This window comes from Globicephala melas, chromosome 14 (genome assembly GCF_963455315.2).
Source record: "Globicephala melas chromosome 14, mGloMel1.2, whole genome shotgun sequence".
In the NCBI taxonomy this organism is placed as follows: domain Eukaryota; kingdom Metazoa; phylum Chordata; class Mammalia; order Artiodactyla; family Delphinidae; genus Globicephala; species Globicephala melas.
The window spans coordinates 13,658,053-13,726,302 of NC_083327.1; the positions used below are offsets into that span (position 1 = coordinate 13,658,053).

The 68,250-nt window shown below is 37.0% G+C and overlaps 1 protein-coding gene across 1 annotated transcript; it reads left to right on the forward strand.

The window, feature by feature from the left end:
• The first annotated feature begins 19,152 nt into the window (after window positions 1-19,152).
• IRAK1BP1 (interleukin 1 receptor associated kinase 1 binding protein 1) lies at window positions 19,153-59,445 on the forward strand. The gene is made up of 4 exons (XM_030859342.2): window positions 19,153-19,531; window positions 38,366-38,431; window positions 54,321-54,451; window positions 54,559-59,445. The coding sequence occupies exons 1-4, from the start codon at window positions 19,217-19,219 to the stop codon at window positions 54,827-54,829; spliced, it is 783 nt and encodes a 260-aa protein (XP_030715202.1). The 5' UTR covers window positions 19,153-19,216; the 3' UTR covers window positions 54,830-59,445.
• Window positions 59,446-68,250: the final 8,805 nt, after the last annotated feature.

Consider the following 68,250-nt stretch of genomic DNA (forward strand, 5'->3'; position numbering starts at 1 on the left):
GTTGTTTACAAGAATGAAGGTTTATCTCTGGCCCACATCACATCATAAACTGACTGCAGATTGGCTGTGATTCTGTCCCACACATCTTTCCAGGATCCAAGCTGAAGGAACAACCCCTATCCATGATGCACACTTCTTGTGACAGAGGGAAAAGAACAGTGGAATGATTGATGGCAAGTAATGTTTCTGCTTAGCCAATATGTATCTATCATTCATGCTCACGAAGAAAAGCACATTGCCAAGCCTGGGGCTGGGAAGTACAATTCTCCTGCAGGAAAGGCCGTGAATAGCTGGGAAAAATAATACAACCGAGGACAGGGAATAAGGGGGAGCAAGTCTTTTAAAACATACCTATTAAAATCATGTGAAAAACAGTAATATTTAAGTACAAAACTTACTAAGTAATGTACATTTTTGGGAGCTACTGCTTAAAATGTTACTTCAAGTTCTCTCAAGCCACTGGACAATCTGAAGAAGTTTCTAGTCAGCATGATGGCATAGAAACTCATGTTTTTCATACACGAACCAGTCAATACCAAAGTGTTTTGGAGACAACAAAACTTAAACATATGCATTATCCTAAATTTTAATATAGTGTCTATGCCTTTCCATACTCAGTACAGAAATGGCTCCTTAAAAGAGCCATTTTTAATTTTTTAGTAAACGGAAGAATTTAGTAAACAACATTTCCTGCAGCATGAACTTTATGCACTTGAACCTAATCAGTTTTCTTTTTTTTTGCTTCATTAAAATGTGAATTTAGGGGATTATTATTAGCTTTAAATAGCATGGGGAGCATCCATACTTAAATGTCATAGAAATTTAGCATTCATGTCATATAATTCTAGAACAGTCCAAGGAGTCTGTAGATGATACTATATAATGAAACTATTATTTTCCAGATTAGCCATAATAGGCCAAAAATGCATAATTTAGGTATCCACAATTAGAAGTAAAAAGCATGACTGTATATTTCATGCTTTATGAATAAATGTTCTTACTGTAAACTTTTGAAGAGTTGTGGCAAACAACCACGGAAGTCAAGGAACAGTTCCATTGCTGTCTTCTCTCTAGAAATCAAAGTTTTTCACTGCTCTCCCTACTTTGTCTGTCAGGAGACTTGTACAGTCTGCTGCTCCTTGTGTCAAGGGGCCATTATAGCTCAAACTTCCAAGAGACCCACAGCAAATCCAGGGTACTAGTCACCCAAAGTAGGGATTGAAGTTTTACAGAGGTGAATCAGTATTTTCATCCTACTTAAGAAAAGTACTTATTTTGATAATGAAAGTAAAAGAAACTATCAATATCTTTCTAAGAAATCATATTGCTTCATTTTCTACATATCTTTATTCTTCTTAAGTTAAAGCCAGTGAAGATACAAAAAGATGAATTAAAGAACTGAATTTTTCATTGGTTCAAACAATTTATGCTGAAATTTTCTTATAAGGGTTAATTTTTTTTTAACTATTATGAATCTTCCTTAAAGGCAAGGCAATTTTACCCATCAGGCACTATAACTACAGTGCTTAAGGCCTAAGTTCACGTAACAAAAAACTTGTTTAAAATTTTCTTACCCAAAACTTTCTTTTCCTGGCCCCTTCAAAAGTAGAGAGAAAGAAAGAGAGAGAGAGAGAGAGAATCAATTTTGAAAGTAAACAATCCAATGATATAAAGCAAGGCTGTAATAATTGTAATCAGCAGTTTTTTTTAAGGTCAGAATCATCTGACCTTAAAAAATTAATAAATGTAACTTCTTGATAAATTTTCCAAGAATAAAACATTGCAAAATGTATTCTAAGTCACCTAATGAGCCAACTACTAAATTGATAGCTACATGCAAGTTGAAGGCCAGAGAACATCTCCCCAAACCTATGGCTTTGCTTTTGGAGAGTTCATCTAAAGCCCCTCTGTCTCCTACCGGAAGTAAAACAGCTGAGCTAGTCCTCTATTCCTAGTTTATGACTGTGAAGCCATGCCTTTAGCATTAAGAGCAAGCCTAGTCTTCAGTTCTCTGTAGTGTGGTGGGTAAGGAGTAGCTGGAAATGACAGTGGAGAAGTATGATTGCTGTATCAAATGGTAGTTCTATTTTTAATTTTTTGAGAAACTTGCATAATGGCTGTACCAATTTACATTGCCACCGACAGTGCACTCTAATTTTAATATACAGTGTGTTTATAAGATAAACAAGTACTGGGGATATATTATACAACATAATGACTATAGTTTTAAATATATATAGTTATGTTAAACATGACCTCTGGGACTTCCCTGGTGGTCCAGTGGTAAAGAATCTGCCTTACAATGCAAGGGATGCGGGGTTTGATCCGTGGTCAGGGAACTAATATCCCACATGCCATGGGGCAGCTAAGCCCGTGCACCACAACTACAGAGCGCATGCACCCTGGAGTCTACATGCCACAACTAGAGAGAAAACCTGCATGCCACAACAAGAAAGAAGCCCGTGCACCACAATGAAAGATCCCACGTGCCATGACTAAGAGTTAACACAGACAAAAATAAATTAATTAAATAAATAAAGAATAAAATAAATCTTTTTAAAAAAATGACCTCTTTCCATTACCATTTAACAATCTGCATTTAGCTTTATTAATTTTTCCTTATACCATCTGATTTGTATATGTTACTTTCCCCCTAACTCCCCCATATATCTAATATCTAACTCCTCATATACTTAATCTCCCTTCTGTGATGGAAGAGGAAAACGAGGTAACATTTTTTTCTTAAAACCCTATCTTTTCTAACCATCAAATGTTATCTCTGGTTTCTCTAGCACAGTGTGTTAAATTCTTTTTTGGTGATTTGAATATCAAAGACATTATTTCCTTTTCATGAAATGACATCTTATGTAAACCATTTTCTTTCAAACTTGCAACATATTATTTCCTTCCTAGGAGGGACTGCCTGACATCTTTAAAGTAACTATTCTATTCAAATACTGTTTACTTTGGTAAATCCAATGTCTTTGAACTAAACTCTTTTTTTATACACTGGAAAGTGACTAATTCCTATGCTTTCATTAAACAAGGATAGACGTGCATTTCAATATACAGTAATGGATTTCTGAAGTCTATGCTTTATACAAAAATGTTAAATTTCCTTTGAAAACTGAGGCCAGGAGTAATTAGTTTTTCCTTAAGAAAAATAAACATTTTATTGCTAACTTAGACATTGGGGGTTACCATATACCAGGATCTTGCATGGCTTCCCTTAGCACACAAGCTCAAAATGTTAGTTTTCCTGTAAAAGTTATAAATATTTTTATTATAAATTTATGAATGTTGAATACATAATTGTATGAACATTGATCATCCCATTGAAGACTCTCAGTAAGAGCCTTCTATGTACAAAGTACCACAGAAGATAGAGCTACAAAGAAGGTTCCTGACTTGTATCTCCAGATAAATGACACCTATAAGTAAAATGTCCATCTCCTGAACCTGATGATCTGAATGTTTGCCCTCCTACGTCTAGTCTCCCAGAACAATAAGAATAATGCTATCCTCTCTCTACAAAGAAAATGTAGCACATGACTTTGAAGATTTTTTTTCAGAAGTGGTGATAGGTCTTTTCATTTGCCCATTCCTGAGCTGTATAATATGGCAGCCATTATGCAAATGTGGCTATTGAACACTTGGAATCAGCCTAGTCTAAATCAAAACAGGCTGTTGGTGTAAAATACACACTGATGTCAAAGAATCAGCATGAAAAGAAGAATGCAAAGAATCCTGATTACATGTTGAAATTTTAATGTTTTGGATATACTAGGTTAGATAATGAATTATTAAAATTAATTTCACCTGGGTTTTATTAAACTTTTCTAACGTAACTATCAATACTAGAAAATTTTAAATTATATTTGTGGCTTGCATTGCATTTCTACTGAACAGCACTAGTCTAGTCTCTCTCCCCTGGATCCTAAATGGTACACAATCACAGTATGAAACATGTGACTTAAGTTAGGGGTATCACATGGTACAATGACAGAGAATAAAATGAACAGGCCAACAAAAGGATTAAATATGTGATGTCAAAATCTATAACTGGATGTTGATTAGATGTAACGTGGTAATTGTTTCAATAAATGCAAATATCGAATCATTACATTGTATATCTGAAACTAATATAATGTTATATGTCAACTATAACTGAATTTAAAAATCTATAACTAAATGAATTAATCATTTATAATTCCAAGGAATCTGAGAAATACCAATGGGTCTAACTGTAAGAGTAGCAGCAAGAAGTCAGTCCTGCCAACTCAGATCCTGTCGGTCTGATCATTTGGGGGAATCCTGGTACCTGCAATGCCTGAATACTCACATGCTTATACATGTAAAGGATGATGGTGACAATAACTGTCATTTACTGAACGCTTAATTTATGTCAGATACTTTATAAAGATTCCTCGTGTAATCTTTATAATAATCCTAAAGGTGTATTAGTTGGGGTAGGCTAACTGCTGAAACAAACATCCTCCAAGTTTCAGTGACTTACCAAAATAAATGTTATTTCTTGCTTACATCTGATGGGGTGGCAAAGGAGTGGCAGCAGACTCTGTTCAAGGCTTCTTCTGTCTTAAAGTTCTTGTTTCTCATAGGTCTCTGGAGTCCTCCCCAGTAAGCCAGCAGATGGAGAAAAGAAGAGAAGAGCGCACTTGGGGGATTTTTATGAGCCAAGCAGGAAGTGGTGCTTTTTCTTTCCAACCAGCAATCCATTGCCAGAATTCAGGCCTGGACACACCAGTCTGCAAGAGAGGCTGAAAATATTTATTGTGCCCAAGAATAAAAGGGAAACATTAGCAGTCTCTGCAGAAGGCACATTTTACAGATAAGGACACTGAGTCTCTGAAACATTCAAATAAATTCCCTAAGGTCACAGATCTAGAAAACAACATTCAACCACAGGTCTGTAGGACCCAAAAGCCCATGCTCTTTCTAAGTAACACTGCAGAACTCACAGGAACTGTCACCACCTCAGTATACTGACCTCAGTGGGATGATCAAGCAAATGGTAAGGACAGAACATGAAGTGATTAAGATGAAAGCGGAGTATTTTCTTCGTAGGCAGATGCCTAGTGAGCTGGCTATGAAGGGTTGATAAAATTGTTGTCTCCGTATAACAATTTTTATATATTTCCATATATAAAAAGATATATATGGAAATCATTAAGCTAATTTGGCTATAAATGAGATAGAAATCAAGACACATCAAAAGATTAGATAGGCAAAAACTACTAGAACTACAAATAAGAAACATGGAGGTTCAAAGACTTGAAACTTGAATTTGATATGAAAGATCACGTTGGGCTCTAAATTACTGATGCAAGTGAACAAATTTCTTTTAGTGGCCATTGAATTATGCAATTGGTTTGGGTGCGAAAGTCTAGAAGCAAACAGACAGGAAAGTTATCTAAAAGGATGGTAACTATGATAAAGAAAAAGGGAAGAGCCAATGGTGCTAGTCATTTGCTATGTTTTTTTTCTCTGTTTCTGTATTCATTGCATCTTAGGAGCACTTCCATATCATGTTAGTCAGTATTCCTGACTCTACTAAATCTTATGAACACGTTTCTGAGAGAATATAATTTGTTTCCTTTTTCAGTTCTATTGCCATTCTCAGAAGGTTACTTATCTAACCTTAACCCTCCTTGGGACAATCTTTTACTGTTCTCAAAAATATGATACTTTCTAAACTTCATGTGACTCTACCATGTTTCTACAAATCTGGAAAAAAAAAGATTACATATCTTAATTCTATTCTTATGGGGACATGACTTGGGTTAGACCTTTTTCTGAATCTCGGTGAATGGCATTTTCAGATAGGCAGTTTTCTTCCATGCTCTGTTAGGTACTGGATAAGAGTTTTATTCCATCAGAGCTTCCCTACTACCTTACTCAGAGATAATCCTCAAAGCCAAGTCTGTCTCAGCTTGAAAAGTGAGGCAGGACTATAGGAGACCGTTGGAAGTTGTGTGTTTACTTAAATTTTTACTACCATGTGTGCTGCACACCTTCAAATATCCCCATAATCGTCCTGTGAATCCAGTCATCTGATCTGTCAACTGGAACCTCATCCTCTGAGAAAGGCTCCTATGAGAAATTCCAGTGCCCTTAGTCCCATGTACTTGCTTTCTCATGGTCAACCATAGCTCTTACTTCTGCTGAAGTACTGATTACACACACCTCACCTCTTAGAGATGATTGCTTCTCTTTGTTCTATACAGAGCTTCTTTCCTTGATTTCCCCCAAACCACACAGACACTGCAATGCCATGAGTTGTTACATTGCCAAAAGGCCTTTAAAGTTCTCAGCTACTATGCCGCCATAGTGGCATAGGAATTTTTCTATCTTTCTCCACAGATTCAGCCTGCTACCTATGTTTTATGGCCTTTTTTCTAACTCCATCCTCCCTTGTCTTTCTTCCTGGCATTCCTCCTCCACATCTATGTTCACTTCTTTATGCATAACTGTTTAGTTCTCTCTTTGTATTGCAGCCTCCTTCTACACCTCACTGAAAAGGCCTCACCTTCCACAGTCATGGAAGTTTATCAAGGCATTTTCCTAAATGAAGACAGTTCCCTAAGTGGAACTCTAGTACCAGTGGTTATTAATATTTTCTGAAATATATACATATATTTATACATATAATTCATTTAAATATAAAGCAACTAAGCTTCAGAGGACATAAATTTCCAGTTCATATCCTGACAATACATGTCACTTTACCCTAAATACCTTTGCCTTTTAAAATACTGTCAACACAACGCTGTTTTTCATTTTAATTAATAAACTGTATTTCTAGAGCAGTTTGAGGCCCAAAGCAAAATCAAGCAGAACATACAGGGTTCCCATAGAAAGTCTGTCCCCATACACACACACAACCTTCCCATTATCGACGTCCTGCACCACAGTAGTAGATTCATTACAACTGATGAACCTACATTGACACAACACAATCACTCAAGGTTCATAGTTTACATTAGGGTTCACTTTTGGTTTTATACATTCTATGGGTTTTGACACATGAATAATGACATGTATCTACCATTGTCTTATCATATAGGATAGTTTGCCCTAAATATCCTCTGAGCTCTGCCTATTCTTCCCTCCCTCCCTCCTAATCCCCGGCAACCACTGATCTTTTTAGTGTCTCCATAGTTTTGCCTTTTCCAGAATGTCCTATAGTTGAGATCAAACAGTATGTAGCTTTTCAGATTGGTTTATTTCACTTAGTAATATGGTTTCTCTGTATCTTTTCATGGTTTGGTAGCTCATTTCATTTTAGCACTGAATAGTGCTCCATTATCTGGATGTACCACAGTTTATTTTTCCAGTCACGTACTGAAGGACATCTTGCTTGCTTCTAAATTTTGGCAATTATGTATAAAGCTGCTATAAACATCCATGTGCAGGTTTTTGTGTGGACCTAAGTTTTTAACTCCTTTGGGTAAATACCAAGGGGCACAACTGCTGGATCATATGATAAAAAATGTTTAGTTTCAGAAGTAACTGCCCAACTGCCTTCCAAAGTGGCTGTACCATTTTGCATTCCCATCAACAATGAATGAGAGCTCCTGTTGCTTCACATGATCATCAACCCTTGGTGCTGTTATCAGAGTTCTGAATTTTGGCCATTCTAATTGGGAGGTAGTGGTATCTCATTGTTGTTTAATTTGCAACTCCCTAAGGGCATATGATGTTGAACACCTTTTCATATGCCTACTTGCCATCTGTACATCTTCTTTGGTGAAGTGTCTGTTCAGACAATGCTGGCTTTTAAGATAAAAATTTATGACATCCATCATTTTATATTGTCATTGACCCGGCTTTTAAAAGTAAAAAAGAAGCTACTCCGGTTCTCTCATTTTACAAATAAGAAAACTGAGTCAGTAAAAGTGAAAACTGAATACATGAAAATAGTTACAAATTTAGACAGAAGAAGTAGGCTGAGGACTGAGTCAGTCAGAAAAAGAAGTCAGTAAAGTATACAGTATAAAAATGACCAGAGAAGGAAGTAAAACAAGAAGAATAGAGTGTTATAGAAGTCAAGAAAGGTTAGAGATAAAGCAGATTATTTGTTCATTTGCTTTGAAAAAGAGCTTTTACAATAGCAGTAGGCCTCTATGATCGCTGGGCAGCAGCAAGGCACAGTGGAAAGATCATTAGATTGCCTCCACCCCATAATCTGGGGTATGTAAATTTAAACACTTTTTGGTTTGTTCTAGTATGTCCATCTGTCAAATCAGACTATGCTTCTTCTAGCTTCCAAATTCTGTGTTTTCTTTCCCATGGTATTTCTCTCTCTTACTTTAACAAACTTTTTACATCTTTTTTCTTTGATAATTGTGATGACTTTTTAGCATCTACCTCACTGTGCCCTGTTAGATCTCTAATGATTGACCACATCATAATCAAAACTTGTTATTTGTTGTCTTTTGGATAAAAGCCACTCTGACAGGTGTGAGGTACTATCTCATGGTTTTTATTTGCATTTTTATTTGCATTTATTTGCATTTTATTTGCATTTCCCTGATGATTAGTGATGCTGCTCATTTTTTTATGTGTCTGTTCGCCACCTGTATGTCTTATTTGGGAAAATGTTTATTCAGTATTCAGGTCCTCTACCAATTTTTTTATCAAATCGTTTCTTCTTTTGATGTTGAGTTGCATACATTATTTGTATATGTTGGATATTAACTCCTTACCAGATAAATCATTTGCAAATAACTTCTCTCATTCAGTAGGCTGCCTTTATATTTTATTGATGGTTTCCTTTGCTGTGAAAAACTTTTTAGTTTGATGTAGTCCCATTTGTTTATTTTTGCTTTTGTTTCTCTTTCCTGAGGAGACACATCCAAAAAAATATTGCTAAGGCTGATATCAAAGAGGGTGCTGCCTACATTTTCTTCTAGGAGTTTTATGGTTTTAGGTCTCAAATTTAAGTCTTGCTCACTTTGAGTTTATTTTTTTATATGGTGCAAGAAAGTGGTTCAGTTTCATTCTTTTACATGTAGCTGTCCAGTTTTTTCAACATCATTTACTGAAGAGGCTGTCTTCTCCCCACTGTATATTCTTGCCTCCTTTGTTATAGATTAACTGACCATAGACGTGTGGGTTTGCTTCTGGGTTTTCTATTCTGTGCCATTGAGATATGTGTCTGTTTTTGTGCCAGTACCACTGATTATTATAGCTTTGTAGTATAGTTTGAAATAAAGGAGTGTGATACACCCAACTTTGCTCCTTTTTCTCAAGGTTGTTTTGCCTATTGGGGGTCTTTTCTGATTCCATACAATTTTTTAAATTATTTGTTTTAGTTCCATGAAAACTGCCATTGGTATTTACATAGGGATTGTACTGAATCTGTAAATTACCTTGGGTAGTATGGACATTTTAAAAATATTAATTGCTCCAATCCATGAGCACATTGTATCTTTCCATTTGTTTGTGTCATCCTCAAGTTCTTTTATTTACGTCTTACAATTTTCTAAGTACAGGTCTTTCACCTCCTTGGTTAAATTTATTCCTAGGTATTTTATTCTTTTTTGGTGCGATTGTGAGATTGTTTTCTTAATTGCTCTTTCTGATAGTTCATTACTAGTGTATATAAATGCAACAGATTTCTGTATATTGATTTTGTATCCAGCTCTTTTACTTAATTCATTCACTATTCCTAATAGTTTTTTTTGGTATGTACTTACAGTTTTCTACAAATAATATCACTGCAAACAGTGACAGTTTTACTTCTTCCTTTCCAATTTGGATTGGAAGAACTCCTTTGGAGTTCTCCACCTCCTGACCTGCAAAGTTTCTGCTGAAAAATCAACTGGTTTTCTTATGGGTGTTCCCTTATATGTAACTAGTTGCTTTTCCTCTGCTGCTTTTTAGATTCTCTTTTATCTTTAATTTTTGCTGTTTTAATTAGAATGTACTATGGTGTAGCCCTCATTGGGTTCATCTTGCTTGGGACTCTCTGTGCTTCCTGGACATGAATTTGTTTGTTTCCTATATCAAGTTAGGGAAGTTTTCATCTATTTTTTCTTCACATAAGTTCTCTGCCCCTTTCTTTCTCTCATCTCTTTCTTAGACCCCAATAATGCAAATGTTAGTATGCTTCATATTGTCACAAAGGTCTCTTAAAATGTTCTCATTTTTTAGAAACTTTTTTCTCTTCAGCTTGGGTAATTTCCACTACTTTGTCATCCAGTTCTCTGATCCATTCCATTATATCATCTAATCTACTTTTGATTTCTTCCAATGTATTTTTTTTATTTCAGTTATTGTATTCTTCAGCTCTGTTTTCTAACTCTTCATTAAAATTCCCACTATTTTTATCCATTCTTCTCCAAAGTTCGGTGAGCAACTTTATGATCACTACCTTGAACTCTTTATCGGGTAGATTGCTTATTTCCACTTTGTTTAGTTCTTTTTCTGAGGTTTTGTCTTGTTTCTCCATTTGGAACATATTCCAATGTCCCCTCATTTTGCCTAATTCTCAGTGTTTATTTCTATGTATTAGGTGAGTCAGTTACATTCCCTGATCTTGGAGAAGTGGCCTTATATAGGAGATGTCCTGTGGATCCCAGCAGCACACTCTGCTCTGGTCACCAGTGCTACATGCTCTAGGGGTGCCCTTTATGTGGGCTGTGTGGGCCCTTTTATTGTGGCAGGGCCAACTACTACAAATAGGCTGGTAGGTGGCTGTCCCACATTCCAGTTGGCTGCCAGGCCCTGCCTTGTACAGTGGCTGCCGGCCCACTGGTGGGAAGGCTTTGGTCCTGGCACAGCTTGGCTAGGGGCACCTTGGGGCTAGTGCTGGCCTACTGGTGGGTGGGGCTTGGTCCTGGGGTGGCTCTAATTTGTAACTTTCAAGGTGAAAATATAATCATTAGACTTGGGAACTCTGTGTAAGTTGGGCAGGGGAGACAAGTAAATAAATATGACTGGCAGTAATCTCCATGGACACAGCACACACTATGCCCACTATCCTGTTCTACATATATCATTTCAGGTACCAGAAGATAAACATCTGCAACCTCTAATAAAGCAAAAAAAAAACATGGAAATAATGAAAAAAGACAAAAAGGAGAGCTATTTGAAGTGTCTGGGGTATTTGTGAGATAAAATAGGATATTATCTCCCTTCATTTCTGGAAAGCCTGAATACAATTATTTTTTCTTAAAAAAGCAAAACAGAAGGCAGTATTAACTTAAGATAGTATTAACAAATATTTACCTTTTTCTAGTCACTCACTCATCCCTTAACCCTTGTCATTCAGTTCCTAGTGAAACAATCCTTTGAAAGTCACTAATGATCTTCTAAATATTATATTCAATAGACTTATCTCCATTCTCAAATTTTTTCCCATCTGTATCATTTGACATTATTAAGCACCTTTCCCTTTTTGAAAATTTTATATCCTGTGGTTCCACTCACACAGAGATAAGAAATCCTTTTTAATAAGTAATTAATTAAGTTTCTCAACATATGTTATCAATTTCTGTGTTGTTGTTTCTTCTATGCCATGCCTTCCCTTTGGACTTACTAATTTTTTTAATTAATTAATTTATTTATTGGCTGTGTTGGGTCTTTTTTGCTGCATGCAGGCTTTCTCTAGTTGTGGCAGGCAGGGGCTACTCTTTGTTGTGGTGCTCGGGGTTCTCATAATGGTGGCTTCTCTTGTTGCAGAGCACAAGCTCTAGGCACATGGGCTTCAGTAGTTATGGTGCATGGGCTCAGTAGTTGTGGCTTGCGGGCTCTAGAGTGCAGGCTCAGCAGTTGTGGCGCATGGGCTTAGTTGCTCCACAGCATGTGGTATCTTCCCAGACCAGGGCTCACACCCGTGTCCCCTGCATTGGCAGGCAGATTCTTAACCACTGCGCCACCAGGGAAGTCCCTGGAATTACTAATACTACAGAGGCATATTCTATGATAATATTTTAGTGAGAGACTGTAACTGGTAAACTCCCTAAGTTTTTGTATGTCTGAAAAAATCTCTATTTTTCCCTCATTCTTGAGGGACAGTTTAACTAATACACACTTCATGTTCAATTTCATTTTTACCTCTGCATTTAGAATATACTGCTCCATTCTCTTCTAACAGATTTTTTTTGAAGATGTACAGAATTGCCCATTTAAAGATGGGTCCTGTCAGACACTCCAAAACATACAATCAGTCCAGCAGAAATCCATCAAAAGATAAAAATAGTATATCTGGGACACCAAGCATGAGCAGGACAAGAGGCTCTGCCCCTTCATCTCCAGCCCTACCTCCTACCAAGGTGACAGCTTCCAGCAAACCTTGGGGAAAGACTGACTCATGCTCATGTCAGATCCAGCTCTTCCAACAAAGCCACTGGATACATACAGACAGTACAGGTATATTCCCATACAAGGACACTCCTTCAAGACCACAATAGGTTAACTGTTTCAAAAAATTTCACAGAGACAGAGAAAATTAAGCAAAATGAGAAGACAGAGAAATTTTTCAATTGAAAGAACAAGAGCAAACTCCTGAAAAAACAATTAATGAAACAGAAATGAAAAATTTACCATATAAAGAGTTCAAAGCATGAATAATAAGAATGCTAGCTGAATAAGGGAAAATAATAGATGAACACAATGAGAATTTTAACAAGGAACTAGAAAATATAAAAAAGAACCATTCAGAACTGAACACAATAATGGAAATGAAAAACACACGAAAAGGAATTAACAGCAGACTAGGTGATACAGAAGAACTCATAAGTGATCTGGAAGATAGAATAATGGAAATCACCCATAAGAACAGCAAAAAGAAAAACAAATTTTTAAAAATAGTCTAAGGGACCTCTGGGACAACAACACAGTACCAATATTCACATTATAGGGGGTCCCAACAGGAGAAGCGATAAAGGGCCAAAAATGCATTTGATAAAATTATGGCTGAAAACTTCCTGAACCTGAAGAACAGATAGTGAGGTACAGGAAACACAGAGGGTCCCAAACAAGATGAACCCAAACAGACATCATCAAAGACATATCATAATTAAAATGACAAAAGATAAAGAGATAATTTGAAAGGCAGCAAGAGAAAAACAGAGTCATATACAAGGGAAGCCCAATAAGGCTATTTTTCTGCAGAAAATTTGCAGGCCAGAAGAGAGTAGCATGGTATATTTAAAGTGCTAAACAGGGAAAACCTCCAACTTAGGAAAATCTACCCAGCAAGATAATCACTTAGAATTGAAGTAGAGATAAAGAACTTCTCAGACAAGGAAAAACTAAGAGTTCATCAATATTGAACCTACCATAAAAGAAGTGTTAAAGGATCTACTCTAAGTGGAAAAGAAAAGGCTATAACAAGAAATATCTATAGGAAAGGAAAAATCCCACTAGCAAAGGCAAATATATAGTAAAGGCTGAGGATGAATCAGATAAATAAGCTAGTATTAAAAGACAATGTAAAAATCAACTATAACTACAACAAATAATACAGGGATAAACATGAAGGTTAAAATATATCAAGAACAAAAAATGTGAGGGAAGGGAGTAAAAATGGTAGATCTTTCAGAATGTGTTTGAACTAAAATGACTACTAGTTTAAAACAAGTAGACATATTTATAAGTCAACGTATATGAACCCCATGATAATCACAACAAATCAAAAACCTACAATAGATACACAAAAACAAGACAGAAAGGGACACAAGCATAGCACTAAAGAAAATCATCAAACCACAAGAACCTAAAGAAAAGAACAGTAAAGAATTACAGAAACAACTAGAAAATAAGTAGCAAAAGGGCAATAAGTACATATACCTATCAATAATCACTTTAAATGTCAATGGACTAAATGCTCCAATCAAAAGACATAGGGTGGCTGATTGGATAAATTTTTTTAAAAGACCCATTTACACACTGCTTATAAGAGACTCACTTCAGAACTAAAGTCACACACAGACTAAAAGTGATATAATTGAAAACGATATTTCATGGAAATGACAAGAAAGAAGCAGGAGCAATACTCATAACAGACAAAAAAGACTTTAAAACAAAGTCTATAACAAAAGATGAAGAAGGGAAATATATAATGATAAAGGGATCAATACAAGAAGAGAATATAACATTTGTTAACATATATGCACGTAATATAGGAGCATCTAAATATATAAGGCAAATATTAGCAGACATAAAGGGAGAAATTGACAGTAACACAATAATAGTGGGGGACTTTAACACCCCACTTATGTCAACAGACAGATCATCCAGACATAAAATCAATAAGGAAACAGCAGTCTTAAATGACATGTTATAAAATAGCTAGCTAGTGGGAAGCAGCCACATAGCACAGGGAGATCAGCTGGGTGCTTTGTAACCACCTGGAGGGATGGGATAGGGAGGATGGGAGGGAGACACAAGAGGGAGGAGATATGGGGATATATGTACATGTATAGCTGATTCACTTTGTTATAAAGCAGAAACTAACACACCATTGTAAAGCAATTATACTGCAATAAAAATGTTTTTAAAAATGACATATTAGACCAACTGGACTTAATAGCTATCTACAGGACATTCCATCCAAAAACAGCAGAATACACATTCTTTTCAAATGCACATGGAATGTTCTCCAGGATAGATCACATGCTAGGCCACAAGACAATTCTCAACAAATTTAAGAGGATAGCAATTATATCAAACATCTTTTCTGACCACAGTGATACGAAACTAGAACTCAATTATAGAAAGAAAAATGGGAAAAACACAAACATGTAGAGACTAAACAACATGCTACTAAAAAACTATTTGGTCAATGAATAAATGAAAAAGAAAATCAGAAAATACCTGAAGATAAATGAAAATAGAAACACAATTTTCCAAAATCTATCAGATACAGCAAAAGCAGTTCTAAGAAGGAGGTTTACAGTGATATAGGCCTACCTCAGTAAGCAAGAAAAATCTCAAATAAACAACCTAACTTACTATCTAAAGGAATTAGAAAAAGAAGAACAAACAAAGCCCAAAGTCAGCAGAATGAAGGAAATAATAAAGTTCATAGAGGAAATAAAATAGAGACCAAAAAAAATTGAAAATATCAATGAAACCAAGAGATGGTTTTTTGAAAAGATAAACAAAATTGATAAAGTTTTAGCCAGGCTCATCAAGAAAAAAAGAGAGAGAATCCAAATAAACAAAATAAGAAGTGAAAGAGGAGAAATAACTGATATCAGAGATCCAAAAAGTCATAAGAATACTATGAACAGTTATACGCCAAAAAATTGGACAACCTAGAAGAAATGGATAAATTTCTAAAAACATACAACCACTCAAGACTGAATCAGGAAGAAATAGACAATCTGAACGGACCAATCACTAGTAGTGAAACTGAACTTGTAATAAAATAAATACATAAATAAATAAATAACACAACTCTCAGCAAATTCCATGACCAGACAGCTTCAGAGGGGAATTCTACCAAATATAAAAAGGAGAGGCTAATACCTATCTTTCTCAAACTAGTCCAAAAAATTGAAAAGGAGGCAACACTCCCATTTTCATTCTACAAGGCCACATTATCATTAATTATTATTAATTAATTACCATTACCCTGACACCAAAACCAAAGACACTACAAAATAGAAAATTACAGGCCAACGTCTCTGATGAATATAGATGCAAAAATCCTCAACAAATACTAGCAAGCTGCATTCAACAATATACAAAAAGGATCATACACCATTGTCAGGTGGGATTTATTTCAGGGATGCAAGGATGGTTCAATATTGCAAATCAATCAATGTGATACATCACATTAACAAAAGGAAGGATGAGCAGGACCAGAGGACATAAGCAAGCTCAATGAAGAGGTTACTCAGACGCCCATGCCACTCACCAAGGTTGCACTATAACACCATTCTCAGCTCATACCAATGGTTATATAGGGCTTCTTGTATAAAATGCTAAAGGAAGAGGGAAAAGCCTGTGGTTTTATGGATAGGTTTATGGGTAGGCTGCCTAGATAAACAGGTTCTAGTTGGAAATGCAAAATAGCTGCATGACAATCATTCAACTGAATGACAGTGAAAAGCAAAATTTTCTCCAAGAGTGAAGCTTTGAACCGTGCACCTAATGATCCACTTTGTGTGGTGCTCTATAAATTCCTTATGGCTGAAAGCTATATAAGTCTTCTTTGAATCCTCCTCTATTATCCACTGTTATCAGTCAAAATGCTTAGTTTTAAGATAACATAAAACTCAATCAACCTACTTATGCATTAAAAAAAAGGCAGGTGAGATTTTACAATAAGGATACAGGAATATTTTATAGAACTCCAGGAATGAAGACAGGACTAAGGAAAATTCTATAAACATAAATTGAAACTGCATTTGGATTCTTAATCTCATCTCTGTTCCTCTCTGAGTGACTTCCTCTCTCTTTTCTTTCCTTTTCTCTATACATTGACACACTGACATTTTCTGCTTCTCTACTAGAAATGGTATGTGAAAAATGGCAAATCTATTATCTCTCAAAGTTATGTGTGTGTGTGTGTGTGTGTGTGTCATGGTCCACCATCTGAGAGACTGAATTTTTAAAATTGGTGTAAATATAGATTCCCATGAATAATAAAAACAAAAAACCTCTAACTGGCCTAGCTGGAATCAAGTGCCTATTCTGCATCTAATCAAATTGTGTAACGCACATCTAATCAAATTGTGTAAAGTACAAAGTCAAGAGTCATGTTATTAAAAATGATTGCTAGAGGCTCAGCATTGACTCTAAAGGAGAACTAGGTCATTGTTAGCTGAACAATGGACATACTCTTATCATTCTCATTTTCCCAGTTCTCCTGACTAGAAACCTTAGTCAGCTTTGGTTTATCCTTCTCTTTTATTTACTATATAGTTCTTTCACCATGAACTATTCCATTCTTCTTTCAAAATTAATCTTTTATCTATTCCACCTCCATTCCTACTTCCTTTGTCATTTTCCAAAATGACAGTCCAAAAAAAAGGATATTTATTGTAAAATCTGCATTTTTTAACTACTAAATTTTTTTTCTCATTATAGACTACTGGTGTTTCTGCATTACTAGCTTGTGTTTTAGACTGAATTGTGTCCCCACCACCACCCAAATTCATACGTTGAGGTGCTAACCCCCAATATGATTATATTTAGAGACAGGGTCTTTAAAGAGGAGATTAAGGTTCAATAAAGTCATTAGGGTAGAGCTCTAATGCAACAGAACTGGTATTCTTATAAGAAGATAAAGAAATAGCAGGGATGCTTGCACACATAGGAAAGGCATGTGAGGACACAGTAAGAAGGCTGTCTGCAAACCAAGGAGAGAGGCCTCAGGAGACACTAAACCTGTCAACACCTTCATCTTGGATTTCTAGCCTCCAGAGAAAGCAAATTTCTGTTAAGCCATCCACTCCATGGTATTTTATATGGCAGCCCTGACTAACCAGCGGTTTGCCTCTGTGTTCATTATGCAGTTTTCTTTCATTTTATTCTGGTAAGAGCTCACTAAACATTGACTATTCGCTTTTTACACAAACATTTTCCCCAATTTATTTGCCCCCTCATCTTTTTGTTTTGTTTCACATACTGAAGTTGTTTCAGTGTAGTCAAATTTTTCAGACCTTTTCTTACAGTTGCTGCATTTGAAATCATGCCTAGAAAGTTCTTCTCATTCCCAGAATTATATATATATTCACCCATGTTCTCTTACTATTTTTTTGTCATCTGAATTTTTTTTTAGTGCCTGATGTAAGATCCAGATCAATTCTTTTTTCACATAGCCAACCAATTATCCCTGTACCACTTACTCATTTTCCCATTTATTTAAAACCTACTTTTATCATACCCTAAATATTTATATGCACTTAAAACTCCTATTGCTTCTTACTTATGACATTCATTCATTCAATAGTTCATTTTGGAGATTACATTTTTCCACATTTATCATTAAAGAAAAAGAATTTTCTACGAAATTCAAGAAACATTATTTTGGGTGACCCAAATTACTTAAAAAATTATGGTGGGAAAGTTTTTAAATTAAAATACTAACATATAATTGTTTTTAGCTAAACATCAAAATAAATATATACAAAACTACTTCACCCAGTAATGAGCCAAATGAAGGTGGGGGGGTACCATCTGATTTAATTGAATTATACTAATTAGAAATAAAAGAAAAATGATAGAGAGGAAACTACCTGAAGATTGTCAGTTGGCTTGTTCAGGCTCCTTTCAAGAGAATAGTTGTCCTTTTTTTTTAAATTAGTTATCTAAAAAAAAATTTTTTCCTCATGGTATAGGAGGGCTATTTTTGTACATCATTACTTATTGGTAAGAAGAAAACCTACTTAATGCAGGTCACTGGGTTAAGGATTCTGTTGTGCCAAGCAAAGGGTATTGACAAGAACTAAGTAGTACAGGCCCTGTAATGTCCATGTTGTATGTGCTTTGCTACCGCTTGAGTTTCGCCTGTCCTTATTCAAGGCCAGAACCATTCCAGGAATTTTAGAGAAAATTCAAGAGACTTGAAAAGCATGCCAAAGCTTTAGCTATTACTACTATCCATTATTTTCTGCTTTCCATATGGCAAACACTTTATAACCACACTGCAAATGTGAATGTATTATCAACACAGCTTTATAGACGATGAAACTGAGATTCGAGGTATCATAAACTTCCAAGATCAAACTAGTAAAGAGCTGTTCATTCCAACACAAATCTCTGGCGATCCGAGGTGCTGCGCGGTCCAAAAAGCTGTGCCCAAGTAAAATGGTAAAGTCGGACAAAAGGAAAGACAAAGCTGTGACAATCGCAGACTGGCATTAGAGAAACATAAAAGCGCCGCGGGGCCTATCAGGAAACTTCCGAGGCAGGCAAGGTACGTGGCCGGCCGAGGCCGACGGAGCGCGTGGAAATGGGAGCTCACTGAGAGGAAGCCGCGGAGAAACCTCGCTACGGTTTATAAAGGCCGTAAGGTAAACAAGTTAAAAACCAGAGCGACCCGCTCAGCCAACAACTTGTAAAGGAGACGCGTTAAGACGCTCCGCAAGGATTTAAGTACCTCGCGCCACGAGCTCCTGGACCTCCAAGCTCATCCCGGCATTCTTTGCGCCGCGCAGGAGCAAGCCCTGACGCGCTTGGGCCCGTGCGGCCGCCGTAGGCTCTGAGTTGCTATGGAAACCCAGCTGCCCTCACTATGTCGGTGCAACAAGCCCCTCAGTCCCGGGTATTCGTGGAACTGGTTCCCTGGGCTGACCGGGGCCGGGAGAACTATCTGCTCTCGGGCGGAGAGACGCTGCCCGGCCTCCGCCGCCCTCTCTCCTCAGCGCAGACCCAGACTGCCACCCGCGAGGTGCATGTAAGCGGCACTGCGGAGGTGTCTGCGACCCCCGACCGGGCGCAGGTGGTCGTGCAGATGAGCAGCACCAAGGAGGCGGCAGCCGAGGCCAAGAAGAGCGTTTGCCGCCGCCTGGACTACATCACGCAGACCCTCCAGCAGCAGGGCGTGCAGGTGAGAGCTCCGCGGGCGAGGAGCTTCTAGCCTGCCCAAGAAAACCCGGCGGCGGGGGTTGGGGGGTGGGGAGCGTCTGGGACTTTGGTGTCATCGGTGGCATTAGAAGGCTCGAGGACCTGGCAGAGTGAATCTTTGGCCCATCCTTCTTGATGAAAGTAATTATCAGCTGCAGAGACTTGTAAAATAAAAGAATTCAAATTGAATGGGGTTTTATTTGGCGATATTTGCTGCAATAATTTTGTTTTTAACGTTGAAATGACGAATTGTTAAACATGAAATATTAGATGTAAATGTTTGCCTAAGTAGTGTGCTAGACACCAAATCATTTGTTTTATTCTGCACCACGAAATTAGCAAGTGAAAAACAGGGCTTCCTCCAACCTGGTAAAGCTTTTTTTTTTTTTTAACCATCTTTATTGGAGTATAATTGCTTTACAATGGTGTTAGTTTCTGCTTTATAACAAAGTGAATCAGCTATACATATAAATATATACCCATATCTCCTCCCTCTTGCGGCTCCCTCCCACCCTCCCTATCCCGCACGTCTAGGGGGTCACAAAGCACCTAGCTGATCTCCCTGTGCTATGCAGATGCTTCCCACTAGCTATCTATTTTACATTTGGTAGTGTATATATGTCCATGCCACTCTCTCACTTCGTCCCAGCTTACCCTTCCCCCTCCCCGTGTCCTCAAGTCCATTCTCTACGTCTGCGTCTTTATTCCTGTCAAGCCCCTAGGTTCTTCAGAACCTTTTTTTTTTTTTTTTAAGATTCCATATATATGTATTAGCATACGGTATTTGTTTTTCTCTTTCTGACTTACTTCACTCTGTATGACAGACTCTAGGTCCATCCACCTCACTACAAATGACTCAATTTCGTTTCATTTTATGGCTGAGTAATATTCCATTGTATATATGTGCCACATCTTCTTTATCTATTCATCTGTCGATGGACACTTAGGTTGCTTCCATGTCCTAGCTATCGTAAATAGAGCTGCAATGAACATTGTGGTACATGACTCTTTTTGAATTATGGTTTTCTCAGGGTATATGCCCAGTAGTGAGATTGCTGGGTCATATGGTAGTTCTATTTTTAGTTTTTTAAGGAACCTCCATACTGTTCTCCATAGTGGCTGTATCAATTTACATTCCCACCAACAGTGCAAGAGGGTTCCCTTTTCTCCACACCCTCTGCAGCATTTATTGTTTGTAGATTTTTTTGATGATGGCCATTCTGACAGGTGTGAGAAGATATCTCATTGTAGTTTTGATTTTCATTTCTCTCATGATTAATGATGTTGAGCATTCTTTCATGTGTTTGTTGGCAATCTGTGCATCTTCTTTGGACAAATGTCTATTTAGGTCTTCTGCCCATTTTTGGATTGGGTTGTTTCTTTTTTTGATATTGAGCTGCATGAGTTGCTTGTATGTTTTGGAAATTAATCCTTTGTCAGTTGCTTCATTTGCAAATATTTTCTCCCATTGTGAGGGTTGTATTTTCGTCTTGTTTATGGTTTCCTTTGCTGTGCAAAAGCTTTGGAGTTTCATTAGGTCCCATTTGTTTATTTTTGTTTTTATTTCAATTTTTCTAGGAGGTGGGTCAGAAAGGATCTTGCTGTCATTTATGTCATAGAGTGTTCTGCCTATGTTTTCCTCTAAGAGTTTGATGGTGTCTGGCCTTACATTTAGGTCTTTAATCCATTTTGAGTTTATTTTTGTGTATGGTGTTAGGGCGTGTTCTAATTTCATTCTTTTACGTGTAGCTGTCCAGTTTTCCCAACACCACTTATTGAAGAGGCTGTCTTTTCTCCATTGTATATTCTTGCCTCCTTTGTCAAAAATAAGGTGACCATATGTGCATGGGTTTATCTCTGGGCTTTCTATCCTGTTCCATTGATCCATATTTCTGTTTTTGTTCCAGTACCATACTCTCTTGATTATTGTAGCTTTGTAGTAGAGTCTGAAGTCAGGGAGCCTGATTCCTCCAGCTCCATTTTTCTTTCTCAAAATTACTTTGGCTGTTTGGGGTCTCTTGTGTTTCCATACAAATTGTGAAATTTTTTGTTCTAGTTCTGTGAACAATGCCATTAGTAGTTTGATAGGGATTGCATTGAATCTCTAGATTGCTGTGGGTAGTATAGTCATTTTCACAATGTTGATTCTTCCAATCCAAGAACATGGTATATCTCTCCATCTGTTTGTATCATCTTTAATTTCTTTCATCAGTGTCTCATAGTTTTCTGCATACAGGTCTTTTGTCTCCTTAGGTAGGTTTATTCCTAGGTATTTTATTCTTTTTGTTGCGATGGTAAATGGGAGTGTTTCCTTAATTTCTCTTTCAGATTTTTCATCATTAGTGTATAGGAATGCAAGAGATTTCTGTGCATTAATTTTGTAGCCTGCCACTTTACCAAATTCATTGATTAGCTCTAGTAGTTTCCTGGTAGCGTCTTTAGGATTCTCTATGTCATCTGCAAACAGTGACAAGTTTACTTTTTCTTTTCCGATTTGGTTTCCTTTTATTTCTTTTTCTTCTCTGATTGCTGTGGCTAAAACTTCCAAAACTATGTTGAATAAGAGTCGTGAGAGTGGGCAACCTTGTCTTGTTCCTGATCTTAGAGGAAATGGTTTCTGTTTTTCACCATTGAGAATGATGTTGGCTGTGGGTTTGTCATATATGGCCTTTATTATATTGAGGTAAGTTCCCTCTATGCCTACTTTCTGGAGGGTTCTTATAATAAATTGGTGTTGAATTTTGTAGAAATCTTTTTCTGCATCTATTGAGATGATCATATGGTTTTTCTCCTTCAGTTTGTTAATATGGTTTATCAGAATGATTGATTTGCGTATATTGAAGAATCCTTGCATTCCTAGGATAAACCCAATGTGATCATGGTGTATGATCCTTTTAATGTGGTGTTGGATCCTGTTTGCTAGTATTTTGTTGAGGATGTTTGCATATGGGTTCATTAGTGATATTGGCCTGTAGTTTTCTTTCTTCGTAACATCTTTGTCTGGTTTTGGTGTCAGCGTGATGGTGGCCTCATAGGGTGAGTTTGAGAGTGTTCCTCCCTCTGCTATATTTTGGAAGAGTTTGAGGATAGGTGTTAGCTCTTCTCTAAATGTTTGAAAGAATTTGCCTGTGAAGCCATCTGGTCCTGGGCTTTTGTTTGTTGGAAGATTTTTAGTCACAGTTTCAATTTCAGTGCTTGTGATTGGTCTGTTTATATTTTGTATTTCTTCCTGGTTCAGTCTTGGAAGGTTGTGCTTTTCTAAGAATTTGTCCATTTCTTCCAAGTTGTCCATTTTATTGTTATGTAGTTGCTTGTAGTAATCTCTCATGATCCTTTGTATTTCTGCAGTGTCAGTTGTTACTTCTCCTTTTTCATTTCTAAATCTGTTGATTTCAGTCTTCTCCCTTTTTTTCTTGATGAGTCTGGCTAATGGTTTATCAATTTTATCTTGTCAAAGAACCAGCTTTTAGTTTTATTGATCTTTGCTATTGTTTCTTTTTCATTTATTTCTGATATGACCTTTATGATTTCTTTCCTTCTGCTAACTCTGGGGGGTTTTTTGTTCTTCTCTCTCTAATTGCTGTAGATGTAAGGTTAGGTTGTTTATTTGAGATGTTTCTTGTTTCTTGAGGTAGGATTGTATTGCTATAAACTTCTCTCTTAGAACTGCTTTTGTTGCATCCCATAGGTTTTTGGTCATCGTGTTTTCATTGTCATTTGTTTCTAGGTATTTTTTGGTTTCCTCAGTGATCTCTTGGTTATTTAGTAGTGTATTGTTTAGCCTCCATGTGTTTGTATTCTTTACAGATTTTTTCCTGTAATTGATATCTAGTCTCATAGCATCGTGGTTGGAAAAGATAGTTGATATGATTTCAATTTTCTTAAATTTACCAGGGCTTGATTTGTGACCCAAGATATGATCTATCCTGGAGAATGTTCCATGAGCACTTGAGAAAAAGTTTTATTCTGTTGTTTTTGGATGGAATGTCCTATAAATATCAATTCCATCTTGTTTAATGTATCATGTAAAGTTTGTGTTTCCTTATTTATTTTCATTTTGGATGATCTGTCCTTTGGTGAAAGTGGGGTATTAAAGTCCCCTACTATGACTGTGTTACTGCCGATTTCCCCTTTTGTGGCTGTTAGCATTTGCCTTATGTATTGAGGTCCTCCTATGTTGGGTGCATACATATTTAAAATTGTTATATCTTTTTGGATTGATCCCCTTGATCATTATGTAGTGTCCTTCTTTGTCTCTTGTAATAATCATTATTTTAAAGTCTATTTTGTCTGAGATGAGAATTGCTACTCTAGCTTTCTTTTGATTTCCATTTGCATGGAATATCTTTTTCCATCCTCTCACTTTCTGTATGTGTCCCTAGGTCTGAAGTGGGTCTCTTGTAGACAGCATATATACGGGTCTTGTTTTTGTATCCATTCAGTCAGTCTATGTCTTTTGGTTGGAGCGTTTAATCCCTTTACATTTAAGGTAGTTATCGATATGTATGTTCCTATTACCATTTTCTTAATTGTTTTGGGTTGATTTTGTAGGTCTTTTCCCCCTCTTGTGTTTCCTGTCTAGAGAAGTTCCTTTAGCATTTGTTGTAAAGCTGGTTTGGTAGTGTTGAATTCTCTTAGCTTTTGCTTGTCTGTAAAGGTTTTAATTTCTCCATTGAATCTGAATGAGATCCTTGCTGGATAGAGTAATTTTGCTTGTAGGTTTTTGTCCTTCATCACTTTAAATATGTCCTGCCACTCCCATCTAGCTTGCAGAGTTTCTGCTGAAAGATCAGCTGTTAACCTTATGGGTATTCCCTTGTATGTTATTTGTTGTTTTTCCCTTGCTGCTTTTATTAGTTTTTCTTTGTATTTAATTTTTGATAGTTTGATTAATATGTGTCTTGGTGTGTTTCTCCTTGGATTTATCCTGTATGGGACTCTCTGTGTTTCCTGGACTTGATTGACTATTTCCTTTCCCATATTAGGGAAGTTTTCAACTATGATCTCTTCAAATATTTTCTTAGTCCCTTTCTTTTTCTGTTCTTTTTCTGGGACCCCTGTAATTCCAATATTGGTGCATTTAATGTTGTCCCGTAGGTCTCTAAGACTGTCCTCAGTTCTTTTCATTGTTTTCTCTTTATTCAGCTCTGCAGTAGTTATTTCCACTCTTTTATCTTCCAGGTCACTTATCCGTTCTTCTGCCTCAGTTATTCTGCTATTGATTCCTTCTAGAGAATTTTTAATTTCTTTCGTTGTGTTGTTCATCATTGTTTGTTTGCTCTTTAGTTCTTCTAGGTCCTTGTTAAATGCTTCTTGTATTCTCCATTCTGTTTACAAGATTTTGGATCATCTTTACTATCATTAGTCTGAATTCTTTTTCATGTAGACTGCCTATTTCCTCTTCATTTGTTAGGTGTGGTGGGTTTTTATCTTGCTCCTTCATCTGCTGTGTGTTTCTCTGTCTTCTTATTTTACTTAATTTACTGTGTTTGGAGTCTCCTTTTCTCAGGCTTCAAGTTCGTAGTTCCCATTGTTTTTGGTGTCTGCTCCCAGTGGCTAAGGTTGGTTCAGTACGTTGTGTAGGCTTCCTCGTGGAGGGCACTGGTGCTGGTGTTCTGGTAGATGAGGCTGGATCTTGTCTTTCTGGTTGGCAGGACTTCGTCCAGTGGTGTGCTTTGGGGTGTCTGTGACCTTATTATGATTTTAGGCAGCTTCTCTGTTAATGGGTGGGGTTGTGTTCCTGTCTTGCTAGTTGTTTGGCATAGGGTGTCCAGCACTGTAGCTTGCTGGTTGTTGAGTGGAGCTGGGTCCTAGCTTTGAGATGGAGATCTCTAGGAGAGTTTTTGTCCTTTGATATTACGTGGAGCCGGGAGGTCTCTGGTGCACCAGTGTCCTGAACTCGGCTCTCCACCTCAGAGACATAGGCTGACTCCCCACCGGAGCACCAAGACCCTTTTGGGAAGTCTGAGGTCTTCTGCCATCATTCAGTAGGTGTTCTGTAGGAGTTGCTCCACATGTAGGTGTATTTCTGATGTATTTGTGGGGAGGAAGGTGATCTTCACGTCTTACTCTTCCGTCATCTTGAAGGTCTTCCCCCGGTAAAGCTTTGCATGAAGTGATACTTCAGTATTTTTATGCAAACAATAACGTGGGGCCCGCGAGGGGGTGTGGAATTGCACCCATTGTCATTTTTTATAAAGACTCAAAAAATCTCTCCAAATTTTTTCTTTTGTAGCTTAAAAAGAAAATTAAGCCAGTATATTGTAGATGCCACATATATGAAATACTTCTACTTACCAGAGATGTCCATGAGACACATAGCTAAATAAATCTTGTTTTAAGCCTATTTCTAAGAAAAGAAGAAAAAAATGAACCAGCCTTATTTAATCAGCACAACAGCCCTGTTAGGCAGGTTTTAATATCCCCACTTTGCAGATTTAAGGAAGTTAAGCAATGCTCTGAACTTCAGCCAGGGCTGTATTTGAACTTCTGTGTTCCTGAAACCAAAATCTATGTTTCTTCCAACTAGCCTAGGCTCCGGATAATTAGAATGAAAGAGAATGAGAAAGCACAGCATGGGTCATTGTCTCAGTTCACTCATTTTAGAGCATAGGACTCTAAAGGCCAGAGCTGTGATTTATGCCCTCCCAACATTGAATTCATAAAAGTGCTTTTGTTAGAAATGACATACCCTGAAAAAGCAAGTCTTTATTTTAAGGAGAAAATACATTTGTACTGCATTTATAAACATAGAGTTATTTAAAAAGACATTTTGAAAAGATGTCTCTAAATGATTTTACAGTTTAGAAGAATTCTAATGCTAATTATAAATTATGTGAATAAAGTGAATTAATATATAGAAAAATATTTTCTCACAAAAGCTGCTGCCAGTGCTACAGGCCTGTTTGAATAATATAACTAATTCTTAAGTTATTTACTTAAAATGTATACTGAGCTCACATGGCTGTAACTTCTAATATGTAAAACCACATAAATCACTACATCCAATTTATAATTACATTTAGACTTAGTGCTCAAGACAAGACATACAAAGGTCATTAATCTCCCAGTTATCTCTGCTGATGGAGGAAAGCAGTCATGTAAATAATTTGTTCAGGAGATATGCAAAAATTAATTTATATTACTTTCCAGGATGAATTATAATGTGTCTTCACAAAGTCTTTAATCATTTTAACCTTAAAATCTGGGTTTATAAACATCACTCCCCTGCTTAAAGGGCCCCTCATATTCCAAATTCTTTTGCTTAATAGATGGAGCCTAACTTTCTGTCATTTCCTGTCACCTCTCTCCCCTCGTTAACTGACTCCCATTTTTTTCCTTTAAAATCCAGCCCAAGTTCACCTCCTGAGCAGTTTTTTCCTAACGTAGCACTAGTCCCTGTCATACCACACTCCATTCCCCACCTTTAATAAAACGTATCACTCTATATTATAATTGTTGTTCTCCTTGTCTCTCCTCCAAATTCTGAAGCTCTCCAGAGCACAGGCCATTTTATCTCTTGGTTGCTTTGTATTGATGGATTATGTTTCATACACATCACATAATGTGTACTTAGAAAATGGTTTTTAAATGAATAAAAGAAAAAATGAATGAAGCACTAAATGAATAAACTATTAGTTCAACAATCATGTAGATCATATAGTTTTATGGTGATATATAGTTTCACATGTGAAGGCATAACCCTCATTTTTAGTGTTGTTTTCATGGAAAAATGTTTTAAAGTTCTAAGCAGTATTTACCATTCAACCATAAAACACTTATTAAACATTCCCTATCACTTCATTTTTAAATAGCATTTAACACAACATGTAATTATTTTGTTTTCTGGTTTGTATGTTCCCCCCATTGGCTGTAAGCTCCAATGTTTGCCTATTCATAATTGTATTTTTTGATAAATGTGTAATGGATGCCTCAGGCATGTTGCTAGACACCAGAAATAGAGAATGAGTAAAACTTAGGCACTGTGCTGAAGGAGTCTCATTATAGGACTAGACTAATATGTAGTGTTGTGATGAAAGTATGTACATGATACAGTACAGCAGAGTAAGAAAGGGAATAATGTTCATTTTACTTGAGGAATTCCAGAAAGATTTCATAGTGGAAGTGACACTTGTATCAAGTCTTAAACAATGGCTGAAGGGAAAGCATTTCAGTTCCACCCTAGAATGCAGCAAGTGTATGTGTTCAAAGCACTATATGCAGTTCAGCATGGCTAGAACCCAGGAGTGCCTGGAGAAAATGGAGGGGAATTAAGAGATCAGACTGAGGAAGAAAGCTGTAGGCAGAGCAGGGAGGAAGGCCTTGTGTGCCATCCTGAGGGGTTGGATATTATTGATAATAAAAAACTGCTTACTATTGCTAGACTTTTTGCAAATGTTATCTCATTTGATATTCACTCCTGCTATATGAGACTGGTATCTCAGTGGCTGTTTTACAGATGAGAACTCTCGGGACCAGAGTGATTATTAGCAGGTAGCTTGACCAAGATCACACAGGTAGGAAGTGGTAGAGTTTAGACGCCTGTCAAGAACTTTGACCTCAGAGCCCACGCTCTTTAACCACTGTAGCATGTTGCTGCTTTATTGTCTTGGCAGCAGGTGATTGAGTTTCAGGTAGAGGATGCAGCAGATGCTGTTGATACCCCACATTTGTTTCCCTTGGCTCTTCACATTGGTGCACATGCAGGCCCGCCTTATGTCTGCCAACACTTGTGCATTCTCTGACAGCTTTCCCTGGCTGCAGGAAGCCACTCTACCTACAGGTGGGCCCGAAAACACTACCAGAAAATTAACAGCCCCTCCCCCTGCTCCAGCAGCCTTCAACTAACAGCTGAGGGTAGTGAGTGGAAAGAGACTCCAGATTCCTTCACCCTTGGGGAGGATAGCTCTAAGGCATGTGTTCTACCCCAGCTCCCAGAGTTTCTCTGCAGGAGTAAGTTTCAGTTGCCCACACTAGCGACTGCTTGACAACACACCCTTCAACGGCTTTCTTTCCTTCTCTGTTTCACTTCCTACTCCGCTGTGGTGTTTCTTGGAATCATCTTAAAAATTAACTGCTTGTACTCAAATCCTTGTCTCAGAGTCTTTCTGGGTGCACCCAAATAAAGATAGGGAGTGGTAGGAATAGACGGAACATATCATATGAGTTGGCTTCAGTTTTTCATTATTAAAAATGGTGACAAGGGCTTCCCTGGTGGCGCAGTGGTTGAGAGTCCGCCTGCCGATGCAGGGGACGTGGGTTCGTGCCCCGGTCCGGGAGGATCCCACGTGCCGCGGAGCGGCTGGACCCGTGAGCCATGGCCGCTGAGCCTGCGCGTCCGGAGCCTGTGCTCCGCAACGGGAGAGGCCACAACAGTGAGAGGCCCGCGTACAGCAAAAAAAAAAAAAAAAAAAAAGTGACAAAATGAATATCCTTGTTAGGTATTTATACATGTTATTCATTATGTTCTTTTGATATTAATTCCTGGCTTATGCATATTTCTAAGGCTTATGAAAAGTTACACTCAAGGAAGAAATATATTCTTCACTAGAAATATATCCTTGGCACAGTAGGCATTATTTTCTTCTTAACTTTGCCAGTTCAGTAGTCCAAAAAATGTTGTTATTTCTTATGCTTTGGTTTTTTTACATTTGAGGTTAAAATTTTTTCATGTAATTGCCAGTTCATAATATTTTGCCGATTTTCTCTTATCTTTTCTTTACTAATTTATGAGAACTTTAAAAATTAAGATTATCAATAGCTCTCATATAGTGCAAAAATTTTCCCAATTTCATATTTGCCATGTAACTTTGTTTACAGTATTAAACGTTCAAAATTTTAAAGATTTATTTAGTCAAATTCATTAATGTTTTCAATATGTTTTCTGACTTTGATGTAATGCTTATTGGGTCCTTCCCAAGCCTGAGGCCATAAAACCATTAACTAATATTTCCTGGAAATTTTAGAGACCCTTTGTAGTACATTAAATATTTACTACATTTGGAATTTATTTTGGTATAAGGAAAAGAGTTTTGTTTTCTCCTAAATGGGTAAGTTGCTGTACTTACCGAAATCATTTATTGAAGTCTGTATTTCTATATCGAAATCTTTTATTGAAGTCTATCTTTCCCTTACTGCATGTGCAAGAATGTAACTCAACTGACCTTAAAAATAAAAAGTATTGCTTTTTTTGACCTTATGGTCAAGTTGTATTATGGTTTTCACTTATGCAATGGTCAAGGCTCTATTTTGATGTAGTTCTCTTGGCTTTACCTGCAGCTTTCTGTATGATACCAAAATGACTGCCCCACTCCCAAGGCTTTCATGACATACGGTACCATAAAGAGAAAGACAATGGTTCGTATTTCCTGCAACCACGTAAAAATAAAAATTCCTGTAGTTCACTCTAAGTGGACAACCTCAACTTGTCTTTGTGGCCAGAGAAATGCTATACACTAATTAGATTAGATTTGATTTCTGCCCATTTTTTAACGTAATTCTGTGGCAAGTTAGATGTGTAATCCTGAATGGTTTAGACCTGTCAGGGCTTACCTTGAACCACATAGTTGCTGCTCAGAGAGAGTAGGGGCAGAATGTAGACATGAGGATTCCATATTGTTTTGTTGTGCCTATTGTTTTGAAATGTTACTGGTATTATATTTGTGGTATTCAGACATTCTTTATTTCAGATTATTGTAGTTCTTTTGGTCACCTTGTTGTGTTAGTACCACATTAAATTATTACATCTTTGTAAAACATTTGTAGGGCAAGTTCTTCCCTCATTACTCTTCTACTGAAAAGGTTTCCTGCAAGGGACATGTTAAACGACACCATGGGGACGTTATCAGGAAATCCAGACAATGGAAAATTCTACATTTTATTCTATACATAAAATATCTGTTCATATTGTATTGTTTATATATTAATTTCAGGAGAATTGCTGAGTTTACAGTAGTTTTCCTAGTCCATTCGAGCTTTTTTTCTGTAAACTTTTATGGTTTTCTTTTGTTTACCCTTTTTAAGTTTATTCCTATAATAACATGTGGTTTTTTATGGCTATTTAGAATGTTACCTTGCTTCTTTCATAGATTTAAATAGTTATTCTTATATTGACCATTTTGTATTTTAAAACTCTGTCTTTTGTATTTAAATATAAAATATCAGTAGCTTACTTGGGAAAACTTAATGGACTAGGTTTGTATATTTTAATATTTTTTAGTTTATCACCAGTATGGCAGGATTTCCCAATGTCGGCACTATTATTAACATCTTGGACTAGATAATTCTTCGTTGGGAGGGGCTGTCCTGAGCATTGTAGAATATTTTAGCTGCACTCCTGGCCACTACCTATAAGGTGACCAACTTATCCCAGTTTACCTGGGACTGTCCCAGTTTTACAACTGAAAGCCCTATGTCTCAGGAATCTCCTCAGTTCCTGGTAAACAAGGATACTTGTTCACTTTGTCTAATCAGTGCATCACAGCCATGTACTCTCCCAACCCATTGTGACAATCAAGTATATCTCCAGATATAGCAAATGTCCTGTGGGGAGCAAAACACCCTCTGGTTGAGTTCCACTGCCCTATAGATAAACAAAAAAATCTCATGCTTTGTGTGGGATTCCACCAGCTAAACACATCAGGAATATGTCTATAGCGAAACAAATTTAGGTTTATTTAGCATGATGTAGCAAACAAGAATGCATCTCAAAGGACCTTAAGAGTGTTTCAAAAAGGGGGAGTAAGGAGAGACCTCTTATAGGTTTTGGACTTGTGCTGTGAGTGGTTCTAAGGAAGGATCAGTGAAGAAGGGGCAGTTTGGTGATTGGCTATTTTTTTCACAGGAAACCCAGAGGATTAAAGTTAGGATAGAGTTGGCTTCTGTAAAGGCAGCAATCAAGCAGAGAAAGAATGTTAATCACTTTTGCTGTTGCAGTTCAGTTAGTTTCTGTTAGAAACTTTGGTTCTGTCTGTGTCCTGTTGAAAACTGTTTATATTCTGCTTAGAACTTCTCAGTCTGATTGCCAAGAGGCAATTTTTATTTCCTCATTCCCTATAATATTTGGAATTTCAATGTTTATTAAATATGTTACTACATTTATAAGCAAGGTAACTATCTTACATATATTGCTTTTAAACTACACACATTTGCTTTAAGAGTCACTGGGATAAACTAAACGAAATTGCTTCTAAGAATTTTTTCCTCCTCAGAGAGGAAAACACTAGGGGTATAAATGCAACTCAGTAGAGTTAGGAGAGTCTTTTCAACAAATGGTGTCGTAACAGTTGAATGTCCACATGCAAAAAGTGAACCTCAACAAGTACTTCACATCTTACACAAAAATGTGTTCAAAATGGATCATAGGCCTAAATGTAAAACATAAAGAAGAAGAAAGTAAAGGAGAAAATCTATGTGACCTTGGGTTTGAAAATGACTTTTTAGTTACATTACCAAAAGCACAATCCATGAAAAAACAAAAATGTAAATTGAACTTTATCAAAATTAAAAACTTTTGCTTTGTGAAAGAAATTGTTAAGAAAATGAAAAGACAATCCAGTTACCAAAACTTGGAAGCAACAAAGATGTCCTTCTGAAGCTGACTGGATAAATAAACTGACAATGGAGTATTTTTCAGTGCCAAAATGCAATGAGGTATCAAGCCATGAAAAGACATGGGAGAAATTTAAATGGATGTTACTGAGTGAAAGAAGCCAATCTGAAAAGGCTACATATGGTAATGTTTCAACTATATGACATGTCTACAAAAGGCAAACTATAGAGACATTCAAAAGATCAGGGTTTGGGAGAGAGGGAGGAATAAAGAGTCAGAGCACAGAGAATTTTTAGGGTGGTGAAAATACTCTGTTTGCTGCAATAGTGGTGGATACATATTATGATACATTTGTCCAAACCCACAGAATATACAACACCAAGAGTGAACCCTAATGTAAACTATGGACTTTGGGTGATCATGATGTGCCAGTGTAGGTTCATCAGTTGTGACCAATGCGCCACTCTAGTGAGGATGTTGATAATGGGGAGGCTGTGCATGTGGGGGGCAGGGGGCGTATGCGAAATCTCTGTACTTTCCACTTAATTTTGCTGTGAACCTAAAACTGCGCCAAAAAAATAAAGTCTTAAAAAAGACATTCTACAGACTGGGAGAAAATAATTTGTAAATTACATATCTGATAAAGGACTTGCATCAAGAATATATAAAGAACTCAATTCAATAATAAAAAAACAAGTAGCTCAATTAAAAAGCACAAAATATCTGAACATATACTTCACCAAAGAATGTATACAGATGGCAAGTAAACACATGAGAAGATCCTCGACATTGTCATTAAAGAAATGCAAATTAAAACCACAATGAGATGGCACTATGCACCTATTAGAATGACTGAAATCCAATATCATTGATGATAGCAAATGCGGGCAAAGATGTAGAACAACAGAAATTTTCATTCATTTCTGATGAGATTGCAAAATGGTACAGCCACTTCGAAAGAGTCTTACAGTTCCTTATAAAGTTAGACTACCATGGGAACCATTAACCCACAAAAGAATCAAAGACTTATGTTCACATATAAATTTGTGCAAGCAGTTTATAGCGGCTTTATTCATCAATTGCTAAAACTAAAACTTTAGAACTTGGAAGCGACCAAGATGTCTTCAACAGGGGAATGGATAACTGTTACATCCATGCATTGGAAAATTTTTCAGCAGTAAAGAGGTACAGGCTATTGATTGACAGAAGAACATGGGCAAATCTTAGATATTATAAGTGAAAGGAGCCAGATCCAAAAGGTTTATATTTTATGATCCATTCATGTGACATTCTGGAAAAGGGAAAACTATAGGGACATAAATCAGTGGACAGGGGTTGTTGGATGGCAAAGTTGTTGACTATAAAGGAGATGCACAGAGGAACTTTTCAAGGGAAAGAACTATTCTTTGTGGTTCTGGGGTGGTGAATACATTTGTCAAAACCCATAAAACTGTAAATCACAAAGAGTGAACATGAATGTATGCAAATTGGAAAAAAAAAAGACATCGAAAAAAGATTAGTTCCAGAACAAAATCCAGACTGTGACAGATGAACCTAACTCTATTACAAATGAGTGAAATAACTGCACTGAACATGGGGGTGGGAGGTGAGAGGAGTATCCTAAGTAAGTCTGGAAAATTGTATTTTACTAGAAACTAAGGATAAAGATGAAAGATAGGTAAATACTATCCTCCAGTTAGTAAATTTGTTTTCCAAGGGGATGCTGGTTAACAGTTCTGAAACTGCTTTATATATATAGTAGGCTTGAAAAATAGTAAGTGGTTGGTGGGTGATGGGAGCCAGGTTTCTCACTATTGTAGAGGGAAGTTACAGATAAGAAAGGAAGGTTAGAATGAACTCTGTGGTTCTTAATGAGAGTTGGAAACATCAAGGTGAACTCGTGTTTAGCTTGGAATATGTGCAGATGGATAGATACAGAAACAATTGTAGATGTATGTGTATATGTGAGTTTGTACACATAAATGTATTATCAAACTCTGTCCACTGAGAGGGCCTACACAGAATGACACTTGAGTAGTGATGAGCAGTCTCAACACGCAGGTCTTGGTTCTAAATAGCAATCTCAAAGAAAAGATGGTAAGCTTCTTAGTGAAGTGGCTGATTCTAGGGCTGGGCAGGGAAGCCACGACATGAGCCTATAGCATCTTGAACCAGAAAGTAAGGAAGTGCTCAAAAAATAAAAGGATGGATGGATGTCAAAGGGATATAAGATCCAACCTGAAAGAAGTCTCAATAGCCAAAGCTAGAACAATTTGAGCAACAAAATAAATAATGTATTTATTGAGTGACTATGGGCTAGACCTAGTGACTTGCCTTCTATGAATAAAGCATGGAAAGGGAAAAATAGTAACTTTACAGTAAAGGACCCTGTCAGACATTACCTTAACCAAGTGATCAAGGTTAACATCATGAGTAATGTCACATGGATATCATGTACCCCCCTGATATGTTGCAATGAGAAGGGCGCTTCACCTCTGTGATATTCTTTCCTAAAGCCTATAACCGTGGTCTGACCATGAGGAAGAGCTACCAAACAAACCCAAATTGAGGGACATCCTGCAAAATACCTGATCAAAACCTTCAAGGTTATGAAAACAAGAGAAGACTGAGAAATTCTCTTAGATTACAGGAGACTAAGGAGACATGATGAATTAATGCAATGTGGTATCACAGATTGGATTCTGAAATAGTAAAAGAACATTAATAGAAAAATTGGTGAAATGCAAGTAGTTTGGAATTTAGTTAATGGTTATATACCAATGATGGTTTTTTAGTTTGACAGATGCACCATGGTAATAAAAGATGGTAACATCAGAGAAATCTGAAACTGAGCTATATGGAACTGTATACTATCTTAGCAACTTTTCTGTAGATTTTAATTTTTTCTAAAATAAAGGTTATTAAAAGGTTACAGAACAGCATGTAGAGTATAATTTCATTTATGGAAAAGTCTATACATAGATAGACTATACATAGATATGTTTATATGCATTGATAGATGACTTAAAATGTTCACTGAAATTTTTTTTTTTTTTTTGCGGTACGCGGGCCTCTCACTGTTGTGGCCTCTCCCGTTGCGGAGCACAGGCTCCGGACGCGCAGGCTCAGCGGCCATGGCTCACGGGCCCAGCCGCTCTGCGGCATGTGGGATCTTCCCGGACCGGGGCACGAACCCGTGTCCCCTGCATCGGCAGGCGGACTCTCAACCACTGCGCCACCAGGGAAGCCCTGAAATTTTAATACTACTGGGTTTAGAGACTTATTACTTTGTTCTTTTCTCTAGTATTAGATATTTATTAATTAGCATATATTATTTTTATAAAAGCAATAACATTGTTAAGTGCAACAGTAAAAGCTACTTTCTTTTCAGCTACCTTTCCTAAAATTATTTCTCTAATAATTTTTTAATCAGAAGTTTTATATGTATTTATTAAGTGAAGTGGGGGGAAAAATGAAAAAAAGACATCCAAGAAAATAGAAGATGTGTTTACATGTCATAAGACAATATTAAATGACAGAAATGCTTTATGTTTCAAGTTTCATGTTTTCAACTTCAAGCAATGTATACAGTACTGGTTTATTTTATCTATATCCATATTGTAATTTTTCTACAATGAGTAAATATTACGTTCATCATAAAAAATGAATATTTTCATGGTAACAGACATCAGAGCTATAATTAGAACTTAAGTTCAGATTTTCAGGTTAAAGCTTTTTAGAATTTTCTAGGTCATATAATGGCTTGAAATTAGTGTATACCTTAAAATTCAGGTGCAGCTAAATCCCTTACCAAATAACTTATAATTAAATAATTATTAGGCATAATATTCTTTATTTAGCATATATTTTTAAAGATACAAAAATTTGGGGGAAGGGTGAGCTGTGACAGGGTGAGAGAGAGTCATGGACATATATACACTAACAAACGTAAGGTAGATAGCTAGTGGGAAGCAGCCGCATGGCACAGGGATATCAGCTCGGTGCTTTGTGGCCGCCTGGAGGGGTGGGATAGGGAGGGTGGGAGGGAGGGAGACGCAGGAGGGAAGAGATATGGGAACGTATGTATATGTATGACTGATTCACTTTGTTATGAAGCAGAAACTAGCACACCATTGTAAAGCAATTATACCCCAATAAAGATGTTAAAAAAAAAAAAAGGATAGGCTCTTCAGCAGTGGATTCTTTATTTAATGTTCACAATGGTGAATAGTCGCATGCAGAAGAATGAAACTGGACCCTTATCTCATACCATATACAAAAATCAACTCAAAATGGATTAGAGACTTAAATGTAAGACCTGAAACTATAAAACTACTAAAAGAAAACATAAGGGAAAGCTTCACGACAACCATTGGCAATAATATTGAGGGGCGTATCTATTTTTAATGTATTTTCTATGTAACTTTTGATATGTATTTTATGTATTTGACATGATTAAGCCAAAAAAATAATCCACCTAAGCGGAAATTGGTTGGCCAACATGCACTGAATAATTCCTATGTGTCACTCTTGGCAGTGACCTTACCAATGCCACAAAGGACCCATGATCTAAGAAACAAACTGCATTTAAAGACCAGTGGGGCCCAGGAGTTGACCATAGCTCCATCCCTGAAGTTCCAACATTGTATGATTGTAGCAAATATCATAACCTGTTCAATTTATTAGGGGTCAGCAAATAAAGCAATGCAATAGTGGGAAAATAAAAAGATGCAAAAATTTATAAAATATAAGTTCTGTCTATCCCCAAGGATGGGAGTAGGTCAAGAATTCATTTCACTAAATTTTAAAACCCTTTTGAAATGTAAATAAGAAATTTAACTTTTTAACCAGAATTATATAACCTATACTTACCCAGAGAATCAAAAAGCATTAATATTACTTTTCTAAGAACAGGCTGCTTGGGTCCAGTATTTCAGGAAATATTTATATCATAATGGTATAGCATGTGTGTTTGCTGAGTGCCTTCTGTGTCAAGCATTTTATTTACAACTTTTCATTAAATCCTCAAAACAGTCCCATGTGATCTTGGGGTAACAGCAGTGAATGGCAGCTTGAAGCAAGATCTTAGTTCCTTGCCTGGGAATCGAACCTGGGCTGCCTGGGTGAAAACGAGGAATCCTAACCACTAGACCACCAGGGGCTAGTGGCTAGAAGCAGAGCCCTAGCTCTTGACCTCTTTGAAAAACGAATTTTACAGAGACCAAGGTTGTAAAGCAGACACAGAGTTTATTAGAAGCACAGCACGTGTGGTAGAGCACAAAGAAAAGCAGTTTATTTAGGACAGAAGCAAAGCAGAGCTACACACTCAGAGAAGAGTGTGGGCATCTTCGCTAATAAAGAGCGCTAAAGGCGTGGTTTAAATTGCTTATGTAGGGGCCATCTTCCAGGTCTTTGTTTTCCTCTGGCCAATCATCTTGCTTGTTCCCCATATCCGATCTGACTCAGGGTCCTGTCTAATGTGCATGCGCATCTTTCGACCAAGATGGATTCCAGTGTGCGGGTCTCTAGGAGACTGGCAGAACATATTATGGGTTAGCCCCCCCCCTCCCTTTTTGATCCCCTAGGAACTTTTCTGTACATGTGAAGTTGGGGAGGTCTCCTTGACCTGAAGAATGAAGACGTGGTCATCTTATCTTTTTACTGCAGCAGAGCTTAGTTCCTCTCTGCTCCTGCTGTTATCTTTTCCTTGAAATGTCGTCAGGGGCCAGGGTGTGGTAGGGAGACAAGCTCCAATTGCTCAGTCTGACACACTCCAGCTGCTCAGCCTGGGACCTCCTACCTCACATGTAGTGTAACCTAATTTTATAAATGTGGAAACTAAATCTCAAAAATGTTGAGTAACTTGCCCAAAGTTGTGTACGATATGTTCAGTAAATTTGTATTATTTGTAAATTAAACATTTTTAAAACTCTGACATTCCTACAACATTCAGAATGCTTTATGTACAAATAATTCTTCATATATATATGTATACACCACCCTAAGTTCATACTTTTTGTACTAGCTAATGTAAAAATTACTACAAGTGTAGCCACAATTATGATGAAATTTCAGCAAATATGTATAAGTTTCTGAATTTATTTTATGTTACTTTTAGGAAAGTATTAAAACACCAGGCAAACCAGTTCTTTCTGCATATTTTGTCATTCTGATTTTAATAAGTTCAGGTTTATGCTTTATGTTTTAGAGTAATTGCATTTAGTAACCAAACATTTAGTAATCATACTTTTGTACTTTCTGTTTCAGTCAGAAAATGTAACTGTGACAAAGGATTTTCAAAGGGTAGAAAATGCTTATCACATGGAAGCAGAGGTATGTACTTATCTTAAATAATTGGAAACAGCACGACTTGTGGGGACAGTTTGCATTTAATTTTATTCTTGAAACTCAGTGTATATGAGAAATGCTTCTCATGGTATTGATAAAAGATCATTTTTCTCAGTCATTTTTGGTGTTACATATCTGGATGAGCTTTTAAAATAAATTTAATGAGATTTAAGAGAAATTGTTTTGAAGTGGAATAAAAATAGCAGATGGAAGTAGCATTTAATTGCCACGTGAATAAAATTTTAGTAATGTTATCATCTAGTGAGCAGGAAGCACTACAAAAGAAAAATTTCTTCTCCTCCGATAAATAGCAAATTAATAGTCATAGAATAAAGGACTGAAAGACTTTTCAACATTCTTTTGTTTCACAATGTAATTTTATTGTTTTGTGTTCAGGTTTATTTAAAAATAAAAACTACTCAACCTTTGCACAAATTAAAAAGAACAAAATATTTTTGTACACTCAATTAATGAAAACACTTAGTTCCTAAAACTGTCGAGCTTTTTACTTATCTTTAAAGATTGTATGATCAGGATTTTATGACACCAGAGTATGTTATATGTACTTGTGGCTAGGTTACAAGACTGCTCTCTCTTCCTGGCTCCAAACATCTTGGGGTACTTTGGGGCAGTCAGGCTGCCTCCTTTGCCCCAGGAAACAAACAGGAATGAGATTTGAATGGAATATTGTTTATCTAATCAGAGAATCTTTGCCATTAGAGGTGTAAAATACCTCAAGAAATCAACTAGTCCTACCTTCAGGCAGATAATAAATTATTTTTTCTAATTTTAAGGGTGTGACCTTAGGCTTAGATAGCTTAGGCTCAGATTTTTCAAAGATCATATTATAAGAATTAGAATGGAAATTAGGATCCTGGCTTCTTACCTCTTGAGACAGTAATTTCCATAACACACTGTTGTCCCTATACTTACTTTAATAAATTTATAATTTCTTCACTTAAAATTTAACCATCTTATGATGATTTTAGGGATCCATTTGGCAAATGTTATTCTGTAGTAGTGGGGACCAAAACATACCTTTCAAAACAGGATGAAGAGCGGTCTGGTAAGATTCCATACTATGGAAGTCAAAGACTGGGAGTTGTTCTAGCATCCTCCAGTAGTTATTACCTGTTTGGACTTCAGGTTGTAGTGAACATAGATGGGCTCTGGTTATCTTAGTTAATGGGGTTTGTTGTGAGGGTACACTAGTAAGTACACGAGCAGGAAAAGGAACAGTCCCAGCAAACATTCAGCCAGGCTTCATGGAAAACTGGCCAGTTTTTCAGACTGATTTATTCTAGGGACTGACCCGCCACGTACAGAGTGTGCTTTAGAGCTGCTTATTTTGTTGTAAGACACGGCTAAGTGAGGACTTGGCTGAACTCTACTCCTCGTCCTTTTGCTGTACTTACCTTTTTAATGTCTTGTATTTGAATTTCTTAAGAGAGAATCTGATTATATTTTGTATAGGGCTTCCCAGTAGCCAGAACTCTTATATAGTGTAGTCTAATACATGATTGCCCTTAAGTCAGCATCAGCAGAGACCAGGATGGTAGGGTCATGAGGTATAAAGTATGCCAACCTGTGCATAAAGAACAATGTGTGGCTTTATGGCTATGGCTATAGTGAACACCAAAACCTAATATCTGATGTATACCAATATTCTCGCAGATAGTTAAATATACAGACTAAGATTAGATGGTAGAACATGACTTTTCACATAATACCTGAAATTTTCATCCTGAAAGGCACTTCAGAGATTCTTTTTCTAACCTCCCGCCTACCCTGCTGCTTCAGCTTATTTTAAAGATAAGATATTGAAAGTTAGAAATTATCTAAGTGAGTTCTTTAAGGGTGGGTGGGTGTTTGTATGTTTGGGGTTGGAGTAAAACCTTGGCTTTGCAATTCTTATATCTCTACTCTTTCCACTTCTCATGTTGTTTTCCTGTTACAATTTCAGTGTTGGAGGGATTTTAAAAACCTGGGATATAGTAGGCATTCAATAAAAGTCTATTAAATAGAAAAAATAGCATAACCAGTTTCCCCCCTCCTTTTCCTTGCATGTTTCCATGTGTCAGGTGTTTTCCATACATTATCTCATCTAATTTTCTTTTAACTCTTCATCTTTGTTGTGAAATATTTTATACATAGATAGGTATGAATATAAAAGGCCAATTCCATTTTCAGACATCTAATCAATATACAATTTTCTAACATTAAACCAAGAATTGACTTACTAGTACTTATCCATTTTAATTATGTACCTCTCCAAGGACAAAACAAATATTTCTTCCTAGAACTATATACTTGAGGTTCAGTATCATATTAATGCTACTTTTTTCTTCTCCAAGTGTAAGGATCCCCAGTTTCTTTGGTCATTTCTTAGATGACAAGCTCTCTCTTTTGTTAACCAATTTCCTCCTAAAGCATCTACAACTATAGTGTCCTAATTGTGATTCCATATTAGAGAAAGATGATTATCTTCCCTATTCTGGAAAGTTTATTTCTAATAACACATATACGCCTGAACATTTTGGCACTTGCATCACATTTGTTCCCTTCTGTTGAGCTTACAGTCATAAACAATGATTACAACTAAAAAAGTGTCTTTCTCACTTGGGGCTTTTAAATCATATTTCTCCTATCTTATAGTTTGTTATTATCACCCTGTGTTCAGCAAAAATACTGCTCAAAATTGAAGGCCAACTATAGACTTTTTCAGAAAGCTGAAAGAATTCATTACCTGTAGACTTGCAATACAAGAAATGCTAAATGAAATTGGGTAGGTGGAATGAAATGGTACTAAAAAGGAATAGGAATCTACACAAAGGAATGAAGAGCACTGAAAATGGTAACTACACAGGTAGATATGATATTTTTCTTATATCATCTCTATTTCTCTACATCTATATAAAAGATAATTGTTTGAACAAAAATGACAATGACGAACTTTAGGAATTCTAACATATGTAAAAGTAAAACATACAACAGCAATAGCAGGAAGGTCAAGAAGGGAGAAATAGAAGTAGAATATTGTAGGTTTCTTATATATGAAATTGTGTATCTCCTGAAGGTAGATTGTGATAAACATGTATATACTATAAACTCTAAAGCAGACACTAAATTAACAACAACAAGAGTTATAGCAAAGAAGCCAATGAAGGATATCAAATAGAATAATAAAAATATACTCAATCCCCCCAAAGAAAGGCAGAAAGTGGGGAGGGGGAGAAAAGAAAATATGAGACAAATAGTATAGCAAGATCAGAGGTTTAAATGTAACCACATCAATAATCAAATTAAATATAAATATTCTAAATACCTCCATTAGAAGGCTTATATTTCAGATTGTATTAAAAAACACACCTCACCTGTAAGCTGCTTGCAACAAACATACTTTATTTTTTTTCTTTTATTAATAGAATTTATTTTTTTATATCTTTATTGGAGTATAATTGCTTTACAGTGGTGTGTTAGTTTCTGCTGTATAACACAGTGAATCAGCTATACATATACATATATCCCCATATCTCCTCCCTCTTGCATCTCCCTCCCACCCTCCCTATCCCACCCGTCTAGGTGGTCACAAAGCACCGAGCTGATCTGCCTGTGCTATGCTGCAATGAAGTGAGAGAGTAGCATTAACATATATGCACTACCAAATGTAAAATGGATGGCTAGTGGGAAGCTGCCGCATAGGACAAATGTACTTTAAATATGAGGGCACCAACTGGTTAAAAGTAATGGCAGACTTTCAGTTTCTTAGTCTACGTGTTAGGAGCTTAGAAGTCACCACTGCATCCTAACAAGTAAAAAGCTGAAAGAAAACTGAAAAATCAACAACTCTTCTAGGATCCATAAGAGAGGTGAGCATACAGGGCACACTGCTACCCCCCAAACTGGAGAGACAGACAGGCAGACACAGTGAGTCACAGCTTACTAGAGCAGAGACAACAGAAACCACCTCCAGAAACGGTGCCCGGATAGGAAACTCTGAACTATAATTGACAAATTCCTGGAGGCTCAGTGTGGACAACTCTGAGAATTAAAACTCTAGAGGATCCAGTCATAGAGGGGGACCCACAGTTTTGTGAGATTTACCTCCACGTGCTCGACTAGGTTCTCACTGTGAAGATGGGAAAAAACTTCCCTAGTGTGTCTGGCAGAGGGAGGGGAAAAGGAACCATTTTGAAATATGCCAGAGTACTCTGTTCTTCTTAAGAAAGTCTGTCCTCAGGAGAAACTAGTTAAGCAGACCCTAACCTGCTGGTATATTATCAGAGCCTAACTAACCAGAGGGAAGGGAAATACTGAAATCCAATCCACTCTAGCCATCTTCTTCTACCTAAAGAGGAGGAGAAAACAACCACAACAACAACAACTCAGAAATACTTGTGAAGTTCAGTCTGGAGGCACTGGCTCACTAAAAAACTGAGAATCATAAAACAGTAGAACACTTTCCCTCTCCCTATATCTTACCACCACATTACTAAAGACTTATTTACAGCAGTTCCTTTTACTCAATATATCATGTCCAGTTATCAAGGAAAAAATTACAAGGCACACCAAAAGGCAAAAAATGCAGTTTGATGAGACAGTGCAAACATCAGAACTAGAGATGGTAGGGATGTTGGAACTATCAGACTGAGAATTTAAAACAAATATGATTAATGTGCTAAGAGCTCTAATGGATAAGTAGACACCATGCAAGAACAGATGAGCAATATAAGCAGAGAAATTGAAATCCTAAGACCCAAAAAGTAATACTAGAGATCAAAAACACTGTAACAGAAATGAAGAATGCTTCTGATGGATGCAGAAGACTGGATGCAGTAGAGGAAAGAATCTCTAGGCTTGAGGGTATCTCAATAGAAACCTCAAAAACTGAAAAGCAAAGAGAACAAAAACTGGGGGAAAAAAAAACCCAGAATATCCAAGGACTATGGGACAACTACAGAAGGTATAACATACACATAATGAGAGTACCAGAAGGAGAAGAGAGAAAGGAACAGAAGAAATATTTGAAGCAATAATGACAGAGAATTTCCCCAATAAATGCCCAAAAAGACCCCTACTGGTGAGCATATTATTTTCAAACTACAAAAAATCAGAGATAAAGAAGAAAACGTGAAAGAAGCCAGAGGTAAAAACACTTTACCTATAGAGGAAGAAAAACAAGAATTATATCTGACTTTTCCTCTGAAACCATACAAGAAAAGAGAGAGTGGAGTTTAAACACTTAAAGTGTTGAGAGAAAAAAAAAACCCAACCTAGAGTTCTCTACACAGTATCCTTCAAAATTGAAGGAGAAATAAAGACTTTCTCAGACAAAAATTGCGGGAATTTGACTAAGACTGTTTTTTCGGGGGGTGGGGGTGGTGTTTTTTGTTTCTGGCCGCACCATGCAATTTGCAGGATCTTTCCCAACCAGGGATTGAACCAAGGCCACTGCAGTGAAAGCCCGGACTCCTAACCACTAGGCCAGCAGGGAAGTCCAAAAATTGAGGGAATTTGTTACCATTAGGGCTGCCTTGCAACAACTGTTAGAAGAAGTTCTTTGGAAAGAAGGAAAATAATATAGATCAGAAACCTGGATCTATGTAAAGAAAAGAAGAACATCAAAAAAGGAGTAAGTGAAGGTAAAATACTTTTATTTTTCTTATTCTTTTTCTTAACTTCTTATTTTATATTATAGTTGATTAACAATGTTGCATTAGTTTCAGTTGTACAGCAAAGTGATTCAGTTATACATATACATGTATCTCTTCTTTTTCAAATTCTTTTCCCATTTAGGTTGTTACATAATATGGAGCAGAGTTCCCTGTGTTATAGATATTTTTCTTATTCTTAATCAATCTAGTGAATACCAGTTTGTTTAAAGTAATAGCAACAATATATTCAATTTTGTATGCTTATGCATGTTTCTTATATATATACTTGTGTATGCTGATATATAAGTGAAATGAATGACTGTAATGATACAAGAGATGGGATGGAGGAATTAGGATTATTTTGTTATTATAAGGTACTCACACAACCCATAAAGTGGTATAGTGTTATTTAAAAGTGGACTTGGATTAGCTGTAAATATGTATTGCATACTTTAGAGAAACCACTAAAAAAGCTTAAAAATATATAACTGATATGCTAAGAAAGGAGAAAAAAGGGAACCATGAAATGCTCAGTTAAAATCACAAGGGCTTCCCTGGTGGCACAGTGGTTAAGAATCCACTTGCCAGTGCAGGGGAAGTGGGTTCCAGCCCTGATCCAGGAAGATCCCACATGCCGCGGAGCAACTAAGCCTGTGTGCCACAGCTACTGAGCCTGCGCTCTAGAGCCCACAAGCCACATCTACTGAGCCCGTGTGCCATAATTACTGAAACCCGTGCACCTAGAGCCTGTGCTCTGCAACAAGAGTAGCCACTGCAATGAGAAGCCCATGCACTGCAACAAAGAGTAGTCCCTGCTTGCAGCAACTAGAGAAAGCCCACACACAGCAACGAAGACCCAACACAGCCTAAATAAATAAATAAATGAAAAATTTTTTTTAATCACAAAAGGCAGAAGACAGAACTTAGAAAAAGGAACAAGGGCAACAAATAAACAGTAAAGAATATGGTGGATATTAATCCAACTATATCAGTAATGCTTTGAACATCAGTGGTCTAAACGCAGCAATTAAAAGAGATTGTCAAAGTGCATCAAAAAACACTACCCAACTATATGTTATCTGTGAGAAATCCATTTTAAATATAAAGACATATATAGATTAAAAGTAAATCCATGGAGAAAAATTAATCATGCTAACACTAATCAAAAGAAAGCAAGAGTCACTATTGTAATTTCAGACACAACAGACTTCATAACAAGGAGTTATCAGGGATACAGAAGGGCATTAGGTAACGATACAGGGGCAATTTTCCCAGAGCCATAACAATCCTTGGGGACTTCCCTGGCAGTCCTGTGGTTAAGACTCTGCACTTCCAGTGCAGGGAGCATGGGTTCGATCCCTGGTTGGGGAACTAAGATCCCACATGCTGCGTGGTGGCACAGCCAAAAAAAAAAAAACTCCTTAACGTGCATTCCCCAACTACATGAGGCAAAAACTAATAGAACTGCTAGGAGAAATAGATGAGTCTGCTATCATAGTTGGAGTCTCCAACTCCCTTTATCAAGAAGGGACAGATTCAGCAGGCATAAAATCAGTAAGGACCTAGTTGAACTTAACAGTACCATCAATTCACTGGATAGAATGGACATCTATAAATTACTTCCTCCAAAAACAGTATTCTTCTTCTCAAGCTCTCATGGAGCATTCACCAAGATAGAACACATTTGGAGTTTGGGTCTTTTGAGCACAATCCACCCATTCTCATTGCTTGGCCCTGCAGTAAACCTTTACTTTCCGCCCCCCCCCCACCAAAAAATACATTTTAGGCCAAAACTTATACCTTAACAAATTTAAAAGGATAGATCATATAATGTCTGCTCTCTGACCACAGTGGCATTAACCTAGAAATCAATAACAGAAACATAATTGGAAAATCCCAAAATACATGGAGATTAAACAACACACTTCTGAATAACATGGGTCAATGAAGAAATCTCAAGAGAAATTTTAAAATATTTAGAACTAAATGAAAGTGAAAATACAGTTTATCAAAATGTGTGAGATACAGTGAAAGCAGCTTAGAGAGAAATTTTAGCATTGAAGGCATATAGTAAAAAGAAGAAAAATCTAAAATAAATAATGTTTCCACCTTAGGAAACTAGAAAAAGAAGAGCAAATTAAGTCCAAAGTAAGCAGAAGAAAAATAATAAGAATTAGAGCAGAAATCAGTGAAACTGAAAACAGGAAATCAATAGAGAAAATTAGTGAAACCAAAAGCTAGTTCTCTGAAAATATCAATAAGATCGATAAGCTTCTGGCCAAACTAAAGGGGGGAAAAAAGAGAAAGAACAAATTACTAATATCAGAACTGAAAAAGGAGACATCACCACAAATCCTATGGAAATGCATTACAAGATAAGAAAACTACAGACCAATCCCTCATGAATATAGAGGCAAAAATCTTCAACAAAATATTTCCTACATACCAGCAACAAACAAGTAGAATTTGAAATTAAAAACAATTTTCCATAGCACCCCAAAACATGAACTACTTGGGTGTATATCTAACAACATATATGTACAAGATTTATATGAGGAAAACTTTGACACTCTGATGAATTAGATTAAAGAAGAGCCAAATAAATGGAGAGATATTCCATGTTCATGGATAGAAAGACTCAATATGGTCCGGATGTCAGTTCTTCTTCTATAGATCTATAGATCTATAGATCTATCTATAGATTTGATGCAGTCTCAACCAAACTCCCAGTAAGTTATTTTGGGGATATTGAAAAAAAAATAATTCAAGTTTATATGGAGACGCAAAAGAACCAGAATAGCCAATACAGTATTGAAGGAGAAGAACAAAGTTGGAGAAATGACATTCCCTGACTTCAAGGCTTACTAAAAGGCATCAAAAATCAAGATAGTGTAGTAGTGTTTGAAGAACAGACAAACAGGTCAATGGAACAGAATAGAGAGCCAAGAAATAGACTCCTGTATAATCAACTGATTTTTGAGAAAGGAACAAAGGCAGTACAATGGGGCACAATCATCTTTTCAACAATTGGTGCTGGAACAACAAGACATCCACATACAAAAAAAAAAGCATCTAGATACAGACCTTGCACCCTTCAAAAAATTAACTCAGAATGTATCATAGACCTAAAGGTAAAACACAAAACTATAAACATATGAGAAAACCTAGATGGCCTTGAGTATCACACTGACTTTGTAGATACAACACCAAAGGCATTGATCCATGAAAGAAATAATTGGTAAGCTGGACTTCATTACAGTTAAAAACTTCTGCTCTGTGAAAGACAATGTCAGGAGAATAATAAGAGAAGTCACAGACCCAGAGAAAATATTTGCAAAACACACTTATTTTAAAGGACTGCTATCCAAAATACACAAAGAACTCTTAACCTCAACAGTAAGAAAAAAAAAAAATTAAAAATAAACCAAAGACCTTAACAGATGCCTCACTAAAAAAGATATATAGATGGTAAATAAGCATATGAAAAGCTGATCCACATCATATGTTATTAGGCAGCTGCAAATTAAAACAAAAATGAAATGTCACTGCACACTTATTAGAATGGCCAAAATCTGGAATGCTGACAACACCAAATGCTGACGAGGTCGTGGAACAAGAGGAGCTCTCACTCATTCCTGGTGGGAATGCAAAATGGTGCAGTCATTTTGGGAGACAAAGTTTCCTATAAAACTAAACATATTCCTACCACATGATGCAGCAATCATGCTCCTTAGTATGTACCCAAAGGAGGTGAAAATGTATGCTCACATAGAAACGTGCACATGGATATTTATAGCAGCTTCATTCATAATCGCAAAATTTGGAAGCAACAAAGATGTCCTTCAGTAGGTGAATGGATACATAAACTGGTACATCCAGAAAATGGAATATTATTCATCACTAAAAAGAAATAAGCTCTCAAGCCATGAAAATAGGTATGAACCTTAAATGCCTATTACTAAGACAATCAGAAAAGGCTACAAACTGTATGATTCCAACTATATGACATTCTGGGAGAAGAAAAACTATGGAGACAGTAAAAGGATCAATGGTGCCAGCAGTTAGGGGGAGGGTGGGATGAATAAGGGGTGCACAGAGGAATTTTAGGGCAGTGAGAGTATTCTGTATGAAACTATAATGATAGATGCATGTCAGCATACATTTGTACAAACCCAGTGAATATAAAACACCAAGAATGAACTCTAATGTAAACTGTGGACTTCTGGTCATTATGCTGTGTCAGTGTATTGGGTTGGCCAAAGGTGTTATGGAAAAACCTGAAAGAACTTTTTGGTCAACCCAGTAGGTACACATATTGTAACAAATGTACCAGTCTGGTGGGGAATGTTGATTATGGTGGGGGGGGGACTATGTGTGTGGGGGGTAGAAGGGTATATATGGAAAACCTCTGTTCCTTCCTGTCAATTTTGCTGTGTGCCTAAAACTTCTCTAAAAAAATAAAGTTTTAGAAAAACAGATCAATGTGTTATTTAAGGCCTGTGTTTCCTTATTCATTTTCAGTCTGGATTATCTGTCCATTGATGTAAGTGGGATTTTAAAGTCCCCTACAATTATTGTGTTACCACTGATTTCTCCTTTTATGTCTGTTAGTATTTGCCTTATATATATAGGTACTCCTATGTTGAGTGCATATATATTTACAATTGTTATATCTTCTCCAACACATTAGACCAAATGGACTTAATTGATATATACAGAGCATTCCAGTAGAAAGCAGCAAAATACACATTCTTTTCAAGTGCACATGGTTCCATGTGCACATTCTCCAGGATAAATCACATGCTAGGCCACAAAACAAGTCTCAGTAAATTTAAGAAAATTGAAATTGTATCAGGCATCTTTTCTGACCACAATGCTATACGACTGGAAATCAACTATTTAGAAAAACTGCAAAAAAACACAAACGTGGAGGCTAAACAATATGCTACTAAAGAAGCAGTGGATCACCAAAGAAATCAAAGAGGAAGTCAAAATATACCTAGAGACAAATGAAAATGAAAACATGACAGTCCAAAACTTATGGGACACAGCAAAAGCAGTTCTAAGAGGGACGTTTACAGCAATACAAGCTTACCTCAGTAAACAAGAAAACTCTCAAGTAAACAACCTAACCTTACATCTAAAGCAAAAGAACTAACAAAACCCAAAGTTAGTAGAAGGAAAGAAGTCATAAAGATCAGAGCAGGAATTAATGAAATAGAAATGAAGAAAACAATAGAAAAGATCAATGAAACTAAAAGCTGGTTCTTTGAAAAAATAAACAAAATTGATAAACCTTTAGCCGCACTCATCAAGAAAAGAAAGGAGAGGGCCCAAATCAATAAAATCAGAAATGAAAAAGAAGTTACAACTGATACCACAGAAATACAAAGGATCATAAGAGACTACTGTGAACAACTATATGCCAATAAAATGGACAACCTAGAAGAAATGGACAAATTCTTAGAAAGGCACAATCTCCCAAGACTGAACCAGGAAGAAATAGAAAATATAAACAGACCAATTACAGTAACGAGCTTGAATCAGTAATTTAAAAACTAACAACAAACAAAAGTCCAGGACCAGGTGGCTTCACAGGTGAATTCTACCAAACATTTAGAGAAGAGTTAACACCTGTCCTCTGAAACTATTCCAAAAAATTGCAGAGGAGTGAACACTTCAGAACTCATTTTGTGAGGCTAGCATCACTCTGATACCAAAACCAGATAAAGATATCACACACAAAAAAAGAAAATTACAGGCCAATATCACTAATTAACATAAATTCAAAAATCCCCAACAAAATATTAGCAAACCGAATCCAACAGTACATCAAAAAATCATATACCATGATCAAGTGGAACTTATCCCAGGGATGCAAGGATTTTTCAATATCTGCAAATCAATCCATGTGACACACCACATTAACAAATTGGAGAATAAAAACCACATAATCATCTCAATAGGTGCAGGAAAAGCTTTTGATAAAATTCAACATCGATTTATATTAAAAACCCTCCAGAAAGCAGGCATAGAGGAAACACACCTCAACATGATAAAGGCCATATATGACAAACCCACCACTAACATCATTCTCAACAGTGAAAAGCTGAAAACATTTCCTCTAGGATCAGGAATAAGACAAGGACGTCCACTCTTGTCACTTTTATTCAACACAGTTTTGGAAGCCCTAGCTACAGCAATCAGAGAAGATAAAGAAATAAAAGGAATCCATGTTGGAAACGAGGAAGTAAAACTGTCACTGTTTGCAGATGACATGATACTATACATAGTAAATCCTAAAGATGCCATCAGAAAACTACTAGAGTTCATCAATTAATTTAGTAAAGTTACAGGATACAAAATTAATACACAGAAATCTGTTGCATTTCTATACACTAACAATGACATATCAGAAAGGGGAATTAAGGAAACAGTCCTATTTACCATCTCATCAAAAAGAATAAAATACCTAGGAATAAATCTACCTAAGGAGGAAAAACACCTATACTCTGAAAACCATATGACAGTGATGAAACAAATTGAAGACAACACAAACAGATGGAAAGATATACCACGTTCTTGAATTGGAAGAATCAATATTGTGAAAATGACTGTACTACCCAAGGCAATCTACAGATTCAATGCAATCCCTATCAAGATACCAACGGCGTTTTTCACAGAACTAGAACAAATAATTTTGAAATTTATATGGAAACACAGAAGATCCCTAATAGCCAAAACAATCTTGAGAATGAGGAACAGAGCTGGAGGAATCATGCTCCCTGACTTCAGACTATACTACAAAGCTACAGTAATCAAAATAGTATGGTTCTGGCACAAAAACAGACACATCCATGAAACGGGATAGACAGCCCAGAAATAAACCCATGCACTTATAGTCAATTAACCTACAACAAAGGAGGCAAAAATATACAGTGGAAAAAAGACAGTCTCTTCAATAAGTGGTGCTGGGAAAACTGGCAGCTACATATAAAAGAATGAAATTAGAACATTCTCTTACACCATGTACAAAAATAAACTCAAAATTGATTAAAGACCTAAATGTAGGACTGGATAGCATAAAACTCCTAGAGGAAAACATAGGCAGAAAACTCTTTGACATAAATCACAGCAATATTTTTTGATCCGTCTCCTAAAGTAAAGGAAATAAAGGTAAAAATAAACAAATGAGACCAAATTAAACTTAAAAGCTTTTGCACAGCAAAGGTAACCATTGAAAAAAATGAAAAGACAACCTACTGAATGGGAGAAAATATTTGCAAATGATAAAACTACCATATGACCTAGCAATTCCACTCCTGGGTATATATCTGGAAAAAACAAAAACACTAATTCAAAACGATACGTGCACCCCAGTGTTCATCCAGCATTATTTGTAACTGCCAAGATACGGAAGCAACCTAAGTGTCCATCAACAGATGAGTGAATAAAGAAGCTATGGTGTATATGTGTGTGTGTGTGTGTGTGTGTGTGTGTGTACACAATGGAATACTACTGAGCCATAAAAAAAAGAATGAAATTTTGCCATTTGCAGTAACATGGATGGACTTGGAGGGCATTATGCTAAGTGAAATAAGTCAGACAAAGAAAGGCAAATACTGTATATCACTTACATGTGAAGTCTAAAAAATATAAAAAGCTAGTGAATAAAACAAAAAAGAAGCAGACTCACAGATACAGAGAACAAACTAATGGTTAGCAGTGTTGGGGGGCAGGGGCAATATAGGAGTGGGAGAGTGGAAGGTACAGACTATTGGGTATAAGATAGGCTCAAGGACATAGAGTTACAACACGAGGAATAGAGCCAATATTTTGTAGTAACTGTAAGTGGAAAGTAACCTTTTAAGTTGTCCAAAAAATAAAAAATTAAGTGCAACTATTTAAAAAAAAACAGATCAGTGGCTTTCAGGGGCTGGGATGTGGAGAGCACAGGGGAATTTGAGGAAGTTGATGGGACTGATCATAATGGTAGCTACATGAGTAAATGCATCTGTCAAAATTCATAGGACATATACTAAAAGGAGTGTATTTTGCTCTCTATAAGTTATGCCTTAATAAACCTGACTTTAAAAAAAACCAGGGCTTCCCTGGTGGCGCAGTGGTTGAGAGTCTGCCTGCCAATGCAGGGGACACGGGTTCGTGCCCTGGTCCAGGAAGGTCCCACATGCCGCGGAGCGGCTGGGCCCGTGAGCCATGGCCCCTGGGCCTGCGCATCCGGAGCCTGTGCTCCGCAACGGGAGAGGCCACAACAGTGAGAGGCCCGTGTACCGCAAAAAAAAAAAAAAATCAAAGGGGTGCATAAAGATATACCATGCTAACAATAACCAAAAGAAAGTTGTAGTGGCTATGATAATATCAGACAGAGTAGATTTCAAAGCAAAGAGTATTACCCAGATAAAGATGATTTTATAATGATAAATGGGTCAATCAAGAATATAACAGTCTTAAACACTTATACATTTAATATTAAAGCTTCAAAATACTTAAGGCAAAAATGATAGAACTGAAATATTTGAAATTTAAATAACATACTTCTCAATAACCCATGGGTCAAAGGAGAAGTTAAAAGAGAAATTAAAAAGTGCATACATTTAAGGGAGAATTTATGCCAATTCTGTACAAACTTTTCCAGAAAATGAAGAAGCTGGAATACTTTCCAACTCATTATTTGGAACCAGAAGATAACAAAACCGGTGGGGGTGGGGGGAGGGCGGGGGGACATTACAAGCAAAGAAAACTACAGACCAGTGGTCCATCATAAACTTATGTGCAGAAATTATAAACAAAACTTTAGCAAATCAAATCCAGTGATATATAAAAAGGATAATATATAATGACCAAGTATGGTTCATCCCTGGAATGAAAGGTTGTTTCAACATTCAAAAACTGGTCAATCTAGTTTATCATATTAACAAGAAAGAAACATATGATGATCTCAGTAGATGAAGAAAAACATTTAACAAAGTCCAACATCCATTCCTAATAAAAATTCTCAGCAAACTAGAAATAGTAGGAAACTTCCTCAAAATGATGAAGGGAACCTGTGAAAAATCTACAGTTACCATCATATTTATTGATGAAACACTGATTGCTTTGTGCCTAAGATCAGGAACAAGACAAACGTATCTACTCTCACAACTTCTATCCAACATTGTACTTGAAGTTCTAGCCAGTGCAGTGAGGCATGAAAAAGAAATAAAAGGCATCCATACTGGAAAGTAAGAAGTAAAACTGTCTTTATTTGTGGACAGCATGACCATCAATGTAGAAAATCTAAAGGAATCTACAAAAAAACTATTAGAACTAATAAACATCAAAAATATAAAATACCTAGGGATAAATCTGATCTTTTAACTGTGTATGCTGAAAACTACAAAATATTGCTAAGAGAAATTAAAGAAGACCTAAATAAATGAAGAAACATACCTTGTTCCTGATTTGGAAGACTCAGTATCATTAAGGTATCAGGTCTTCCTTAATCTATATTTAGAGTCATTGCAACCCCACTCAAAATCCCAGTCAGCTTTAAAAAAAAAAAAAAATGAAATTGACAAACTGATTATAAAAGACATTATTCACTTAGTATTGAAACCAGATAGAACATCAGTCTTCCCTGGATAACATTTATGATTAAAGGCAACTGTTCTTCAGTGTATAAGATGACTCAGGAGGTTACCTCATCCCTCTCTTTCTCTTTGCTGCTTCCACATATTTAAAGACAGAGGACATAGTGAAATAGATGAACTTCTGCATATAGATCTGAAAATAACTTTTGGAAGAAGAAACATACCTCAAATGACAGCAGTGAAGTATGAAGTAATTACCACTAATCAGGAAGCTAACTAATGGCATAGATGACTAAAGAGTCATGAAACATTCATCAGGGTTAGAATTTAGCTGAATAATAAAGTTGAAGAGGAAACCCTCCAGTTCTCTTTCATAAAAAGTCTCTGACTGATTTAAAATGAAGTTTTAAATGTTCAAGTCAACATTAGATAAATTACAAAATTCATAAGCAAAAATAAATTTAATAACAAAATTTAGTTATAAGTACCAAGTAGGTCTTTCATATCTGTTACATACTATAAAATGACCTCATTGTAACCTGGCTTTACTTTTTTTAACTCACATTTAGAGAAAGATTTGAAATAATGCATCAGACATGAAAATAATTTCAATTGTCATTTCATTTACAGGTCTGCATTACATTTACTGAATTCGGAAAAATGCAAAATATTTGTAACTTTCTTGTTGAAAAGCTAGATAGCTCTGTTGTCATCAGCCAACCCCAGTTCTATCATACTCCAGGTTCTACTGAGAATCTTCGGTAAGTTAAGCACATCTTTAAATTAATTATCAACCAATTAAACAAAACTATTCAGTGCTGCGGTTTGTTGACTGTCGTATTAATAATCTCTGCATTTAATTCCTAAGACGGCAAGCCTGTGTCGTTGCTGTGGAAAATGCATGGCGCAAAGCTCAAGAAGTCTGTAATCTTGTTGGCCAAACTCTAGGAAAACCTTTATTCATCAAAGAAGAAGAAATGAAAGAATGGGAAGGCCAAATAGATGATCACCAGTCATCCAGACTCTCAGGTTCGTTAACTGTACAACAAAAAATCAAAAGTGCAACAATATATGCTGCTTCCAAAGTATTTGTAACTTTTGAAGTAAAGGGGAGAGAGAAGAAAAAAAAACATACCTGAAATTCTGACCAAAATATATTGTGTTTGTATCTTTTTGTCTATTTTTATACTTTTTATAATGTTTGCTTTTGTCCTGAATATATGTATATTGTGTAGTATATAAGGTGTTTCTCCCTCAAGCCTGTCAATCCTTGAATATAGTTCCACAGAATACTTATGTTTACTTTCTGTTTTTGAAAACTTACTGTGGGAAATACTGTTTGGGAATAAATGTGTTATATGTGCACACTTGCATAGTGACAGTTCATATAAGTGTATGTGTAAATAATTTTATATTCCTACTACAGGACAAAATATTGACAGTTATTAACATGATTGTTAACATTCATAGAAAGAATGATGAGCAATACATAACTCTTGATAAAAGGGTAATGAGATATACTAAGAAAATATTTTGATGACAGAAATAAAAGATAATATATTGACCAGACTCTCTTCACTAGGGCTCCTTTGATTATACCAGCACTCTCCAGTACAAATATATATAATGCAATCCATATATGTAATTTAAAATTTCCTAGTAGTTACATTTTTTAAAAAGTGAAAAACAGTTGAAGCTAATTTTAATATTTTATTTAACCCAGTATATCCAAAATATTATCATTTCAGCATGTAATTATTCTTAAAATAATTAATGGATATTGTATATTCTTTTTTATACTAAGTTTTCAAAATCCAGTGTGTATTTTATATTACAGCACATCTCAATTCAGATGCTAAATTTTCATCAGAAATACTTGATCTGTATTTAAGTTTCTTAAAATATAGGTGGAAAAAATAGATTCACACACCCAGTTGTTCCAGACATTCTTGAAAGATCTAGTAACTGGATCACGTGTCAGTTTTTAAATTAAAAATGTTTTTTTAATTTAAAATTCATTTCCTTAGTTGCACTAGCCACATTTCAAGGACTCGAAAGCCATAAGTAGGTAATGGCTACTGTGTTGGACAGTGCAGGGCCATACACTGAGAAAATTACTGATCCTTAAGGCTATCTGAGCAAGTACATATCATTGCTATTGCATTATACACCATCTGCAGGTGTGTCTACATAAGCCAAGTCTGTTCTGCAGCACAGGCTTTCCATTCCCTGCCATACAGCTAAGCTCTAGGGTTTTTCCTTTGATAGAGCTTGACACTCATATACCAATGTTTCTTTCCTATAACGTATTCCAGTATGTAGTTTTCATCCCCACCCACTTTCTTAAGTGGCACTAAAACCGCTTAATCCATCTCTTCTGTAGTATCCTTGGTGGGAAGGAGTGTGGAAGCTAAGAAGAAAAATTTTAGAATCCAACACCGCTATTTTAAAATCCTGATTTTACTACTAGAATGTAAGCTCCTTTAGAATGGAGATCTTGTCTTTCTCATTCACAGCTGCATTCTCAGTCTTAGCATAGTGACAGGGCCAACACAGAGTAGGCTCTCAAATATCTGCTGAGCAATGTACTGGTTATAGAAACTTGTCAAGGCACTTTAATTTCTTTAAGCTTCTCTTTCCTCACCAATGAAATGAGGCTAATAATACCTACCCTGCAGTGTTGCTATAAGGATTAAAGTTGATAACTGTAAGACCACAAGGATAATGCCTAGCACATAGCAGTTACTTGGTAAATGGTAGCCACTATACCAGCTGCATTCTTTGATTATTGTCAACCCAAATAAAAGTTGGCTTTTCCAAATCTATCATTAAGATGAATTTTTAAATAGTCATATTAAAAATAAACTTATCAGAAAACCAGTTTAAGGTATGTTGAAGTTTTATTTCCAAAAAGAGTTAAATAAATTATATTTTAGCTTTTATTTATCTAGTTGGGTAGAAAAGTACTATTGAGTCTGTACATCAAGAAAAAAATTGTTCATACTCAATAAAATTTAACCACGGGGGCTGGTTTTTCTTAGCCATGGCTTCATTGGTATCTTTGGTCCTATCATATTTGGTAAAGAAGGTTTTCAACTTAGCAATAAATACCTAAAAACAAATTTTAAGTTAGCAAACACTTTTTAGAATTTATAGGCATTTTTAAAGATGTTGCCTCAAAAAAAACCTATAAAATGGACAGTCCTACAATTCTGTACAGCATCTAAGAGAAGTAATCCTTCAAAGATTGGACTGGTTTATGTATGACATCCTGTGTACTTTAAGACTAAGGGTATCAAATTTAGTTGTCAGTTAATGGCAAGTTAATTTCTGACACATGGCAGATACTGGAGTATCACAATGAATTACTTAGGGGACCTGTGCCACAAAGCCTGCTAGAATAAACCTATCCCGAACTTAATCCTTAATCCTGACAATTTCTTTCTTCTGAACCCCTTTTTAAAGAAAATCTTTCAAGAAAGAAAAAATTGTAATTGCTGTTTTCTGAAAGAAAATTTCTTTCTAATTAGGATATTTGAAACAAACCCACTATGTTCCAAGCTCCTTTTTAGAAGGAAATACTATTAAAATAAGGTTTCTGAATATTACTGATAAAATTTAGGATTCCATTCAGCTACATGCTAAAGATTACATTTTTTGTAGTATTTACCTTACTTATATCAGTATTCTTATTTGACAGTTAATTTGAGTTCAATGCAAATAAGACCTGGAAAAATATTTTTTAACTTATGATTCTGTGCCTCATATTCCATAAATATTGTTAGGACCTCCTTGGAAATGTAGGTTTAGGAGATGCAAATTCTGTCAGACTTGTTGATGAGAATTTGATAATGAGGAATCCTTCTCACTGGCCTACAAACAATAAAAACATGAATTATGAGGTCAAAAGTGGGAGTTAACATATTATCTACATTACAGAATTATGTGGAAGACAAATGTATTATGATTCATTCCAGAAAAAAACTATATAAATCGGTTTAATCAAAATAAAAAACATTTATTATTTTATTCGTATTATATTTGCAGCCAAATAGTTTCTAATAGCCATAAAATCTCCTGTGGCCTAAATCACTTTAACATGTTCAGTTATGTTAAAAGACTAGAATTAACAGTGGCTTATCCAAGTCAAACACTTCTCAGGGTGAGGTAATAGATACTTTTCAAGAGGAATTATTTGTACTATTTTATTAAAAAGAATAACATCCTTTTATAACCTGTTTAGCAGGGGGATATACTCTGGAGCTCTGGCTTCAGTGTCCCAACCAAAAGCACTCCCAAACAGCCATGCCACTTATGGACGCTCACCAGTCCCACCTCAGAGTGAGCAAATGCTGGCTTTGGACTTCAGATGTAAGTTGGTACTGTCGTAACAGTGAAAAAACAAAACAGCTAATGAAAAACATATTATTTGCTACACAGAGTTTGATTTATCAGGGTTTCATATGCTTGATACAATTAGTAAGGCAAATAAGTGAACCAAAAACGAAAATCAGTTTCCACACTAAGAGATTAAAAGCCTAGGTGGCAGGAGAAAGTACTAATCTAAATGATCCTGAAACAAGGCAGTAATCCCTGAATTTAAAAAAATCCTCCAGATATCACGTTGCCATCTGGTGGCAGTGGGGGGGTGTGCGTGTGTGTCCATTTTTTTAAATATAGAGATTCTGTCATCCTCTCTGCTCCTTCCCTTCTACAAACGATTTTGCACAAAAGACCCAAAAACAGGTAAATAGTTCCAATACTTCAAACAGAAAAATCTACACTAATCACATTCATTACATCCTAATTTTTCATCAGTTTCTATACAAGACTATGAACTCCTCAAGGGTAGGGCTATGTCTTAAACATTTCTCTTCCTAGTACCTGGCTAATAAAAGGCTAAGAGGAGGAAAAGCTGGTTGTCAGTGATTCTGCTTTATTCCCGCATCAGAAGGATAGCATTCATAGCGGAGTACCTCAATGTTGGTACACATGGACGTGGGGAAGGGAGATGCAGGGCACTGATTCCAGAGTCAAGTACAAATACGATTTTCTATAACAGGCTTTGAAAATTAATGGCAATGGAAACATTCAATTTAAACATCTATTTATTAAAAGTTTTAACTGAATTTATTAGATGCAGTTTTATAGTGGTTACAGTCAGAATTTCAAAAGCAACTTTCCCTGAGAGTGTGCTATGGGCTGTTTTTTTGTTTTCTGTTGTTGTTTGGCTCTAGTTCACTGTTTTTATTTGCATAACCACCTTTCTCCCAGACAAGCAACATTAGCAAAAACTTAAGGCAAAGATGCCTTGTTGGTGACCATCCTGTTCAGTTTTCTTCCGCGGAGGGTCTTCTCAGTGGCCGTTTACCACATGGAGTTCATGCTGTGCTTGCATATTTTCTCCTGGATCAGCTCTAAGTGAGGACCTTTGCCCTACCCTCCTGTCACCGCTGAGAGTGATTATACTTGTGCCACACATTGCTCACCCACAGGCCATGACAAACTCTCAGGGAAAGTTGCTTTCTTTGAAATTCTGACTGCAACCGCTATAAAACTGCATCTAATAAATTCAGTTAACTTACAACTTCTAATAAACAGATGCTCAAATTGCCTGTTTCCATTAATTTTACTTGCAAAACCTATTTTAGAAGGTTATATTTGTACTTGATAGCAATAATGAATTTTTATCTCATACAAAAACAGTTTTTATGCTTTTTCTTTTTACCAAATCAGCCATGTTTATTGTAGTGGGACAGGGAGGGTGGGAGGGAGGGAGACGCAGGAGGGAAGAGATATGGGAACATGTGTGCATGTATAACTGATTCACTTTGTTACAAAGCAGAAACTAACACACCATTGTAAAGCAATTATACTCCAATAAAGATGTTTAAAAAAAAAAAAGAGTGAGTGTAATGATTCAGATAAATCAAGTCTAGCCCAAGTAAGTAAATAGCATCAAAAGAAAATTTTTCTTAGTTTATGCTAAGCTAATGATGAAAGGTCTAAAGTATTACATTCTATATTGGAGTAGGAGGTGAGGTATAATTAACTTAAAGTTGAATGTCAATCAAATACAATACAAAATTATTTTAATATAGCAAATGTTCCACTAGCTCAATACCTGCAAGGAAAGCACAGATTTCTTCTTCATTGTACCTATTCCTAAAATGATAAAGATGCAGTGATATAGACTGTTGTGTTCTGCAAAGAATCCATTATGAATATGCAGCTGAAACCTTTGAAAATTTTGCAAACCACAGAGATCGGCATATATTTGAGGAATGACTATATTTGTTTCATTCTGTAGGAATGTTGAGAATTCATAGCATCCCCAAATGTTACTACTCTTAAACGTTACATTCATTTAAAGTATTCAGGGACTTCCTTGGTGGTCCAGTGGCTAACACTCCACACTCCCAATGCAGGGGGCCCGGGTTCTATCCCTGGCCAGGGAACTAGATCCCATATGCCACAACTAAGAGTTCTCATGCTGCAACTAAAGATTCCGCATGCTGCAACTAAAGATCCTGCATGCTGCAACTAAAAGATCCCGCATGCCACAACTAAAAGATCACACATGCTGCAACTAAAGATCCTGCATGTGCAACTAAAAAGATCATGCATGCTGCAACTAAAAGAACTCGCATGCTGCAATGAGGATCCCGCACGCGGCAACGAAGATCCCTCATGCTGCAACAAAGTCCCAGTGCACCCAAATAAATAAATAAAACTTATTTTAGTAAATAAATAAAATATTCAACTGTTCGTTTGAATAAGAAACAGAGAATTGATGATCTCACTAACATTAGATCCAACACTTTAGACATGTTTATCTAAATGATTAGACATTTCATTGTCCAATATTAACTAATGGTTTTTCATATTATTTGGTGGCAACTCTGGAAACATAACCCTGCAATAACCACACGACTGAATAAGTATGAGAACACCTGCAGCTCTGAGACTTGGAGAGATTCTAGCCCTCACTCCATCACCGCAGCCCTGATGGCAAGAAGAGCAGAAACCCCAGCAGTATCTATAGAGCCACCCAACTACTGCTTCTCTATGTGTTCAGGAAGGGAATATGGGGGTTGAGAGAATAATGAACTTCTTGGAAGATAGCAGGCATGATAGAGGCTGTCACATCACTCCCAGAAGTATATGTGGAGGCAGTTCCTTCAATGCTTAGTTTGCAGTTTGCAGCCTGCTACCTGCCAGAGCTTATTACGACGAGAAAGAACCATGTAAAGTCTGAATACAAAGAATTTTTTAAAATCATGATCAGGACTGTGTGTAGTTGTAATGCTACACTTGCAAGCAACATCATTTAAGAAGAAGGGACAAAAGCTAAAATTAAAATGCTTGAAATTAATAAAACATATAAGAAATCAAAGTTTTGTTTAGGTTTTTATCTATTAAAAAAAAAAAGAATTCTGAATACTCTTCTCCCCTCCCTACCCTGTCTCACATACAAACTGCTATTTCTCATGAATGCTTTCTCTCCAGTCATACATAGTCAGGATAAACAGCCCAAAATCTTGCACATAAGTGCCCTTAACTGAGTCTGCGTATCGCAAATAAAGCCTGACATCTTTTCATTTTTGCTACTGAGAAGACGAATTATCATGGATGGTGAGGTTTTCATGACTTATTTGGGGAAAAGTGGATTCTGTGTTAAAAAAACTTTTATCAAGTCTTAATAACAGTTGTATTAGGGTATCTTTTGCTACCTGCATCATAATTCTTTTTTCATACCCTGTCCAAAATATATCCCCTTTCCAGCCAAGCCTAAAATAATCCAGGACAAATGTTCGAATAAATGTCAAGTTACAATTATTTCTTACAGTTTTTCTTATTCTTTTTCATTAAAAAAAAATCAGTATTGAATCAGCATGAAAATGTCAAAAATAAATGACTTTTATTTTCAAGGTTTGAAATGAACTTTGGATAATCTTCTTACACCTGTAGAATCCCTTAAACCATTCTGTTTGCTAGATGTCTGTGGTCAGTTATATCCCTATGCCAATTACTATTTTTAGAACACTTCTTATTCTCAAGTGGCCTTGATGCTTTTAAATTCATGGTTTTACACTGTTATCTGAAAAATCTTATAAACATTTGTATATATAGATGTAGATGCATAGATATATAAATTATCAAAATAAAAGGGACTACTCCTTTGCCACTTCCCTATTACTACTAACAGTATAGTTTTTTTTTAAATGAGGGGCTTCCCTGGTGGTGCAGTGGTTAAGAATCCGCCTGCCAATGCAGGGGACACGGGTTCGAGCCCTGGTCCGGGAAGATCCCACATGCCGCGGAGCAACTAAGCCCGTGCGCCCATAACTACTGAGCCTGCACTCTAGCGCCCATGAGCCACAACTACTGAGCCCAAGTCCCACAACTACTGAAGCCTGCGTGCCTAGAGCCCGTGCTCTGCAACAACAGAAGCCACCCAATGAGAAGCCCACGCACCGCAATGAAGAGTAGCCCCCGCTCGCTGCAACTAGAGAAAGCCCGCACATGGCAACAAAGACCCAACACAGCCAAAAATAAAAGTAAATAAAATAAATAAATTTATTTTAAAAATGAATCTGCCTCCTCTTTTTAAATAGGAAGTAATTATCCCTACTCTTAGCTCCCCGGCCTTTAAAATATTTATTCAGGAATAACATGGAATTAATAAGTTTTACATAGATTACTAGAAGCCTGGTGAATCTTCTAGATGGTTAGAAAACACCATTCCTAACTTCCTTTATTTTATACACGGCATCTTAGTCCAAAATATATTTTGGAAAGAGTATGTGCAAATCAGGAGTCAGATTAGGCAAACCTTGAAAGCAGATTTATAAATGCTCCCACCTTGTCTTTAACAACCAGCGCTTCATGTGAGCCATCCATGCCTTCATTCTCTGGGAGACCATCTAAAACCATTCCAACAGTCAGAAAGCCTTAAAAAGAAAGAAAGAAAATGCTTTTAAAACAACAAATGGCATCATGCATATTAATATATAGCAAATGACGTTTCTTGCTACCCAAGTCTAGCTATCACGTCTGAGAGAGGAACTTGTCTTTTATCCAACCATGTTGAGTTTATCTGTATAAAAGTTAGAGAAAATAGACCTCTTCCATGAAACGAGAGTATTAAAATACATAAAACACACACACACACACACACACACACACAGTCCATATCATGCCCAGTAAGTTTTCTGTTGTGTGAGAAATCAGATGTCAGAACTATAGGTTATTTTATCTTAAGAATGTAATTTTTTAATCAGAAAAGTATAATCTAGCTACATAGTCTTTTTCTGCATTTTTATTACAGTTTTTTTATTCATTAGAGCCAATTTCTCTTTTCCACAAAGGATCTTTTTCTCATTTTGTACATGTTTAAAAGGAATATACATCAGACAAAATTTATTGTTTAGAAAAAAACTTTTATGAGCACACTATTTTTAAAAAGTGTAATATACCTTATGGGGCAATCAGTCACCTCTGGAATACTGTGGAACTTTTCACCCTGTAGGGTCAAAATTGAGCTAATAGTAAAAAGGAATTCTAAAGTCTTATATACCAATATTCAGCATTGATATGTGATTTTATAATATTATTTTACTACAGTTCTTTGATGTCCCAAGAGTTCACAAAACTGCAAAAAAAAAGAGAAAGCAAAAGAAAACTCAGGGTAAAATCCAGATTTGGCGAGGCCAGAAAACTGACTGCAGTCCCCACCTCAGCCCTCAATGATGTGACATACAGGATCTGTCTGAAATAGGGAGAGTAACTCAGTAATTTCTTTCCCCCAAAAGGTAAGGAGAGTATACACCAATAAAAAGCTGAGAGTAAGACATGTATGCTGCAATAAACTACCCTCGAGTATATGGAATGCTAAATATTCCCTTTTTACTGAATAATCTGGTTTCTTTCCCAACTATATAGGGAAATATGTGAAAGAAAGTGGGCAAAGAACAGACTAAGATCATGTTTCCATTACCCTCATAGTCTTGCTTCATTCTCCTTGAGATAAAGCTAACAAGTAAATACTTTTCAGAAGTTACACTTTGTCATCCAAGGTAACCACCTGACTTTATTTTTCTCCAAAATTGTTTTGAGCCCCCATTTGCCCATCCGTGCTCAAGCTAGTTTTCAAAAAAGATAAGGAGGGAAGATTTAATTACGGAGCTTCCACTACAAAAGGAGAATGCGTACCGATCTTTATTCATTTTTGGGTTTTTTTAATATTTACAGAAGGATGACTATATCATTGTGTTAAGGGATTTCTATTCTTGGACTTTACTTTTCAACACTTTTGTGCACATGTTGTTTAATATCTTTTATTTGCCAAAAGACACTACATTGAGTAACCCATTTTCTGCTCCCACAATCCCAAAATATTATCTTAAATGATGTGTAAAGTTCTCCCCTGAAGGACGGTAGCTATTTTTTTTAAGGATGAAAGAAAATACAAGAATTACAGTACAGTACAACCCTCTGATTCCTTGAAGACTCTAAGCAGGACCCTTGGCATACCTGAGTCAGTAGAGTTTCTAGTGGCGTTCAGCCTACAGAACCATCAGTACACCATCTTCAGGAATCTCCACGGTGAGAAGTCTGCCAGGATGCTTCTCTATGTAGTATATCAGGCAAAAAGAAAACTATGTCCATTCACCTTCACTGTGCAAACTCCTTTAGCAAGATTTACATATGAAACACTAGATGTTTTTTAATTACCACCTCTGAACTCAATAACTTACTACTTTTTATTTTGGGGTATTGGATTGAAAGCTAACTAGAAGCATTACCAGGTCATTAGGTTTCTTCCCAGCTACAACTACTCTTCTGAAAATGAATGATAAATAGCATAATGTATTTCCCCTAATTCAAGCACCCGACTTTCCACAAAAGTTGGGTTCATTTAACAGGTTTCTTACATTTGTGAGCCCAGATAAAAGCTCACTTGATAAACTTGGTACAAGTAGCTTAAAGAGAAATCTTAAGACTGCAAGAAAAGCTTCCTTCAGTAGGAAAAGAATATCCTTTCTTAAGGGTAAATTGAAATTCCTAAGACCAATGTAATCCACAGTTAAAACAATAAAAGGTTAGAAGTTGGCACTGAGAATGTTTCTTTTGTATATGTGTAGAACACACACATACAGAAAAAAAATATTGAGATAGCCTAATTTGGACTTTTTTGCTGAATTGGGCTATTCTCAGTCTGAGTGAGTTAGCACTTGTTGATCAGTGTAGTGCAGGTGCCTACATTACCACTGCAGTGTGTACATCTACCAGAAGAACTTCTGGATTTAGACACGTCGTGGGGCAGAAACAGTGTGCACTAAATTTTTAAGCCGCCATCTGCTGACTCTTCACCGACAGAGGTCTGACTGGTTTTTCTTCCTTTCAATTTCTTTCCCCGCATCAGGTTTGTTTCCTGATTTACCTGCACTCTAGAGCTGGACCATAGAGGTCAACTCTGGGTCCGCTTTCTACCTAAACCCAAACTTCTTCTACAGCATCTCTGATGAGTGGTCAGCCAGTCTTTGGTATTAGGGCATTGGTAGAAAATTAGAAAGAATGATAGCATGAAGGCCAGTTTGGGGACGAGAGAGAAAGTATGAAATGGGAAGAGGGAAAAGTGTATATTGAAGAGGAGGAAAACTACTGACTTAAGAAGGGAAAGCAGTCAAGCAACACACTGGCTGAGGGGTTGCACATCCTTGCAATGTAAAGATTCTAACCTAGCTTCTCGCAGCAAATCCACTGTGTGTGTGTGTGTTTTGTTTTTGTTTTTATTTACTTGGCTGCATCAGGTCTTAGTTGTGACGCTCAGGCTATAAATCGCGCGGGCTTAGTTGCCCCTGGGCATACGGGATCGTAGGTCCCCGACCAGAGGTTGAACCCGCGTCCCCTCCATTGGAAGGCGGGTTCTTAACCACTGGACCACCAGGGAAGTCCCACATGTGTATGTTTTTCAAGTACCTCAAGGATGCCGCTGAATGAGGTTTGTCTCTGTATGCTCTCTTCCACTTTCTGATTCCAAGCCAAAATGCTGGGCTTTTAAAGGCATACAAAATGCCAAGGAATTCCACAACTCTAAGTCCAGACATCACTGGTGAGTCCATTTCACCCTCTAGGAAAAGGTCCTTAAAAAGCTAATAATTTACTTCAGTAACGGCAGAAAGTGGTCCAGAGGCTGAGATGAAGTCCAGATGGAGGGGAACTTAGGAATTACTTAAGATATATTAACCAATTATTTGGAGCTTATTTGGATCCTGATTCAAACAAACTAAACAAAACTAGAGCGGGAGACATCTGGAAATTTAAATACTGACCAGATGTTTGATGTTATTTCTATGTGTTTGCTCTTTTTCATAATATGGTTGTTTGAAATGGCATCTTTCCATTACTGCATGCTGTTTCCAGTAACAACACAAGAGAAGAGAACGAAAAGAATGTGAAGGCTTGGGTGGGTCACAAACGATGGACATGCAGAGTCTGAAAGGCAGGCTGAAAAGCCAGGTGCCCAAACCTTGACATTTATCCAAGTGCTACTAAGGATGGGCCTGAGGAGTTTCTCGGGAGAGGGGTTGCTAGACCATAATGCGAGAAACTGGAGTTGCTAGTTAGGAGGCAGGGCAGGATCTGTGAGAGGGAATGAGGGCATGCTTGGGAGTGGGGGGCTTTCTAATCAGGTCACAAGAGGAATGAGAAGAGGATACTGCTTTCTCTCTGCATACAAAAGTGACAGATCAATTAAAATGATCTTCACTTATTCGTTGAGATAGGTTTGTTAAACCAACTTAACTTCAGTATCTTAATCCCTAGCTGCTGCAGATGAGTGCATGTGAAGGAATATAAAAGATTTTCATTAAAAAGTGTTGAAAACTTCTAAGGTAAAATGGTGTGTTGAGTCAGAACACAGAATCTTTTGAGATAAATAAAAATAAAAGGATTACATTATGAATTTTAAAAAGTGACAGATTATCAAGACTATATTGAAAGGCAACTGTGTGCCTACCACACTCCTGGGCATTATGGAACATTCCAGAGAAATACAAATCCCAGAATTTAGCTCATGAATCAGCATCAGAACATAATCGCCTGAGTAAACTATTCACGTAGTTAGTTTGGTGACAACATTTGACAGAAAAAAACAAAAATCCACTTCTGGTAAAGTCAATAGTTACTGTTTGAAGAATCATAAATATACAGGGGTAGACAGGTTGTGTAACATCTCCAAGATACCTAAAGAAAGTGAAGAATGGGTGATAGCAAAGGAGGAAACATGACATCAAACAAAAGAGAAAGATGCAGACGACAAAGGACAAACCAAACCAAAACTAACCTCGACAAACACTTGCCCTCCCCCACGTCCTTCTTCCTCGACCCCAAAACACCTAAAGTGACGCAAGGCGAAGGAGAAGGAGCCGCCCTCGCCCTGGTTCCGCCTCAATCCGGTTACCGTCCAGCAGTCCCGGAGCGGAGGCCCAGGCCCCGCCCGCGCTTCGTGCCCGGCGTCCCCGCGCTGCGACGCGGGCTCTCCATCCACACGGATCGGCGCGGGCCTGTCCCCCGGGGAAGCCGGGATCCCGGCCGGCGCGCCGGGAGAGCCCCTCCCGGGCTGGGATCAGCCCCCGGGGCGACGCGCTCCGTCCCCGCGGTCGGCTCCCCGGGCGGGCGCTCTGTGGGCAGAGCTGCTGGGGGCGCGCTGCGCTGGGACCCCGCGCTCCGCCCGGTCGTTCGCGCTCCCAGGCGCCGCGCCAGCGCGACCTCGGCCTGCAGGCCTCCGGCGTTTCAGACTCACCGGCCCTCGGCGGGATCTGCCGTAGTCCACCCAGAGCCCCCGTCTCGTGCTGAGACCCCCAGCCCTAGGCCGTGCCATTTCCCTGCTTTGCCCACTGTTCGCTCAAAAGGTCAGGATGGCCTTCGTGTCCTCCGCATCCTTCACCCTCCTAACGCCGGCAAGGGCCGTGGTTTTTGCCTCTTTTGCGCCCTTTCTTCTCAGGCCTTTTACTCCGTTTCTATTGCAGCTGCCTGATCCCAGGCCACCGTCCCTACTGATCACCCTCCTCCGGTCTCAAATCACCGCAAAGCCACGGCAGGATGCAGTGACCCAACGTAAACGCGACTCTGATCGCCTTCTTCCCAGCTTAAAACCTTTCGGTGGCTCCTGGTGGCCAGCAGCATTAAAGGCCACCCCCCTTGCGTGGTTTCAAGGCCCCTCAAGATCTGGCCCCTGTGCTCTCCGCAATCTCACCCCTCCTTCTCCTCCCGCGCTCCAGAAAAATTCCAGACTCCTCTGCGATGTTCCCCACCCCCAATGCCTACCAGGCTTATCTGGCTAATTTACCACCTTTGTGTTAAAAAGTCGCCTCTAACATCACATCCTCCAGGACTGCCATCCCAGCCAGCAGAGTGAGATGACCCTCAGAGCACCTGCATGTTTCTCTCCATTGTAGCAAACATCGCTACTCCAGTTACGTAGTTACCGGTTTTCCCCACCCCACTCCCAGCAGTTCATCACCTGCTACTTTGTACCAGGCACGGGGCTAAG

What these genes read in the sequence shown, in the direction of transcription:
- IRAK1BP1 (XM_030859342.2), top strand. Translation starts at nt 19,217, where the DNA reads ATGTCGGTGCAACAAGCCCCTCAGTCCCGGGTATTCGTGGAACTGGTT. An exon ending in CTTATCACATGGAAGCAGAG is followed by an intron (nt 38,432 to 54,320) that starts GTATGTACTTAT and finishes TTTCATTTACAG; the next exon opens with GTCTGCATTACATTTACTGA. An exon ending in GGTTCTACTGAGAATCTTCG is followed by an intron (nt 54,452 to 54,558) that starts GTAAGTTAAGCA and finishes TTAATTCCTAAG; the next exon opens with ACGGCAAGCCTGTGTCGTTG.